We start from the raw sequence: 72089 nt of genomic DNA, 5'->3' as shown, positions 1-72089 counted from the left end.
ATGGTCTTTTGATGTTTTCAAGTACTAAGCTCATCAAGGAAGGGATCTAGGCTAGTTTCCAAGGCTTAGGAGGGACTAGGGCACACTTTGGCACCCTTTTTAGGGTTTACGGTCCAAGAACATCTTGGACCGTAAACACCTTTGATCCTTGGTTTCTTGGGTGTTTTCTTGATGTTTAGAAGTGTAACAAGCTTAATAATACTCTAGGATAGAAGTACTTACTAGATAGAAGCTTGAAAAGGTGCTAAAAGTCCAAGAACACTAGTGTGTGTTCTTGGTGTTCTTGGTGAAACTTGAAGATCTACACATTTTGGAATGATTTCACGGATGGAAGTGTGTAAGATCACTAGATTAAGCTAGATATCAACTTTTTAGGGTAAGAAACACTTACATGTTGAAGATCTTGAAGAAAGGTTGGACGATACTTGAGAGAGAATTGAGATTTGGATCTTGAATTTATGAAAAATGGTAAAATATGACTAAGTGTCATATTTATACCCCCTTTTAGGGTTTACGGCCGTAAACACCTTTGTTTAGGCCGTAAACTCCAAACTCTTGGAGTTTTGGAATAATATTGTTGCACAATAAACCCTAGGGCATCCTCTCTCCTGATATCTCCCGAAGTACTAATCTTAAAACTCTCAAACTTATTCCAAAAAGCTTGAGAGTTAACAGAAACTGTTCTGTCTCTATTGAATTGAATGGTTGTACAGAATAGAAATTTCGGGTTGTCACATCATCCCCCCGTTAGAAGGAATTTCGTCCCGAAATTAGAGTATAGGTAAGGAAGTAGGCATGAATAATCGAGCCAAGAAGTGGGGATACTTCCTAATCGATTGATTCTCGCGCTCCCAAGTGAATTCAGGTCCTGGGTTTGCATTCCAGCGAACCTTCACTAATAGGAAGCGGCTCTGATTCATTCGCCTGACCTCTCGGTCCATGGTCACTACGGTTCTTCCACGAAGGTGAGGCTCTTGTGGAACTCGATCTCGTCGAGTGGGATTACAAGAGTCTCGTCGGATAGATACTTTTGCAAGTTCAAGGCGTGGAGGGTAAAATGTACGTTACGGAGTTCACAAGTAGGTTGAATTTGTAAGTTACAGGGCCGATTCTGGCAAGAATCTCGGAGGTCCTAACTATCTTGGATTTTAGCTTTCCATGCTTTCCGAAGCGTATCAAGCCTTCCCAGAGTGAGACCTCCAAAAAAAATTTGGTCTCTCACCTGGAGTTCCAAAGGTTTCTTCCTCTTGCTTCTCTTTCCAGTCAAGGGCCGCTCCCTTCTGGGTCAAAGTCGTAAGAGGTTCTGTAATTTGCGTGGAGTTCTAAATGAACTACGACAGTAGGTCAGCGAGACCTAGAATTTGACGAATTCCCGTCGGCGTCTTCGGTGCTGACAAAATCCCAACGGTTTTGATTAATTGAAAGGGTCCTCAAGAATTCCCACATCACCAATAATGTGTCTTAGGAATTTGACTCTTCAATTCTAAAACTCGTATTTAGAGGACTTCGCGTAAGGCTTTTCTGATCGTATTGTTTCCATGGTTTGTTGTAGATGTTCTTTATGATTTCCTTCTTACTTCGAGAGTAGATAAGTAAGTCATTTACAAGGACAATGACGAACTGATCCAAGTAAGAATGGCGTACCCTATTCATTAAGTTCTTGAATACTACGGGCGTATTGGTCCTATCCGAGGGGTATCACTACGGACTCGTAACGTCCGCATCGAGTTCGGAAGGTCGTCATCGGGACATCCTTCCCTAACACTCGAAACTGGTGATATTCGGATCTCAGGTCCATTTCTGAAAGGTACATCATTCCTTGCGGTTGGTCAACCAACCCACCTATGTGAGGCAGAGGGTAATTATTTCTAATGGAAATCTCATCGGGGTCTCCGTTAGCCGATGCTCCTACGAAACAATCTGTCTTTCTTCTTGAAGAACAAGACTGGGGCTTTCCAGGGCGAGGAGCTTGGTCTTTCAATTCCATTGATGAGTAGTTCGCTAAGCGGTCCGAATGGTTCTTGCATCTCCGTAGGCGTTAGACTGTAGGGCGATCTGGTTACAGGAGCCGTACTGGGTTCTAAGTTTTTTCGCATGACGATTCGATTACTCGTAGTCTTGGGCAGTCTCCGTCCTGAAGTTCATATTAGAATTCATACATGGTTCATCAATCACAGTCTCGTGTATACGAGTCTTATACAATTAGGATTGAAAAGGTAGTCGAATAAATGATTCTTCCTTAAGCTCACATCCCAACGAGGAAAATAAGTTAAAGTGCAATCATCAATTCTAAACCTGTAGAACCTTGATTATATACCACCCTTGTGTATACATTCTTCAGCGATCGATCAACCGTACGGGTCCTTGGATGGAACTTGACGTACTGTACGAGTGGTACTTCAGGGAGGTTTGCTGAGGTTTCTTCGGAAAGGTTACGAAACGTGAGGTACTCTATGCATGAGTACTTCGAAGTTCTGAAATGACGGTTTCGCTAGAAAGACGATTTCGGAGAAAGAGATTTACGCACAAAACTGGTATTGTGAGGATCGAATTGACTCAAGTTGTATGATAATATCAGACTCACATGGAAATAAAGACATTAGACTTGATCATAAAGGCGTTACAGACAAAACACGAAAGTGAAACTTTTAACAGAGTTATAGTACTTTAGATTAACTACAAGACTACTGATGCGAACAAGGTATACTACAAAAGATAAGTATACGCAACACGAGGGTCCCTTTGAATGACGGGATCTCGCAAGAGATAAGACTCGAGTTGAACTAGTTTTAAACAGTTTGAAAGCATACAAAATACTGCCGATTGGAAGTGTTCCTATACTATAGTAGGGTCCTTAGTTGTCTTTTGTTGTTCTGGGGTCAAACTCCTCCTGTTCCCCCGTCACCCTTCTCTATTGGGCAGTCCCTTTTGAAATGTCCCGTTACACCACATAGATGGCATATCCGAGAAATTTCGACATTGGTGGTTGAAGTAATGTGTTGGATCCTTGTCCTGCAGGAGCGGGTAGCGTGTCCGTCTTTGTTGCAGTTATTGTAGTGCAACAGATGACAACTACGAAGATGATGGAAGTTGCACTTATTGCACTTCGGTAGGTTTCCAGCATACCGTCTGGTTGGGTTAGGAATAATCGGGATACTAGTAGGGATGTGTGACAACCGTCAAAATTGAGTCAAGTCAAAGTCAAACAAAGTCAACAAGTCAAAACCAATCGACTCAATTAACCCTTGTATATTAGGGTTTACACTATATAATTACTGTACAATGCAATATCTTAATGAGAGAAACATCATTTGGAAAGTTCGTGTGTTGAATTTCCTATGTAAACATTGAACCAAAACGATAAAACATTATTGCACACTCATCGGGAGTGTGTACGACATTAAAACACGGTTTAACGGGGTTTACGAACCTTGCGTTGTGAAGCCGGACACTCAAATTAATCACAAACGAAACCTCTCTAAATCGTTTTCACTCTATCTCTTTCTATTTGAAATCTCTCCCAAATCTCTCTCAAAAGTTACTTTAACTTTTTGTAATCATTTGGGTCATATCGACCCTTAACCGGGTCAAAAATCGCTTGAAACAGGGTAAAAACGGGAAAAATAGCCTTAAGGACCTGGAACTGAAGCTTTAGGACCGAAGCCTCTCATCCGAGGCCTCGGATCCGAAGCCTCTCATCAGGACCGAAGTTGAAGCCTCTCAGGAGACCGAATCCGAAGCCATCAGACAGCAGCCTCGCATGCGAGGGTCCGAATCCGGCCCCCATCCGAGAGGTCTCGCAGACAGCCTATTTTTACCGGTTTTTCGACTACGACTTCGTTTTAACTCCGTTTTTCATTATTTTAACGTGGGATTTTCACCCAAAACTTTATTTTATAAACTAAGGCCCCAAAATATATAAATCTCCAGGGTTTTTATAAAAATGTATTAAAAGAATTGGTGGTTGGACTAATTATTGAGGGAATATTTGCTTTTCCTTATTTTATGACAAAAGCAAGCCACCACCACCTCACTCTATGATCAGCCACTCTTTCCCACTACTCCTTGTCACATTAGTGGACCTTTACACCCTATCTCCAGCTCTTCCCACGTTCTAAGAGCTGGAGGATTGGTCCTCTCTCCTCATTCTCCTTAAAAGCCCTTTCATTCTACACTTAGCAACCAAGAACACTCTCCAAAATTCTCTCATCTTTTCTCTCAACTTCAAGAACTTCAAGACTTTCTCCAGGGATTTCTTTCTTCAATTAGTAAGTATCTTCATCATTCACATAATTATTAAACTCCATTCTACTCAAATCATTGATATCTTACACAAATTCCATCTTATTCGGTGTTAGATTCTCAAATCATCAAGACATCTTCTTAGTGTTCTTGGGTTGAACACTTCCTCTCTCTCACTTTCATCTACTGAAACCACATAAGGTGAGTTCATACCCCTACATTTACATGTTTTTCTTAAGTTTTAAGGGGGGAATACAAGTAAAATCATCAAGAACACAATTAAACTTTTTCTATCAGATTACATCAGAAAAGATGAACTTCGATCACGGACTGTTTTGGTCAACTTAAATATTTTAGTTTTCAAAACTGTTCCAGGTGCAAGTAGTTCAAACGCTTAGCTTTAAAATGGCTACTTGCACATCTCCATATGATTTTTCTACAATTTATGGTGATTTTTACAAAACTGCCTATCATTTCAGAGGCAAACCCGGACCAGTATGTGATTATGAACATTTTCACCTCTGTTAGAGATCACTAAAAATCATGATAAAATTTACGAACAAACTAGACTCATATTCCAAACTCTCAGAATTTGCGGATTTGGATTTAGAGCTTTGATGATTTTTCTATACATTTTCTAAGAACAGTAACAGAAACTGTATACAACAAAAAGTTGCTGTCAATTTCATTTCACCTTGTAACATGTTGAGCAAGGTGTATATCTTTATGTGATTATATGTTATTGCAATATATGACATTTTATCTTAATATTTAGACACACATCAGTTTACAAATGGATTTGGACATATAAAATATAAAGAATAACAAGTGATTATAATCAAAGTACAACCGATACATTCAAACATTTAATAAACTATTTTGAATATAGTTTGCATACATTACTACGTACTACCATTGGTTGATAAACTATAATAGATATAGTTTATGATACATTACATAATACATACATTTAAAAAGGGTACATTTATACAAAGGATATTTTCATTAAGCAAGGTACGGCCATACGGTACCAAGTTTTCATAACACGAAATTCCGTTAATGACTTTATGAAACATTACATAACACATACATTTAAAAAGGGTACATTTATGCAAAGGATATTTTCATTAAGCGAGGTACGGCCATACGGTACCAAGTTTTCATTACACTACACGTAAATTCGTTAATGACTTCTGTGAGACATTCGATTCAATTTATAATAACTCACATGTGGTATTAACAAACATAGAATTTACGGGGATTTCACTAAAATCAAACGAGTTTATGTCGATTTAAACTTGCATTGTTTTACTATAAGGAACGAACACTACTTGTACATTTCGGTCTTTGGGTTTTAAGACTACATTTACACATTAAGGAAAATATTGGATTTTCTGGAACGAACACTACTTTTACAAGAAAAGGCTTTAATAAACTCACATAAAGTATTAATCAATATTGGAATTTACGGGAACTTCATTAAAATTAAACGAGTTTATGTCGATTTAAACTTACATTATTTATTATAAGTAAGAAAAGTTACTTATACATTTCGGTCTTTGGATTTAAGACTACATATACATTTTAAGGAAAATATTGGATTTTTCTAAAACAAATACTACTTTTACAAACGAAAGGCTTTTAATAATACCAAACAAAAGCTTATGAACTCACCAACCTTTGTGTTGACACTTTTTCAAACAACTTGTATTCTCAGGAAATCATTAAACAGGTAACCAAGTGCTTTTGAGGATGGGACGCTAAGGCGTCTACTATTTCATATTTTGTCAACATATTGTAATTGATTCGTAAACATGTAATTCATACAATGATGTAACTTTTTCAATTATATATATGTTGGTTGTGTTTGCTTGAATTACTATTACAATTGTTGTTATGATACTATACATGAAGTCCTCCACCCCCGGACATTTCCGCCATCCTTGGTTTGGGGGTGTGACAGATTGGTATCAGAGCACAGTTTATAGTGAATTAAGTATATCAAACCACATAAGATATACAAACTATAAACACAACTGGGACTAATAGTCTCTGATTTGTGCATTTTTCAAATAAATATACTTTTAGAAAATAAATGATTTTCTTGATTAAAGTATACATACATACATTACATGCTCGCATGGTATCATAACTAGCGAAAACATAAAGCAAAAGAAGAAGAGTTGAACATTTTGAGTATGCCTTAGTATATGTGGATTAAGTCTGGGAAGGATATAGCCTGATCAACTATATCTGTCCGGGAATTGACTTGCATATACCGGGGGATGGTCAGGATGGGCAACAAATCTAACAAACCTAATAACACACTACAAAGGATACTTTAAGAACGCAAAACTAACCATTTACAAATACTATAGGAGTATTTTGTGTTACTATAATAAATTATCTGAGAATTAAATAGGTCTTTATTTATAGATCAATAGCTGCTAAGTGGATGCGCTAAGGTCATATGTAACTAAGATGCTATAGACTTAGAATTTATGTATCTTTGTTTCACTTCCTGTCCTTGTTTGGTTGTGGTCTTGGAGTTAGGGTCATCTATTCGAAGGACTATTATATCTTAATCACATATGACTAGTATGCACTTTGCAACTAATGAAGTAACCGATAAAGATCTTTTTAATACATAAATATATTAATTATGTCCCGACTAAATTAGTATGTGTGAAACTTTTAAAACAAGAAGCTGCTTTCTAAATGTTAAAACAAGCCATATGCAGAGCACCGATCTTGTCTCTCCCAGAGGGAACCGAAGACTTCGTAGTGTACTGTGATGCTTCGAATCAAGGCCTCGGATGTGTGCTCATGCAGAGAGGGAAGGTTATCGCGTATGCATCAAGACAGCTTAAGACGCACGAGGTTAATTATACTACGCACGACCTGGAATTAGGAGCAGTAGTATTCGCTTTGAAGATCTGGAGACACTACCTCTACGGCACGAAATGCACTATCTTCACTGATCACAAAAGTCTTCAGCATATCCTCAATCAGAAAGAGCTCAACATGCGACAGAGGAGATGGGTAGAGTTGCTGAATGACTACGAGTGCGAAATTCGTTATCATCCGGGCAAGGCCAATGTAGTGGCTGATGCTCTAAGCAGGAAGGAGTACTCGGGTCGCCGAGTAAAATCCTTAACAATGACAATCCATTCCCACCTGACCATACAAATAAAGGAAGCTCAACTGGAAGCTTTGAAACCAGAAAAGGTGGCAGGAGAGACATTAAGGGGAATGGATAAAAACTTAGAAGTCAAGGATGATGGAGCACGTTATATCATGAACCGGATTTGGACACCGAAGTTCGGTGGACTCCGAGACGTCGTCATGAATGAAGCACACAAGACTCGATATTCCATCCATCCCGGGTCAGATAAGATGTATCTGGACCTCAAGAAATTATACTGGTGGCCGAACATGAAAGCTGAGATTGCTACCTATGTGAGCAAGTGTATGACTTGCGCCAAGGTCAAAATCGAATACCAGAAACCATCCGGGCTATTACAACAGCCGGATATACCTGAGTGGAAGTGGGAACGAATAACCATGGACTTCATAACCAAGCTGCCTAAGACATCGGGAGGGCTTGACACCATATGGGTAATCGTAGACAGATTGACCAAATCAGCACACTTCCTACCGATAAAATAAACTGACAAGATGGAGAAGCTGACTAGAACGTACATCAAAGAGATTGTACGACTCCATGGTGTGCCGATATCCATTATCTCCGATAGAGATAGTAGATTTACCTCACAGTTTTGGCAGTCTCTACAAAAATCATTGGGAACTAGGCTTGACATGAGTACGGCCTACCACCCACAAACCGACGGACAGAGCGAACGAACCATTCAAACGTTGGAAGACATGTTAAGAGCTTGTGTGATAGACTTCGGTAAAGCATGGGATACCCATCTACCGCTTATCGAATTCTCCTACAATAAGAGCTATCATACTAGCATCAAAGTCGCTCCATTCGAAGCTCTTTACGGTCGCAAATGCAGATCACCCCTGTGTTGGGCTGAGGTGGGGGATACACAGCTAGCTAGAGGGCAAGTCTCTAATATCACCCTCACTGGCCCTGAAATCATAAGGGAAAAGAGTCTCGAGATCGGCAAAAGAGTTACGCAGACAAACAACGCAAACCCTTGGAATTTCAGGTGGGTGATCGTGTACTACAAAATGTTTCCCCTTGGAAAGGAATGATACGATTCGGCAAACGCGGGAAACTAAATCCAAGGTACATCGGGCCATTCGAAATCCTTGCTAGGATTGGGCCAGTAGCATACAAACTTCGATTACCTCAGGAACTCGACAAAGTACATCCCACATTTCACGTGTCGAACCTAAAGAAGTGTTTGTCTGGTGAGACACTCATAATACCACTCGACGAAATCGAAGTTAACAAAAATCTCCACTTCGTGGAGGAACCAGTCGAAATCATGGATCGGAAAGTCAAACGAACGAAACAAAGTCGTATTCCCATCGTGAAGGTCCGTTGGAACGCTAAACGAGGGCCTGAGTTCACCTGGGAACGCGAAGATCAAATGAAACACAAATACCCACATCTTTTCCCAAACTCTTGATGTCCCAGTCAAATGCAAATTTCGGGACGAAATTCCTTCTAACGGGGGGATGATGTGACAACCGTCAAAATTGAGTCAAGTCAAAGTCAAACAAAGTCAACAAGTCAAAACCAATCGACTCAATTAACCCTTGTATATTAGGGTTTACACTATGTAATTACTGTACAATGCAATATCTTAATGAGAGAAACATCATTTGGAAAGTTCGTGTGTTGAATTTCCTATGTAAACATTGAACCAAAACGATAAAACATTATTGCACACTCATCGGGAGTGTGTACGACACTAAAACACGGTTTAACGGGGTTTACGAACCTTGCGTTGTGAAGCCGGACACTCAAATTAATCACAAACGGAACCTCTCTAAATCGTTTTCACTCTATCTCTTTCTATTTGAAATCTCTCCCAAATCTCTCCCAAATCTCTCTCAAAAGTTACTTTAACTTTTTGTAATCATTTGGGTCATATCGACCCTTAACCAGGTCAAAAATCGCTTGAAACGGGGTAAAAACGGGAAAAATAGCCTTAAGGACCTGGAACTGAAGCTTCAGGACCGAAGCCTCTCATCCGAGGCCTCGGATCCGAAGCCTCTCATCAGGACCGAAGTTGAAGCCTCTCAGGAGACCGAATCCGAAGTCTATCCGAAGTTGAAGCCTCTCAGGGAATATTTGCTTTTCCTTATTTTATGACAAAAGCAAGCCACCACCACCTCACTCTATGATCAGCCACTCTTTTGCACTACTCCTTGTCACCTTAGTGGACCTTTACACCCTATCTCCAGCTCTTCCCACGTTCTAAGAGCTGGAGGATTGGTCCTCTCTCCTCATTCTCCTTAAAAGCCCTTTCATTCTACACTTAGCAACCAAGAACACTCTTCAAAATTCTCTCATCTTTTCTCTCAACTTCAAGAACTTCAAGACTTTCTCTAGGGATTTCTTTCTTCAATTAGTAAGTATCTTCATCATTCACATAATTATTAAACTCCATTCTACTCAAATCATTGATATCTTACACATATTCCATCTTATTCGGTGTTAGATTCTCGAATCATCAAGACATCTTCTTAGTGTTCTTGGGTTGAACACTTCCTCTCTCTCACTTTCATCTGCTGAAACCACATAAGGTGAGTTCATACCCCTACATTTAAATGTTTTTCTTAAGTTTTAAGGGGGGAATACAAGTAAAATCATCAAGAACACAATTAAACTTTTTCTATCAGATTACATCAGAAAAGATGGACTTCGATCACGGACTGTTTTGGTCAACTTAAATATTTTAGTTTTCAAAACTGTTCCAGGTGCAAGTAGTTCAAACTCTTAGCTTTAAAATGGGTACTTGCACATCTCTATATGATTTTTCTACAATTTATGGTGATTTTTACAAAACTGCCTATCATTTCAGAGGCAAACCCGGACCAGTCTGTGATTATGAACATTTTCACCTCTGTTAGAGATCACTAAAAATCATGATAAAATTTACGAACAAACTAGACTCATATTCCAAACTCTCAGAATTTGCGGATTTGGATTTAGAGCTTTGATGATTTTTCTATAAATTTTCTAAAAACAGTAACAGAAACTGTATACAACAAAAAGTTGCTGTCAATTTCATTTCACCTTGTAACATGTTGAGCAAGGTGTATATCTTTATGTGATTATATGTTATTGCAATATATGACATTTTATCTTAATATTTAGATACACATCAGTTTACAAATGGATTTGGACATATAAAATATAAAGAATAACAAGTGATTATAATCAAAGTACAACCGATACATTCAAACATTTAATAAACTATTTTGAATATAGTTTGCATACATTACTACGTACTACCCTTGGTTGATAAACTATAATAGATATAGTTTATGATACATTACATAATACATACATTTAAAAAGGGTACATTTATACAAAGGATATTTTCATTAAGCAAGGTACGGCCATACGGTACCAAGTTTTCATAACACGAAATTTCGTTAATGACTTTATGAAACATTACATAACACATACATTTAAAAAGGGTACATTTATACAAAGGATATTTTCATTAAGCGAGGTACGGCCATACGGTACCAAGTTTTTATTACACTACACGTAAATTCGTTAATGACTTCTGTGAGACATTCGATTCAATTTATAATAACTCACATGTGGTATTAACAAACATAGAATTTACGGGGATTTCACTAAAATCAAACGAGTTTATGTCGATTTAAACTTGCATTGTTTTACTATAAGGAACGAACACTACTTGTACATTTCGGTCTTTGGGTTTTAAGACTACATTTACACATTAAGGAAAATATTGGATTTTCTGGAACGAACACTACTTTTACAAGAAAAGGCTTTAATAAACTCACATAAAGTATTAATCAATATTGGAATTTACGGGAACTTCATTAAAATTAAACGAGTTTATGTCGATTTAAACTTACATTATTTATTATAAGTAAGAAAAGTTACTTATACATTTCGGTCTTTGGATTTAAGACTACATATACATTTTAAGGAAAATATTGGATTTTTCTAAAACAAATACTACTTTTACAAACGAAAGGCTTTTAATAATACCAAACAAAAGCTTATGAACTCACCAACCTTTGTGTTGACACTTTTTCAAACAACTTAACAGGTAACCAAGTGCTTTTGAGGATGGGACGCTAAGGCGTCTACTATTTCATATTTTGTCAACATATTGTAATTGATTCGTAAACATGTAATTCATACAATGATGTAACTTTTTCAATTATATATATGTTGGTTGTGTTTGCTTGAATTACTATTACAATTGTTGTTATGATACTATACATGAAGTCCTCCACCCCCGGACATTTCCGCCATCCTTGGTTTGGGGGTGTGACAGGATGGTAGTAGGAGTTACAGACATCGTGGCCGCGAAGGCTGCCACAGGTTGTTGTCTCTTGTTCGTCCCTTGGGGTGATTTGCCTTTAAATCTATCCCAGACTTTTCGTTTATTACTCTTGGGTTTGAGATTTGGAGTGTCGTGGTAGTTTGATACTCGCTGGTGTACTTGGTTGTTACTTTGATTGGAATTATTGATAACCACTCCGCTAACATTTGCGTTGTTAGCGTTAAGGTGAGTCAGAACAGCTGTCACGGTAGCTGAGACTGCAGCTTGAAAGGTGGCTGCATCAATCTGAAGAGTCGGTGTTCGGTTGATGGGTTGATTACTTTTCTTCGGCGACATGATTCTGTTACACGGGAAGAAAAGAATTAGTGAACGATTATGGTTGAACCTAGATGTATTTCGATCGTTCATGAAAAGAATAGAAGTACGTTCTCAAAGGTTTGACTTACAACCCTATGATGCATCCCTAGTACAGAGTAGAAGTAAGTTCGTAGAATGGTCTCATGATGTTTGTCGTTCAAACCCGGGGTACCATTGGTTGGTGAACAACATGATTCAACCTTTGAAAGAGAATTGGGAATGATCCCTAAGTTAAATTACCCTAGTCCAATAACTTGACTAGAGTAGGTTTCAGATAGACTACAAAGATAGTATGATGAAAGTATTTGAACAAAGCATGACACGGAAATTAGCCGACTGTCAAAATCATTGATATTTAAGATGTAATACGCTTGGGAAAAAATGACCTTGGAGTAGGTCTTACATCTTATCCGAAGTAACAAAAGTTTTGACGGCATACTAGCCTATCTAGAAGGTACTTACTGTACAAAGTTAGTTACTTAGAAAGGTAGCACTTAGAGCATAGCTAAGAAGACTATTCGTTCAACTAGGGAAAGAAAGGTAGAATGTCTCCTACTGGGGACGGTTATCCCTTGGGTGAACCCTTAGCTCAGCCAGTTGGCGCTCCATATCAATTAGGTGCCTTTCGTACACCCTTTGGCGTACTCGGAGCTCTCTGACTTCAGCTCGAGTTTCAGCTAGTTGTTGTTGCAGGGTCTCATAGTCTACTCTGGATCTATCACGAGCATCTTCCAGACGAATGGTGCGGAGGGTATGCATTCTTGCATTGGTGACAACTCCCGTGATTTGATGGAGGGTTGTCTTACCTTGAATCTCATTTCGGGCCACTCTGCGGACCAGGATTGGCAAGACTCTGTCTGCTGAGCCCCCCTCGCTTAGGTCATAAAAGCTTCGGTCTCCATTAAATGGCATGGGCTGATCCTGCCCTTGGCTCCATGTTTCCAAGTTTTCCACCTACGGAGGCGTCGGGCCTTGAAAAGCTGGACGAGGGTTGGGATATGGAACAAGAGCCATCGGGGGTAGGTTCTCCACTTCAGGTTCGGAGTCAGAACCATCAGCAAATCCTTCAGCTTGGTGACCATCCATAGGGATTTGGTGATCATTCTTTGGCTCCTCTCCAAGCCATCCAGCATTGCCGTGGTTAGGGTAGTACGGGTCGCCGTGGGGATGGAATCCAACCATGATGTCTACGCGAGAAAAGGGTTATAAGAAATAACTAAATATACGTACTAATTAGATAATTATAAGATGATCTTTATCAGTTACTTCAATACTTGTTTAGTGCATACCAATTATATGTATTCGGGACAGGATAGACCTTCGAATAAGTGATCCTAACTCTAAGCCCACAACCAAACGAGGACAGGAAATAAAGCAAAGATTCACAGATTCTAAGTCTATGACATCCTAGATACATATAATCTTAGTCTATCCACTTTGCAACTATTGACCTATTGATAAAGACCTTTAGTTCTCAGATAAGTAATTATAGTAATACAAAATACTCCTATAGTATTTTTAAGTTTAATGTTCTGTTCTACTGTTCTCATTGTCGTAGTGTTGGTAAGTTTTTAGACTTGTTGCAACCTCACAACCATACTTAGGCACAGGCTAATCACTCCTCGGATAATGTAGTTGATCAGGCTACATCTTCCCAGGGTTGACCATATGTCTCTAAGTCTACTTGTGCTGCCCAACAATCGTAATACTTTTGTTCTGTCCTAGTGACACTGATTTTAGTATGAATGCAGGTATGTATACTTGGTTAAATATTTTATTATTTAAAAGTATAAACTCTTTATCAGATTATTTTAATCCCGTTGTGTTTATAGTTCGTATATCTTTTATGGGTTGATACACTCGATTCACTATAAACAATGCTCTGATACCAATCTGTCACACCCCAAAACCGAGAACGGCGGAAACGTTCGGGGGTGGAGGACGTCATGTATAGTATCACAACAATGCAAAGTAGTAAACAAGCAACAACATCATCCATTGCATTAATAATATAATTTCATACAAGTGTGTTCTGTCAAGTTATATAGACACCAAAAAGATACATCAAAATAAAAGATGAGTCTTGAACGAGCTCCATCTTCTCAAAACCTGGCACCGGTACCTGTCTACTGGCGACCTGAGAATACAAGTTATTTTGAAAGAGTTTATCAGCTTTAAAGCTGGTGAGATCATAAGTATATTAGTGTCTGTATTTGTTATGAAAATGTTTGTAAGTCTGTAATTGTATATGTTTGTAAAAAGTTGTAATTGTTTTGAACTCTCCTAGAAAACCCTATGTTTCCTACTAAAAGTACCCTTCTACCAAGGCATCTAGTATCTGTGTGTGTGTCTCTTGTAAGAGTGTGTATTTTCCCAAATCTGACTATCATTAACCAAAAATATAGTTTTTACATTATTGTCTATTGTGTGAATATCACAAATTAAATGTAATGGGAAAATGACTTAGTACTGTAGTGTTGTATTAAGTAACTACTGCTGTACTAACTACCTTAAACCAATTATTATTTAAAGTACCATGTGATCGGCCTGTATCCTGCTACCGACTATAGTACGCGACAATGTAAGATGTCGGAGAAAAATGACATTTGGCACCCATTGACTTTGTAAGTCCCACTGTAGCTAGCAGCAAGGTGTAGGATAGTCAATCCAGTATAGCTATACGCAAACTCATACGCTCCCCAATTAAGGAGATTCTGGATACAAAAACGGTCATGCCAGGTAGTGCCATGCCCCGTTAGGTGGCTCACATAACTGTAATAATGTATATGTAATGAATGTGCTAGCTGTATTGTATGTTCTCCCTCTGTCTAGCCTGTATGTTCTCTTTGTATGGTATTGTTTGTTATCTCTTTCTCTGTATGGTATTGTTTGTTATCTCTTTCTCTATATGGTATTGTTTGTTATCTACTATGTATGGTATTGTTTGTTATCTACTCTGTATGGTATTGTTTGTGTATGAACTGACTCTTTGTATGTTTCATTGTTCTAGTAATAGTATTAGTATCTCCCTAAACTATACCTATTATAGTTTACTAGTAATGTTGTTTGTGTATATGAACAGGTAGGTATACCTTTGCTACCCAAAGGTATTGAAATGAATGAAAGAACTTTTATGACTATATATGTATACATGATATACAACTAATATTTAAACGACCTTCGGACGGATAACCGATGCCCTAAAGCCACATCCAAACAAGGAAAAGGAATTAAAGCGAGCTAGCCTTCATAAGTCCTTTAAAAATTACTTATATAACTATACATATATAGGCATGCATTTGACAATATATGTATAAAAGAGTTTAAGTAAAAGTATTTGACATGAAAAGGAGTTTGTAAAACAGTTTGAAGTAAAACAGTTTGGTAACACAGTTTGAAAGGTAAGAAATCCACTTGTTTGGTAGTTATTAATCACATGTGATTGATATAATAACTATAGTTGTTCAACTTGTATCCCCCCGCATAAAAGCATTTAAAAACATTTAAAAGGTTAAATAAGGGGTATGAACTCACCTGTAGTGAGTGGTTTGGATGAACGGACTGTATAGGATGCTAAGTGTCAAGTGAAGACTTGAACACACAAAATGATCCTAGTTAACATATAATAACACATATATGTATCCAATTAGTCTTTAAACAACTAATTAACAAAGTTAAGACATCCTAGGACATGTAAAACACCTTATATAAGTGCTATAAGTCCTAAGGATTGCATCTAAGTGTTGTAGGACATTGCTATTGAGTTTAGGGTTCAAGGGTAAACTCCCCTTGAGTTTACAGTTTTGTGACCATCAACCTTGGAGTTTACGGTCGTAAACCCATGAGTTTACAGCCGTAAACTCATGGTCCTTTTACCATTTTGTGTTTTGAGGCCTTATAAGTCCTTAGAAGCATTTCCACTTGAAGTATAAGCCTATTTAAGTGATTAGGGCACCATTTCACTCCTAAATGGAGTTTACGGCCCATGGACCACTTCTCCATGTGTTTACGGCCGTAAACCCCTATGGTTTATGGTCTTTTGATGTTTTCAAGTACTAAGCTCATCAAGGAAGGGATCTAGGCTAGTTTCCAAGGCTTAGGAGGGACTAGGGCACACTTTGGCACCCTTTTTAGGGTTTACGGTCCAAGAACATCTTGGACCGTAAACACCTTTGATCCTTGGTTTCTTGGGTGTTTTCTTGATGTTTAGAAGTGTAACAAGCTTAATAATACTCTAGGATAGAAGTACTTACTAGATAGAAGCTTGAAAAGGTGCTAAAAGTCCAAGAACACTAGTGTGTGTTCTTGGTGAAACTTTAAGATCTACACATTTTGGAATGATTTCACGGATGGAAGTGTGTAAGATCACTAGATTAAGCTAGATATCAACTTTTTAGGGTAAGAAACACTTACATGTTGAAGATCTTGAAGAAAGGTTGGACGATACTTGAGAGAGAATTGAGATTTGGATCTTGAATTTGTGAAAAATGGTAAAATATGACTAAGTGTCATATTTATACCCCCTTTTAGGGTTTACGGCCGTAAACACCTTTGTTTAGGCCGTAAACTCCAAACTCTTGGAGTTTTGGAAAAATATTGTTGCACAATAAACCCTAGGGCATCCTCTCTCCTGATATCTCCCGAAGTACTAATCTTAAAACACTCAAACTTATTCCAAAAAGCTTGAGAGTTAACAGAAACTGTTCTGTCTCTATTGAATTGAATGGTTGTACAGAATAGATATTTCGGGTTGTCACACACACCCTGTCCGTGCACCTGGCCGCACACGCATAAAAGTCGAGTTTGGTGGCCTTACACTCAAATCTAAGGTCCTACACTCATTTAGGGACTTCCATAGGTGTTTGTAACACTTAACTCTAAGTGTTTTCATGTCCCTAAGGTGGTCCATGTGTCTATTAGTGGTTATGTACCCTAAGTGTATTCATATATGTGTTATTACATGTTAAACTAGGATCCGTTTGTGCTCACGACTTCATTCGACACCCGGCGATCCTATACCAATATTTCTTTCGAGTTACTCACTTCAGGTGAGTTCATACCCCTACGCTTTTTCTGAGTTTTTCATGTTTTCAAGGGGGGGAATACAAGCAAAAGTACAAGAAAACTTGTGCTCAAGTTATCTCATTTGCATAAACCCATTATATGTTCAACATGCTTTTAACACAGAAAACAGTTTTACCAAATGATTAAGAAATCAATTCGTAGAAACAGTTTTCAATACGAAAGCAAGGAACTTGTAAATCTTGTCATAAATTGCGAGATCGGACCTAGAATAATAGAAAATAATAGTAATATTTATCCGCAAACTAGGTTAAACTGGAGCGGGCAGTGCAATACTACTTGCGGTGTTTGAAGCTCTGAGGGACACGAAGTGTTGACATGAAGTTCCTCATTTCAGCTCGGGATTCCGCCGCTTGGCGCTCTGCTTCAGCCAGGCGTCCTTCAAAAGTTTCTCGGTGTTCTCGAAGTTCTTGCACTTCAGCTCGGGTCGCAGTCATCTCCCGTCGACGAAACTCGGTGCGGTCTCGAGTCCGATCGTGTTCATCATCCAGTCGGCGAATGCGAACGGAATTGACTTGGCTGGTGGAACCAACCTCCATGAGATGTCGGGTGTTAACTCTTGTTTGCTCTTCGTGGCGTGTGACACGGTGAACTATGACAGGGAGGGCTTGGTCGGCTGACCCTCCTCTGCTGAGATCGTAGAAACCTCATTGCATGCCATAGGGAGGTCGTTGACCTTGCTCTCGGCTCCATCGATGTATAGTTTCGGCCCATTGGGGGGTCGGGCCCTGGTAGTGTTGTGGAGGAATGGGGGCAGGGTGTGGATTGTAAACTTCGGGTTCCGAATTGGTTCCATCTGAGTCTTCTTCTTCCTCTTCTTCTTCTTCTTCTTCTTCTTCTTCTTCTTCTTCTTCTTCTTCCTCACCGTTTACTGGTTCTTCTTCTTCCATGGGCTCCTCATCTTCCATGGGTTCTTCTTCGGGGTCTTCCTCTGGGTCTTCCACGATCCAACCGGCATTCCCTTGGTTGGGAAAGTAGGGGTCACCTGGTAAGTGGAATCTTGGCATCGTACCTGTACGAGAATGGGGATAAGGAGGAATGTCGCGAGAAAAACTTTGGGAACAAGAAGTTAATTGTCGAAGTTGTGACTACGGATTTTTGTGTTCAAATACTCCTATAGTATTTTTAAGTTTGATGCGTTTAACGCCCTTTTTATGGTTTTTACATTGTTAACACTTAGATTCTTCAAGACACTTGAATTTTTGACATAAAATTGCACAATTTTTACAGAGAATAACTCCTAACATACAAGTATTAGTTAAGTTTGACCGGTTTGACTTGTTGACTTTGACTTTGACTTTGACTTGAATTTGACGGTTGTCACAGTATCCCCCTGTTAGAATGAATTTCGTCCCGAAATTTTGCATTTTGAGTGGGATTTCAAGGGTCGGGGAATAGATGTGGGTATTTTTGCTTCATTTGGTCCTCACGTTCACAAGTAAACTCGGGTCCTCGCTTGGCGTTCCACCGGACCTTTACGATCGGAATGCGGCTTTGTTTCGTTGATTTGACCTCTCGGTCCATGATTTCAACAGGTTCCTCTACGAAGTGGAGGTTCTCGTTGATCTCAATTTCTTCCAACGGAATGACGAGGGTCTCATCAGACAAACATTTCTTCAGGTTTGACACATGAAAGGTAGGATGGACGTGGTTGAGTTCCTGTGGTAATCGTAGCTTGTATGCCACCGGGCCAATCCTGGTGAGGATTTCGAATGGCCCGATATACCTTGGATTTAATTTACCACGTTTCCCAAAACGTATTAATCCCTTCCAAGGTGATACCTTCAGAAGTACTCGATCTCCCACTTAGAACTCCAAAGGTTTTCGTCTCTTATCCGCGTAGCTCTTTTGTCGGTCTTGGGAAGCCTTCATTCGCTCTCGAATTTGGACGATCTTCTCGGTTGTTTCCCTTATGATCTCCGGGCCAGTGAGTGCGCTGTTAGGGACTTGCCCCTTTGCTAGTTGCGTATCGCCCACCTCGGCCCAACACAGGGGTGATCTGCACTTACGGCCGTAGAGGGTTTCGAACGGAGCAACTTTGATGCTAGTGTGATAACTATTATTGTAGGAAAACTCAATAAGAGGTAAATGAGTATCCTAAGCTTTACCAAAGTCTATCACACAAGCCCTTAGCATGTCCTCTAACGTCTGAATGGTCCTTTCACTCTGACCGTCAGTCTGTGGGTGGTAGGCTGTACTCATGTCCAACCTAGTTCCCATAGCTTTCTGTAGTGACTGCCAGAATCGTGACGTGAACCTACTATCTCTGTCGGAGATAATGGATATCGGTACTCCGTGAAGACGCACTATTTCTCTAATGTAAATCCTTGTCAGCTTCTCCATTTTGTCTGTCTCTTTTATTGGTAGGAAGTGTGCGGATTTGGTTAACCTGTCGACGATTACCTAGATGGTGTCAAGCCTACCCGTGGTCTTAGGTAACTTGGTAATGAAATCTATCGTAATCCGCTCCCACTTCCACTCGGGTATCTCTAGTTGTTAGAGTAGTCCCGAGGGCTTTTGATATTCTACCTTAACCTTGGCGCAAGTCAGGCACTTGCCCACGAAGGTAGCTATTTCAGCTTTCATGTTCGGCCACCTATACATTTTCTTGAGGTCTAAGTACATCTTGTCTGAGCCGGGATGCACGGAGTAGCGAGTTTTATGAGCTTCGTTCATGACAACGTCCCTGAATCCACCAAATTTTGGTGTCGAGATCCGGTTCATGAGACAACGAACTCCGTCATCCATGACTTCAAGATTTTTGTCCATTCCTCTTAATGCTTCACCTGTCATGTTCTCTGGCTTCAAAGCTTCCTCCTGGGCTTCCTTGATTTGTGTGGACAGGTGTGAGTGGATGGTCATGGTCAATGCCTTCACTCGGCGGCTCGAGTACTCCTTTCTGCTTAAGGAGTCTGCAACCACATTGGCCTTTCCGGGGTGATAACGAATCTCGCATTCGTAATCGTTTAGTAATTCCACCCATCGCCTTTGTCTCATGTTGAGTTCCTTCTGATTGAGGATATGCTAGAGGTTTTTGTGATCGGTGAAGATGGTGCACTTGGTGCCGTAAAGGTAATGCCTCCAGATTTTTAGGGCGAAAACTACGGCTCCTAATTCAAGGTTGTGCGTCGTGTAGTTTACTTCATGCATCTTCAGTTGTCTTGAGGCGTAGCCAATGACTTTTCCTCGTTGCATTAACACACAATCTAGACCCTGGTTTGATGCATCGCAGTAAACCACGAAGTCTTCGGTTCCATCTGGTAGGGATAAGACCGGAGCACTACATAGAGTTCGTTTTAGTGTTTGGAATGCAGCCTCTTGCTTGTATCCCCAGACGAATGTCACCCCTTTTTGAGTCAGGGTGGTGAGCGGTTTTGCAATTTTGGAGAAGTTTTGAATGAATCTCCGGTAGTAACCGACGAGTCCTAAAAATTATCGGATCTCCGTGGGTGTTCTTGGTGCTGCCCAACTTTCAATTGCCTTGATCTTTGAAGGGTCCACATGGATTCTTTCCTTGCTGACTACATGCCCGAGGAAATTCACCTCTCGGATCCAGAACTCACACTTTGAAAACTTTGCATATAATTTATCCGCTCTTAACGTCTCCAGGACTCGACGTAAATGTTGGCCGTGTTCTTCCTTACTTCGGGAGTACACTAGTAAATCGTCGATGAAAACAATTACGAACTTTTCTAAGTAAGGTCGACACACCCGATTCATCAGGTCCATAAACGCTGCGGGTGCATTTGTTAAGCCGAAAGGCTGTAGTGAGCATAGCACGTTCTGAACGCCGTCTTGGGAATATCCTCCTCTTGAACTCGTAGTTGATGATATCCAGATCTAAGGTCAATCTTCGAGAAGAAACACTCTCCTTGTAGTTGGTCGAAGAGGTCATTGATTCGAGGCAAAGGGTATCGGTTTTTGATGGTGAGTTTGTTTAATTCGCGGTAGTCAATACACATACGGAACGATCCGTCCTTTTTCTTAACGAACAAAACTGGTGCTCCCCAAGGCGAGAAGCTTGGTCTAATGAAGCCTTTGCTTAGTAGTTCGTTCAGTTGACTGGACAGTTCCTGCATCTCGGCTGGAGCTAGACGGTATGGCGATTTGGCTACGGGGGTAGCTCCGGGAATTAAGTCGATTCGGAATTCGACTTGTCGAGGAGGGGGCACTCTGGGAAGGTCTTCTGGGAATACATCGGGGAAATTGCAGACCTCCGGAATGTCCTTGATGTCTTTCATTCCGTGACCCTTATCTACGACGTGGGCTAGAAAGGCGTGGTACTCCTTGCGGATATACTTTTGAGCCTTGATACAAGAGATGATCTGAAAGTTTGAGCTAGGCTTGTCGCCATAAACGACGAGAGCTTTGCCACTTGGCAGATTAAGGCAAACGGCCTTTTCGTGACATAGGATTTCCGCATGGTGAGGGCATAACCAATCCATGCCAATGATAACGTCAAAACTTTTTATGGTGACCGGCATAAGGTCGATTTGGAAAGAGTGATTATTTAAGGTGAGGGTACACCCGGTGTAAATATCGTTAGTGTTCTCTGTTTTTCCGTTAGCCATTTCTACGGTGAATGTGTCTTTTAGTGTTTGTGGTGTTTGATTAAGCAAGCGTTTAAATTGGTGGCTCACGAAGCTTTTCTCCGCGCCACTATCGAAAAGAATGCATGCGTATGTATTGTTGAGGAGAAACGTACCGGTGACCACAGTTGGGTCTGCAACTGCCTCCTCATGACCTATCGCCAGAACCCTGCCCACTCCACCAGGGTTGGGGTTTCTTGCCCTTGGGCAGTTCCGCTTGAAGTGCCCTACCTCTCCACAACCATAGCAGGTTTGACTTGCTCCGGCGTTGGCAGCTTGTGCGTTTTGTTGGACTGGAGCTTTACAAAATCGAGCCGTGTGCCCCTTTCTGTTACAGTTGGTGCAATGCATTTCACGGAAAGCGCCATTGTGGTGAAAGTTACATTTGTTGCACTTTGGCAGGTTCCCGGCGTATTGCTTTATCGGAGTTGGGTTGGCAGTAGTCGTGGCGGCGTTCACAGCAACCACTTGTTTCATTTTGGCAGGGTCTTGAGCAGATTGACCCTTCTTCTTGTTCCAGAACTTCCTTTTGTTGTTTCCCCGTTTTGCTTGCTCGGAGGTGGTCGTTACATCGCCATGGCTGGCGTTATGGTCGATGAGTTGCTGTGCCAGTTCCTTGGCACTGTCGAAGGTAGTTGGCTTTGAGGCCAATACGTGCCCTTGAAGTTGTTGAGATAATCCCCACACATATCTTTCCACCTTCTTGCTTTCAGTAGGAACCATCCCGGGACACAGCATGGCTAGATCGCTAAACCTCGAGGTGTACGACAGGATGTCAGAGCCTTTCATTTTAAGACCCCAAAATTCTTCTTCCAGCTTCTGTATCTCACCCCTGGGGTAGTACTCCTGCATTAACATGGTTTTCAGATCTTCCCATGTTATCGCATTAGCCACCGGGAGCGTTAGTGCCTTGACGTGACCCTTCCACCAAGTGAGGGCTCTTTCGGAGAATGTGCATGAAGCAAATTTGACCTTGCTTGCTTCAGGACATGCGCATATTTCGAAGATGGTCTCGGTTTTCTCGAACCATTGTAGCAACGCTATGACACCTCCGCTTCCGTTGAAGGTTTTGGGCTTGGCGTTAGTAAAGTCTTTGTAGGTACACTCTCTCGAGCGTCCCTGGCCGTCCCCGTTATTGGAATTCGAGGCACCACAGCCTGCACCTCCTGAGTTACTGGGGTTGATTTGGGCTATCACGACTGCCACTGCGGCCACTACCGCAGCCTGGAACATGGCTGGGTCGAACTGAGGAGGGGGTGGTGGGGGTGGTGCAGTCTCAGCTGCTTCGCCGCGTCTAGGATTTCTACGAGGTGGCATTTTCTGCCATTTTACAAGAATAAAAAGACAACAAGCCTTTGACACAAGTCGAGTGTTAAACTAAAAATTATTAGTTCTTTATATGTATCATGATTCTGACTTGTAAAAATGTTGTAAGAATTCATTCATACTAGAAGTCTATAAACAATGAGGTATAGACTTTATGAATTTCGATAGTATTGGTTCTCATTAAATGTCTGCGATAGTATCCATACCGGGTCCAACCAATAATCACTTGATGTATAATATTTACATGTAATTAAGATTAAATAAACTTTCGAATCTAATGGTTCTGCCCTGGGCCCACAACCAAACAAGGAACAGGATCCAAGGCGGAACCACCATTTCTAGGTCGACATGGTCTCACTTACATATAACTTTGGTTTATACCTCAGGCGATCATAGGTTGAGCACCAGTAAATTTTTATCTGAAAAATAGTTCATGTTGTGAATCTGATGTAGTGTTCCCAATAAAACAAATAGCGCGTCAATATCATTGATATAACTTAGTATACAGTACTTGGGAAAATTTTGACCCTACTAGGGGTCCATGCTACATCAATGTACGGAAAATTTTGACCGCCTAACATATCCCGGAAGTGTAAACACTTAAATTGCAAGATCGGACCTAGAATAATAGAAAATAATAGTATTATTTATCCGTAAACTAGGTTAAACTGGAGCGGGCAGTGCAATACTACTTGCGGTGTTTGAAGCTCTGAGGGACACGAAGTGTTGACATGAAGTTCCTCATTTCAGCTCGGGATTCCGCCGCTTGGCGCTCTGCTTCAGCCAGGCGTCCTTCAAAAGTGTCTCGGTGTTCTCGGAGTTCTTGCACTTCAGCTCGGGTCGCAGTCATCTCCCGTCGAAGAAACTCGGTGCGGTCTCGAGTCCGATCGTGTTCATCATCCAGTCGGCGAATGCGAACGGAATTGACTTGGCTGGTGGCACCAACCTCCATGAGATGTCGGGTGTTAACTCTTGTTTGCTCTTCGTGGCGTGTGACACGGTGAACTATGACAGGGAGGGCTCGGTCGGCTGACCCTCCTCTGCTGAGATCGTAGAAACCTCATTGCATGCCATAGGGAGGTCAATGACCTTGCTCTCGGCTCCATCGATGTATAGTTTCGGCCCATTCGGGCGTCGGGCCCTGGTAGTGTTGTGGAGGAATGGGGGTAGGGTGTGGATTGTAAACTTCGGGTTCTAAATTGGTTCCATCTGAGTCTTCTTCTTCCTCTTCTTCTTCTTCTTCTTCTTCTTCTTCCTCACCGTTTACTGGTTCTTCTTCTTCCATGGGCTCCTCATCTTCCATGGGTTCTTCTTTGGGGTCTTCCTCTGGGTCTTCCACGATCCAACCGGCATTCCCTTGGTTGGGAAAGTAGGGGTCACCTGGTAAGTGGAATCTTGGCATCGTACCAGTACGAGAATGGGGATAAGGAGGAATGTCGCGAGAAAAACTTTGAGAACAAGAAGTTAATTGTCGAAGTTGTGACTACGGAATTTTTGTGTTCAAATACTCCTATAGTATTTTTAAGTTTGATTCTTGAAATTTTTGGTAAGCTGCAGACTTGTTGCTCACCATGATCCTTCTTCGACATACATTGGTCCTACCTTGGCTGAATATAGTTGATCAGGCTATATTCATCCAAGATCTGACTACATACCCCAAAGCTGAATCATGGTGTTCAACTGGTCTTGATACTTTTATGTTGTTGCCATTATGATACTGAATTAGTATGTGCGATTGTGCGAATACTTTTGTAAAAATATAAATTTTTATTTTAAAGTATTTTTGAAAAGCTACGTTAGAGAATTTTGTCCAGTTGTATCTATAGTTTGTATATCTTACGTGGTTCGATATACTTAGTTCACTATAAACAAAGCTCTGATACCAATCTGTCACACCCCCAAACCAGAACGGCGGAAACGTTCGGGGGCGGATGACGTCATGCTCAGTATCATAACCATAGTGAAGAAAGTAACACACAACCATCATAGATATAATTTTAAAGATTACATTGTTTCCAAAATACATGTTCCAAAAATACATGTTTTCAATTAAATTACATCTGATGATAAAATGTAGCAAAATAATCTATGCCTTAGCGTCTTGACTTCAGAAATCTTGCGGTTACCTGAATTACTAATTACCTGAGAATACAAGTTGTTTTTGAAAGAGTATCAGTATTAAAGCTGGTGAGTTCATAAGCAATTTATGAAAAATGCATGTTGTTCCTTAAAGTTTATTACCAGTTTGTTTCCAGAAAATCCAATATTTTCTAAAAGGTTTATTGTAGTCTTAACTGTACCAAGACTTAGTATATGTAAGTAAATCATCATACTTATATGTGGTTTTATATTTAAATAAAACTCCTTTTTGTGAAATCCTTAAATTTCCGTGAACGGTGTGTTTGTTAATTTCCCATGTGAGTTTTTATAACCATACTATGACTCGAAGACCTCGTACTCGACGTTCTTCAAGCGTCGGAATGTTATGACACTTGTCACCACAGACCTGCTGGTCTAGCTGTTGCAAGCAGCTCAGGTGCGGGTTGTCAAACCCAATATATATCTATACACAATTATCACGTTCTCCCTACAAGAGATTCTGGCTATAACTACAGGACTTTTCTGTTGTACTAAAGAGTACTCCGAAGATGAATGTCTCACAAATTTATTCATTAACATGTTCACGTAGTTTGTAATAAAATACTCGCTTTGTAAATCGATAGTATTACCATTTCTTTGTTAAATGAGGTGTCCAAACTACACCTATTATAGTTTTATAAAAATGCTTTAGATGAATGTAACCTTGTTATGCATGACCTTGTATTTCAATAAAATAACATTTAAAATACTAGGTATAAAATCTTACACACCTTGCTCAGCATGTTACAAGGTGTGAATAACCCTTAAACATGTATTTCATAGTTTTACCCTAACTGTCACTGTTTTTGAGTAATTATAGAAAAATAATCGTAAGTCAAAAACTAAATCCGCAAACTCTGAGTATTTGGAAAAAGTGTCTACAGTGTTCAGAAATTTTCCCATAATTTTTGGTGATCTCAAACTAGTGTGAAAATGTTCATTTTCACGACCTGGTCTGATTTCGTTGCTGCAGTGATAGGCAGTTTTGTAAAAATCACCAAAAATTTTAGAAAAATCGTATGGAGATGTGCAAGTAGTCATTTTAAATTTATAAACCTGAACCATTAGCATATTGAATAGTTTTGAAAAATATTAAGTTTAAGTTGGGTAAAACAGTTCATGAACAGGTCACAACTTTTCTGTTGTAAGCTCTCAAGTTAAGTTTCAAATATGTTTTGGTGTTTTAACTTGTATCCCCCCCCCTGAAAACTAAAGAAAACTAGAAAATGTAGGGGTATGAACTCACCTTGAGTGATGACTTGAAGAGCGGAAGATTGAAGTTAAGGAATATCAAGTCAAGAGCGCTTGATGAACACGGGAAGACTTGGATGATCCTAAGAACGATTTTTGGCTTTAAGATGTGAGTCAATGATCCAAGAGTGTTATGAATTTATGGAATAACACTTGAGTTTAGATGGAATAATTACCAAAAAGTGCAGTAGCAACTCAAGAACACTTGCACAAGGTGGCGGAAAGTAGAGAGAAAGAAGCTTTCTTAGGGTGATATGAGAAGTGTGTAAGTTTGAAATAGGCAAGTAACTCAAGAAATCCTCCAGGGATTTCCTTATATGGAAGGTTGCTGGAGCAACTTGTGAGTTTGAAGTGATGTGTAGATTGGTTTGTGTGATGTGGATAAGGTAGGACCAATGAGAAAGTGATACATAGGAGGCAAGTGGGCACACTTGACCCACTTGTGGTGTAGGATACTCTTCCTAAGGTAAAATAATGATTTTTAATTAATAAATCCTTGAAAAATAATTAAAATAATAGTTCTAGGGGTTAAAAACGATAAAAATATGAATTTGGTGAAAAAATCCCGTCAAAAACATCAAAAACAGGTTTAGGAGGCGAAAGTAGTCGAAAACCGGACAATAGGAACCGAACCTGCAAGGTTCGGCTCTTAGGAGCTAGGAACCGAGAGGGAAAGGAAGGAACCGAGAGCTGGCCGAGGGTCCGAAGTTTCGAAGGGGATGCGAGGGTCTCGCAGGGGGAGCCGAGGCTCGGTCCTCGCTGCTGATCTTCGGTCCGCTGAGGTTTCGGTCCGAGAGGCTTCTGACACTTTCGGTTCTGACAGGAGGGTTTCGGCTCCTAAGGGGAGTTTCGGCTCCTAAGAGGAGTTTCTGTTCCTAAGAGGACTTTCTGTTCCTAAGAGGACTTTCGGTTCCTAAGAGGACTTTCTGTTCCTAAGAGGACTTTCGGTTCCTAAGAGGACTTTGGGAGAGATTTTGGGAGAGATTTCACATACTTGGAGAGATTTTGGGAGAGATTTCACATACTTGGAGAGATTTGGGAGAGATTTCACATACTTGGAGAGATTTGGGAGAGATTTCACATACTTGGAGAGATTTGGGAGAGATTTCACATACTTGGAGAGATTTGGGAGAGATTTCACATACTTGGAGAGATTTGGGAGAGATTTAACCCCGTTACGCTTCGTTAATGATCGTTTTAAGTCCCCGAAAGGGTCCTTAGCCGTGTTTTGATGCGTTTAACCCCCTTTTTATGGTTTTTACATTGTTAACACTTAGATTCTTCAAGACACTTGAATTTTTGACATACAATTGCACAATTTTTACAGAGAATAACTCCTAACATACAAGCATTAGCAAAGTTTGACCGGTTTCACTTGTTGACTTTGACTTGAATTTGACGGTTGTCACAGACACCTTCCTACCTACCGTGGATTAGAGAATGAAGACCCATACAAACACTTGAAGATGTTCCATATCATTTGCACTAGTATAAAGCCACAAAGGTCAACCGATGACCAAATCAAATTAAGGGTATCCCCCTTTTCCTTGGCCGATAGAGCAAAATATTGGCTATTTTATCTTCCACTGGGGGTCGATCAACTCATGGACCGACATGGAAAGAGCTTTCCTTGATATGTTATATCCCGCCTCAACAGTCTCAAGTCTTAGAAATGAGATTTGTGGAATCCGTCAAGGTCAAAATGAGACTTTCCTTGATTATTGGGAGAGGTTCAATAGGTTGTGTTTTAGTTGTCCACAACATCAAATATCAGAACAACTCCTCATTCAACACTTTTATGAGGGATTGTTGCCGATGAAGAGAATACTTGTTGATGTTTCTATTGGTAGAGATGTCTTTAGTAAAACTCCTCAACAAAAAAGACAACTCTTCAACATCATATCCGCCAATTCTCAATACTTTGGACCCCACCAAGGCATGAAAAGAGACATGAATCAAAAGTCAATAAAGTGGTGACATCAAGCCTCAAGTCACAACTTAAGAATTTGACATCCGTTGTTCAAAAGTTTGCCATTAGAGGTACTCCACAAGTGATGTTATGTGGAATTTGTGCAACAATGGGAAATCCCATGGATATGTGTCCTATTCTCCAAGAAGAAGTGGAACACGTAAATGCCACGGGTGAATTTTAAAACTACCACAACAAGCCATCTGTTGGGTCAAAAATATGGTTTATACTTTGCTTTTCTAGTTGATTGTAATTTTCTGTAATATTATATGTGTTTACGGTCAGGTTTACGGCCAAGTAGTGTTTATGGCCGTAAACAGGTTTACGACCGTAAACTCTGTTTACGGCCCAATGGGTGTTTACGACCGTAAACTCCGTTTACGGCCGTAAACCCAAGGCCGGCCCAGTCGAGTATATATAGGGGTGAGGGGTGTGAGGAATAGATTGATGAACACATAGAATAGAGGAGCTTAAGTGTGTGCATTTGAAGGTGTTCTAGAGAGAGAAAGAGAGAGAAAAAGAGAGTGTGTGTTAGTGTGTGTGAATCTTGTATCCGGATCTTCATTCATATCAATACATACAAGATTCATCATATTCTTCTTCCTCTTCTCTTCTTTTTGATCTGACATCATCCATTTGATTGGGATTCTGCACCATCAAACGGATCTGATTGATACACAAGCAGATTAGGGACTTACAATTGGTATCAGAGCTTGGTTGTATCAATCAATTTTTGTCAGATCTGGAGCTTATTTGATCTTATTTTTGAAAAATTCCTGCGTTTTTGGATAGATCTTGGCAAAATAAGGGGGGTTTCTTCTTCGCGTTTTTCCTAAAAACGAGTTTTTGATCGAGTTTTGGAGCAAAAAGGGGCAAAAACGCTGTTTTTCGTCAAGAACAGCGATTTCCGAAGTGTTTACGGTCGGCGGCGGCTGCGGCTAGGGTTTTCCGGAGTTTACGGTCCGGAGTTTACGGCCGTAAACGTGTTTACGGTCGCCGGAGTTTACGGTCGGCGGCTTGCGGCTCGGAGTTTACGGTCGGCAGTTGCGGCTCGGCGGTTTACGTCTCGGATCGTCTGCGCCTCGGCTAGGTTTGCGGCTTAGAGAACGGCTCGGTTTGGCTCGGATCGCGGCTAGGGAAGCCGGCTCAGTAGCAGCAAGCCGAACAGCGCCTTTATTAAAAAAAAGGGGGACGGGAAAGTGAGGATGCCGGGAATCGAACCCGGAACCTCTAGTTCATCAAGTCACGCATCTTACCAACTCTTCCAAGCTGCACCTTTGTTCATTCCTCCCATTTTTAATTCTTAAACACTCCTTTTCGCATCCAAGTTTCGCAATTTGACAAAATCAGCCCAAAAATTTGATTTCTTTTCATTTTAAATTCCAATTTCAACCAAAAATTTTAGTTTTTAAATTTTGACTTTTATTTTTGACTTTTTACTTAAAGTTTTGACTTTGACTTTAAAGTTTGACCTTTGACTTTAAACTTTGACCTTCTTGTTTGACTTTTAAATTTTCAAATTTAGCTTTTCGGTTTGACTTTTAAGTTTGACTTTTTAAGTTTGACTTTTGAGTTTGACTTTTTAAATTTGACTTTTAAGGTTGACTTTTGAGGTTTATAGTCAAAGGGCATTTTTAAATTTAAGTTTGACTTTTAAGTTCTAGTTGTGCTTTTAATAGTTTTTGAAGTTTACGAGGGAATTGAAGACATGAAAGAGAGTCGTCAGGAGATGTTAAGGCAAAATTTCAACATGTTCGATTATATCCCTGGAGAAACCCTGGAAGCTCAGTTGCAGCGTTTTTCCACACTCACTACTGAGATGAATATAGCTGGGATCTTCTTGACCAAATCTGAGATAAACAAAAAGCTATTGAATGCACTTCCAAAATCATGGGATATGAACGTGGCTGACATCAAGAAGACAAAAGATCTCAATCGTCTTAGTCTTGCTGCTGTAATTGAAGAACTTGACGCTTTGAATTGTCGAAAAACAATGAGTTCCACAAACCTTCCGGTCAATGAAGTTTCTTGTTCTCAATCATGTGAAGTTTCATGTTCTCAATCATGTGAAGCCACGATTAAACTTCTTCGTGAACATAATGATTTATTAAAAAGAGAAGTTGAGGACCTGAGATATGAAGGTTATCAACTCAGGAAAGGACAGAAACCCCTAAAGGCCCAGTTAGAAACAAAAATAAAGGACTTTAGGAAGCTTCAGGAAGAATTCAGCAACAAGTGTGAAAATTATGACTATATTAAGAGACAACTTGATGTTGTAACCGAAGAACTTGACGCCTTGAAAATTAAGTGTGGAAAAACTGATGTTAGTTTCAAAAATTATACTGCGTCAAGTAAGACAGTCGACTCCTTATTTGAAACCCAATTAAAATTCAAAGATAATCAAAACAAGGGTCTAGGGTATGATAGTGTTCCTCCACCTTTCAATCATAACTACACATCCATCCCTTCGACACAGGAAGAAATTGACAGGGAGGCACATCTTCAATATGGCAAACCAGCTGGTTTTGTATCAGGAGGCATTATTAATGTTGATAATCCTGATGCTCCTGATGTTTCTGTTACATGTGCAGGTAAAGTAGTAGAGGATGAGAACAAGGAGAACATCATTGAACAAACCAACATCTCCTTGAGCCCTGAATCTGTTGCTTCGAACTCAGTTGCTTCTGATCAACCTGTTGTTCATAAATACAGGCCACCAATTCCAGTGAAACAGAGTGCCTGCTGTAGTTGTGCGTGTGGGAAAAGCAAGAGACAAGGCATGGATACGCCACCAGGGGCAGGAAGAAACAACTTCACAGTGAAGAAAAAGATATGTTTTCACTGTGGAACACCTGGACACATTGCCAGAAACTGTCCAAATCGCGCATACGTTCCTTACTACGCACAAGGCTGGCAGAACGCGCCAAGAGGGAGATACTCCAAAAGAAACCCCTCAAGGTCACGTTCAGACCATGATGACTGGAACGCGCAGAAGGCCAAGAATCCAACTCCCAAGGGCAAGAAGGAAATGTCGGCCAAGAAGCCAAATCCAAGAGATGCTCCCGTGAAGTCAAAATCAAAGTCATCTCAACGGCCGACATCAAGATCAAAAGCAAGTACTGAGCCACCCATCAGATCGAAAAAGAAATGGGTTAAACCCAACTACAAATGGGTTCCAAAGGCTCACTCTCCCAAATCAACTAACGACTCTAATATTTCTTCATCTTCTGTTTGTGATAAACAGGATATGTCATGGGAGAGAGTACCGTGCAAGGATGACAAAGGTCGACCCAGTTTCAAAATTGACTGGGTTCCAAAGACCAACTGATCCCGCTATGTGTCGGAGTAGCTATGGAGGCATATCATCAGACTTCGGTTTGTTGGTAGTGGCTGTTCCTGGCACATGATAGGAGACATCTCTCAACTGTACAACACTCAGAACATTGTCTGGGAGTATGTGTCCTTTGCGGGAAAGGAAGAAAAGAAGGGATCTTACATGGGGTTAGTGCTTAATGACATGAAGAATTTTTGGATCTGTTCTGAGATTACACGTGCTGTTCTCAGACCTTCTGGATGCAAATTCAATCGGTGACTTACGGTTTGAGTTTTCTTCTCTATACTCCTGAGTTTTTCCTAAGCTGATTCGCTTTAAAGAATAATTTTTGTTTTAGGATAGTTTAAATTTGCGCATTTACTTTCGTTTCTCTCCTATGCACAAATTTAGGGGAGAAATAAAAACAAAACAAAAAAAAAATTAGAAAGTTTTAAACAAAATCCAAAAACATTAGAAAATCCAAAAATCCAAAAATATGTTGGTTAATGAAATGAGTTTGAGTGAGATGTTTTGGGAAGTGATATTATCAAGTGATAACAAGCAATCTGAGTCTGCGTAACGTACCCAAAATTGAAGGGTCTTTACTCTGGGCTGATGCGTCGGTAGGCACGAAAGATTATAAATGGACTTGACTAGGCATTAATGAACTTAAGGAATTCATAGACTTGACAAATTTTGACCTAGTTAAATCCGTTTAGCCTGACAATACGACGCTTGGATAGGTTGAGCAGGGAGATATATATGGGAATCTACTCGTCACATTAAATGAACCCGTACTTGGAACCGTGGATTAACTTTTCCTCGATGTGCGGATTTTGTCCTTAATTCCGGTATTGATGGGGCGACTGGTAAATTCCGATGAGTTAGATCTGTAGAAAATTGTTTTCTTTCTCTTCTTATCTGTCAGTCATATGTTGCCTCCTTTACGTGATTGGAAGAGATCCGACCTGGAATGCAACATATGCAAATCTATTTCTCTGCAAATTATATCTATGAAATTCCTCCTATCTGTTAGCCATATGTTGTCTCCTTTGCGTGACTCATAATCCGACCTGGTACACAGCATATGCAACCTTCTACTTCTCAATCCCTCTAAAATTATAATTAACAATAATCTGAATCTATCTTATCTCTTAATGATTGTCTGCTCACCCGATGTAAGGAGTACTCTGGAAGTCCTTGATTATTGGGGCATATCAGGAAGCGGGAAACACGTTCCAGTACAATTAACAATTGAACACTCACAGATTGTCTATAGATCTCGCTGCTCAATTTTGGTGGACAACAATATCCCTGGTCGTCGTCAGCTGAATGGTCCTTAAGATATAGTATCTAGGAACTTAGGATCACCTTGTCTTGTAACTAATAGTATGTCCTAAATCTGTCATAATTTTTCGTGTTTAAGTGGACCACAATACCGGCGATCGACCAGACAAAGACTTGAAGATAGAAGGTACCGAAAAGTGGATTAGGGCTGTCTAATAACTTTGATCCCAAATCACTCTTAAAGTTAGATATCATTTTATTTTTGTTAAATTTGTTCATAGTTTTCTTCTAATTTAAATATTAGGGGAGAATTAAAAATTTAAAAAAAAAAAAACCAAACAAAAATCAGAAAAAAAAAATATCCAAAAAAAAAAAAATAGTGTTATTTCTGTTTTATTTCTTTTTCAGAAAATATGAAAAATCCAAAACTATTGTGTGCTAAATTTTTCTTTGAGTTTTGTTTTGTCTTGAAAAGTGAATTCAGGTGAAGATGAAACTCATGGAGTTTGTGTTGAAGATTTTTGAATCAAAGTTTCATCCGTTAGCATCGAAGAATTCTCATTCGAAGGAGCAAGAAATGAAGATTATTCTTTCAACATCCAATCTTTCAACTCCAGAAGCAAGGTGAAGCTGCACTTGAAGATTATATGACGGATTGCATTGAAGCCTCCTCAATCAGTCTGTTGCTATCTTAAACCTGCTGAAGTGATCCAAAAGATTTGTTCTCTCTGATGTTCTCTCTGAAGATTCTCAAGCTGAAAGCGCTATTTTTCAAGAATCAGTACGTCAAGCCTCCTCACCCAATGTGCGTTCAATGCCAAATTCTGAAGAAAAGCCCAACTGCTCAAGATGAAGTCATTCATTGAAGATTCATCAAGTTCATCTTGAAGTCGTGAAGAATTTGAAGATTAAAGCTGAAGCCAAGCTCCCAATGAAGATTATGAAGAAAAGCCAGCTAATTTTTAGGGGGAGCTTGTTGGGTCAATTAAGAAAAGAAAAGAAAGCTATAAACCAAGGGGGAGATTGTTGGGTCAAAAATATGGTTTATACTTTGCTTTTCTAGTTGATTGTAATTTTCTGTAATATTATATGTGTTTACGGTCAGGTTTACGGCCAAGTAGTGTTTACGGCCGTAAACAGGTTTACGACCGTAAACTCTGTTTACGGCCCAATGGGTGTTTACGACCGTAAACTCCGTTTACGGCCGTAAACCCAAGGCCGGCCCAGTCGAGTATATATAGGGGTGAGGGGTGTGAGGAATAGATTGATGAACACATAGAATAGAGGGGCTTAAGTGTGTGCATTTGAAGGTGTTCTAGAGAGAGAAAGAGAGAGAAAAAGAGAGTGGGTGTTAGTGTGTGTGAATCTTGTATCCGGATCTTCATTCATATCAATACATACAAGATTCATCATATTCTTCTTCCTCTTCTCTTCTTTTTGATTTGACATCATCCGTTTGATTAGGATTCCGCACCATCAAACGGATCTGATTGATACACAAGCAGATTAGGGACTTACACCATCCGGTTATCAAAATGCTTAGAACTCAAGTTGGAGTCCTAATCCCAATATGAGCTATAACACAATACCATTGCCTCAAAATGCATTGGTTAGACCTTCCTACCCACCACAACAAGTAGGGGATATAGTAACATCCTTACGCAAGGTGGAGTCCTGTGGAAAATTAACTTCTCAAACTTCAAAGAACCCAAATGTCAATGTGTGACCTTAAGAACTGGTAAACAAAACGGAGAGAGTAGCTCAAAGAAGAAGTCAAGGGAAGATGAGGAAGAAATAAAGATCAATCCCATTGAAGAACTTGTTGTCAAGAATGATGCATAACTCGGTGCTCTAAAGAAGTTTACCCCTCTAGTCACTCCAATAACCACTCTACCACCATTCCCCTCCCGACTTGCAACTTCAAAGAATAATACAGAGGAGAAAAAGATCTTGGAAACCTTCCAAAAGGTGAAGGTAAACATTCACTTACTTAATGCAATCAAGAAAATTCCTAGATATGCAAAATTATTGAAAGTACTTTGCACAAACAAAAGAAAATTGAAAGGCAATAAAAATATTTCAATGAGTGAAAATGTAACCGCGGTTTTACAAAGAAAACTCCCACCTAAATGAAAAGACCCCAAAATGTTTATGATTCCTTTGCAAGATAGGGGATGTTACTTTTAGTAGTGACATGCTCGATCTTGTTGTTCCTGTTAATGTCATGCCCTATTCGGTATATGAATTGTTAAATGTTTGTCCTTTATTTGAAACGGGTGTCATAATTTCACTTGCAGATAAATCAATTGTTTTTCCTAGGGGTGTATTAGATGATGTTTTGGTGCAAGTGAATCAATTGGTCTTCCCGAAAGATTTCTATGTGATTCATTTAGTGGAACAAGTTTCCTCCAAATCGGCTCTAATCTTGCTTGGAAGACCGTTTTTAAAAACAGCTAGGACAAAAATTGATGTGCATGCGGGTAATTTAACAATGGAATTTGATGGTGAAACAATAAGATTTAATATTTATGATGCTATGAGATATCTTAGTGATGTCTCATCTTTGTATTTTATTGATGTTGTTGAACCAATAACCCAAGACTTGTTTGAATTGAAAAACGATGGCATGCTAGAGATGATCTTAAGTAAGGGGTTTAATTGACAAAAACTCTCCAAGAAGTTGGAATTGTATTCTTTGGATCTGAATTTCGAAAGATTAGTCAATAATTTGGTGGTGAAGAAATCCACAAGGGTTGATGTCAAGCAAGCTGAGTTACCTTTAACTCACACAAAGTTACCACTTTCTATTGTTCAACCACCAGAATTGGAATTGAAAGTCTTACCCCAACACTTGAAGTATGCATATTTGGGAAAGAATGAGACTCTTCCGGTTATCATATCTACTCACTTAACCGAGTTTGAAGAAGAGGAACTCCTCAAGGTTTTGAAGGAACAAAAAGAAGCCATGGGTTGGACGATTGCGGATATCAAAGGATCGAGCCCCTCCACTTGTATGCATAAGATTTTGGTGAAGTATGTGTGCAAGCCAAGCTGTGATGCACAAAGAAGATTGAATCCACCCATGATAGAAGTTATGAAGAAAGAGATACTTAAGCTTCTTGATGTGGGGATGATCTATCCAATCTCGGATAACAAATGGGTGATCCCGACGCAAGTGGTACCAGAGAAGATGGGTATCGCGGTGGTCAAGAACAACAAAGGTATTATGGTCCCTACATGTATGCAAAACGGGTGGAGAGTATGTATTGACTACTGAAAGCTTAATGCAAGTAGGAGAAAATACCATTTCCCATTACCTTTCATTGATCAAAGGTTACAAAGGTTAGCCGGGAAATCTCATTTTTGTTGCCTAGACGGGTATTCCGGTTTTCACCAAATCCCGGTGGCACCGGACGACCAAGAAAAACAACCTTTCATGTCTATTTGGCACTTTTGCATACCGAAGAATTCCATTTGGATTGTGTAATGCCCCGACTATTTTCCAACGTTTTATGGTTAGCATTTTCTCGGAATATGATAAAAATATAATTGAAGTTTTTATGGATGATTTTACGGTATACGAAAACTCATTTCAAGAGTTTTTGGCCAACCTCACAAAGATTTTGTAAAGATGCATTGAAACAAATTTGATTTTAAATTTTGAAAAATGTCATTTTTGGATGAGTCAAGGTCTCATTATAGATCACATTGTGTCAAAGAAAGGAAACTGGGTAGATAAGGCTAAAATTCATTTAATTCAAAGCTTACCTTACTCGACTTATGTCTGGGAAGTTCGTTCTTTTTTAGGTCATGCGGGTTTCTACCGTAAGTCCATTAAGGATTTTACAAAGATAACAAGACCAATGTGCCAACTCTTGCAAAAGGAAGTTAATTTCAAGTTCAATGAGGTGTACAAAGAGGCTTTTGATAAGCTCAAAAAGTTGCTTACATCCGCCCCCATCATACAAGCACCAAATTGGGATCTCCCCTTTGAGATCATGTGTGATTCAAGCAACTATATGCTTCGTTTTGGGTCAAAAGAATGGAAGAGCCTACCATGTGATCTATTATGCAAAAAGGACACTAGCCAATGCTCAAAGCAACTACTTTACCACAGAGAATGAGTTATTGGCGATAGTGTTTGCTTTGGAGAATTTTACACAATATCTACTTGGACCAAAGTTATTGTTTATTCGGGTCATATGGCTCTCAGGTACTTGATGAAAAAGAAATATGCAAAGCCAAGACTCATCCGGTGGATCTTACTGTTGTGAGACTTTGATTTAGAGGTTCGGGACAAGAACGGATGCGAAAACTGTCACAACTGGAAAAATTCTAGATCAATCAAGGTCTAAACTTCACCTATATACTAGTAAATTCACAATGTAATAGTCTTGGTAAACCATTGAAACTTATTTTCAAATAATAAAAATATAAAATAATTAAGAAGAAAATAAGCGTCAAAAATAAAATGTTAAATAAACTTGATTGGGATGAATAAAGTGTTATAGATCGTAACACGGATTCTGAAAATATAAAGAACACTGAAATCCAAATTATAACGAAGGAGTTATGACCTATCGCAGATCCACGATGTGACAACCCGGAACTTCAATGTTGTACAATTAATCAATTCAATCAATATTCAACTTGTTTTGTCGATTTCTAGTGCCATTCAAGGGGTCATTTAAGTGTTCTAAGCTTGTATATAACCAAGGTTGAGTTTAGGAATGAGTCGGAGTGTTGAATAGTGAGAAAATTGGGCCATACACACCTCTTGGAGGAGTGTACGGCCGTACACACGGGTGTGCGGCTGCATACCCACTCCCTTGGCAGCACACTCACTTTTGGCCAGCACCCTTACCCCTATATAAAGGGTAGACCCCTTCCTTTCATTACTTTAGCAACTTGGCAGCACACAACATCTTTTCCTCTCAAGTTTCTCCAATTTTGAACCTTCCAAAGCTTCAAAAACGTGAGTAATCCATCCCTTAACTTGTTGTGCATGAAGAACCTCTTGATCTAGGCCTTGAATCATGAAAATCCTGTCATGTTCTTCATCTCTTTCAAGGAGTGCGGCAGCACACTCATGTGTGCGGCAGCACACTCCTGTGTACGGCAGCACACTCATGTGTGCGGCAGCACACTCCCGTGTGCGGCAGCACACACATTTGTGCGACCATACACACACAACATAGGACCCCAAACCCATTTCTAAGACCCTAAACTTGTACTACAACCAAGTATGGGCCTAGGACACTTCATGGATGCAAGTATGGACCTTGAAAACATCTCAGAGGCACCTTCTATCATGGGTGTATGGCCGCACACCCATTGCGACGCACACCCATGGCCGTACACACCTTTAAGGTGGCCATACACCTCCCTCATGCAATCCTTGAGGTCCTAATACTTAGTGCAAGTAGTCCCAAGTTCTTAGAGTGGTTCTTCATCACATCTAGTGGTGAAATACCATCATTTGACTCCTTTATGTGTCATTATTTGTTGATTAGGATCAAATCGTGTTCAAGGCTTCACTTGAACATCCCGTATTCCGTATCGATCCTTCATTCAAATCACCGAGGTGAGTTCATACCCCTACATTTTCTGTATTTTTAATGTTTTTAGGGGGGGAATACAAGCTAAACATAAATGTTTTCATAAAACTTATGCAAATCTTTAAATCCTTTTTGTACTATGCTGAGCATAAGGGACGTTTCACTAAAATTGCATAGTTTTCCGGACACGCTACTCGCTACGTTATACATGCAAACTATAATCGGTATAGTTTGGGATTTCTCTAAAACACATCAAATATAGCAACTTTCACTACTAAACATATGCACTAAGACAGCAACCGTTTACAGTTTACATCACTACTTTATCATGGTATTCATAACTGTAATTATCACTATATACGGTATACATATGGATTTTCACTACGGTAAAACGCTACTACACTACATGTAAACTAGATTGTACGATATTGTGAGGCGCTACTTCACTACTGTACCCTTAGGTGTACAGGGATAAGTCCTACCACTGTATAACCAAAGTCTCCTGGAGGGAGAGCGTGAGATTTGTGAATAGATCTATTCGGGACTGACAATCCCACACCCGAACTGCTAGCTACAATTAGGCAGGCATGCCTAGGGTGACAAATGTCATTTAACTCGACGTCTGAAGAACGTTGGAAAGGTCTCTAGTCATATCAAGCATGGTTATACGACTCACATTATGTATAAATCATCTTTAGTTTACAACCCGACACTCTTCAATAGTTTTATTCATTCTAAATAGAACTACTACACACTACAAATGGAGAACTTTTAGAGTTTTCAAATAGAACTGAACATACAACGGTTTCATGTATGAAATACTTATACATCATGATTAGCATTAGCTAGTCACATGAGGTATTATTTTCACATACGACTACGGTTTTCAGTAACAAACATTCACGATTTCATACAGAATTGAGAACACTACATTTTCACTAAAGAAAATATCGGATTTTCTTGAAACTATACAAAACACTTTTACGAGTTCATCAACAAGTTTTCATTACAAACTACCGCTTATGAACTCACCAGCTTTACGCTGATATTTTCAAACTGCTTGTATTCTCAGGAAATCAGTAGACAGGTACCTGCTGGATTTTTGAGAAGCTGGAGCAATAAGAGTTTCATGTTTATATTTTATATATATTCTCTGATGTAATTCAAACAAGTTTTCGAACGGATGTAAACCTTTTCATATATGTATACACTGTGATGGTTGTGTTGCTATGGTTGCTATTATACATTGGTTGTGATGCTATACATGGCGTCCTCCGCCCCAGAACATTTCTGCCATTCTGGTTTTGGGGTGTGACAGATTGGTATCAGAGCCCTTGTTTATAGCGAACTAGTATACCGAACCTTACATGGTATACAACTATAAACACTAAAGGGGCCTAAGTGCTCTACACTAAAAGTATACTTTCAAAAATATAAGTATTTTTATAAAAGTATACGAGCATGCATACCTAACCGAATTCGTGTCATTAGTGGAACAACACAAAAAGTATTTGGATGTTGGGACACTGCGGTCAAACCTGGGCAGTTATGTAATCATGTTTCGGGTGAATATAGCCTGATCAACTATATTCAGTCAAAACATGACCAACATGTGCTTGGGAGTGACGGTGGTGTTACAGCAGGCCTAAAACTTACCAAAAACATCTCACATAAAATACTATAGGAGTATTTTAGCTAGAGCCAAACTCAGTATACAGAATCACTCTAAGTATTGCTACCTCTTCTTTCTTAAGCGATAACTTACTTGCATAAGTAACCTTTCTTGCGTATCGCTTGGTAGAACACTTGTTTATCAGGATGAGATATATTTTTTTTCATATCTCTTGAGGACTTACCATCCTCTTCTTCCTGATTATTTCTAGAAAAAGATGCCTCCTCGACCAAGACCCAACAGAAGGAACAACACTCCGCCACCACCACCACCTCCCCAGTTCGACCCCGTCATGTTCCAGGCAGCAGTTACCGCTGCTGTAACCGCAGCAATGGCACAAGTAAACTCTGGTGGGGCTGGAGGTGGAACCGACCCACAAAGACAAGATGGAAGTCAGGGACATCAAAAGGAGTGTTTGTTGGATTTTAGTATACTACAACATCCTATGGTGCACATACAACCCTAAATACCTTGGATCTATGTTTTCTCTATTATACATGCAAATGGTTTCCAAGGCATTAAACCTATAACTAGCATGCATTTGACATAAACCATATAATATACTAGTTAGGGAAACATACCTTTTATGTGGCTTGAAGTCTTGATGTATTTGGCCTTAAGAGCTTAGCACCAATAGTATGAAATGCCTCAAATGGAATCACAACACACCTAGGACAAAGGTGGCTCTTGAGAGAGAATTCCATGCACCAAAACACCTCCATATTTCTCTAAGAAAAGAAGTGGTGATTTTGGCTATGGAGTAACCTATTGATATGTAGGATTCCAAGGGTCATGGGTATAACCCATAATCCATACCCATGGGTTTTATGATCCATGGTTCATGTGGCCAAACTCTTTATGTATCCATACATAAACTTGGTCCAACATGGATCATAAGCCCAACACATATAAATATAACTAATTATCATAATTAGTCCCCATAGATTTAATTAGTCTCTTTTGATCACTAAATTAATTCCAAATTAATTCTTGATCGATACTAATTAAAACATATGATTTCATATTAATATATTATAACTTATAATATATTAATAAACCATAAATAACCTTCTCTCAAAAGTCCATCCTAACAAATTGTCCTGATGATATGCAACCCAAATGGACCATGCTACTCTCGGGTCAAGTATACACCAATAATAGTTATGGGCTTAGACATCTAATCCAACAGTCTCCCACTTGGATAAGTCTAAAACTATTATTGCAAGTACGACTTCATAACCCGACTAGCAATCGTAGCTCTTAAAGCCGCTGTCGAACTCTGAACAAATCAATGACGCATCCATTAGATAATGGATCATATATTCCTCCATTCTAGATATCATATGGACTGAGACATGGATTATCAATCATTCTCTCTGTCCATTTGTTGTTTCCCGATTTCCGATTTATGATGACTGACTGATTGAACAAATCAAATTAGTCCTGGCTTGGCCAAGCACTCACATGTGTCATCGCTAAATCATCGAGGGGCCCACAGATACCGCTTTTATCCCGAAGGTAAAAGGAATGGATAAACTTCGACTCATATGGCTTGTTCTACTACTTGTTGAATCATACACAAAGGCACGTTTTATAACATCGAGTTACCAATGCGTTTTCGTGCAATCAATGTATAACCAACTCATAGTAACAACTCATATCTCTAGGTTTGAAGAATATAAGATATTATCGTCTCATGATCACTCGTGATAAAATCCATGAAGTGATTCAAATGAGCGCGGGTTGAATCCAATACTCAGAACTTATGAGCACTCATGAGTGTTGTAGCACCACTTTGTCCACCAACTTGGACCTCTACAAACCAACCCATGACAGTCTTGATTCATATCTACTTCCAACATATGACCGACTGTGGATGGTTTGAATAACTTAATCATTTAGGAAGAGCGACTTAGTTATTCTGGAAGTCAAAACATGCAAAGTGAAACACAAGAATAAATGAATCAAATATGGTATCGAACCCTATGAATATAAATAAACACTTTTATTTATCACCATACTGATTACTCATTATTCATTGTTTTGGTTTTATCAACTTTATACTTAAATTAAAAACACTAGTTGTCCCATGCTCCAAGCATGTACACTATGTTTTTCTTAAACAATAGCTTTGCCATACACCAAGTATGCACTCTATGTTTGTCTATGATCCTTACTTTGTGAAATAAACCAATTGAACATAATTTCAATGATTCTAATTTCACACTCCCAAATCCTTATCGAAAAATGTGAGAATTTCAAATTCCTATCATTTATCGAAATTTGTTTAGATTTTAAACTTATATGCACTGACCCTCCTGTAATGAATATGTACAAAGTCACAAAGACTTGTCAACAGTCATTATAAGGTATTCCAATGGAGATCAACTCCATGGAAACTAAGTCTCATATTCAAAGTACATTGCTTTGGACATGCTTCTTGCATTAAGTTTTCTAATCTTACACAGATAACTTCCACCTATGGAGACAACTCCATATTCTCATTTTGACTATCACTTCTGAATAAGAGATGCCTCTTTTCAGAATATGTCAATATGGTCCTTCCAAAATTAGCACTATACTTCCAACTGTCCCTGAGCAACCAATCTTTGGTAAACCTCAGATTGTCCTCGACAATTGCTTAATCATTTTAGTCATATCCAATTCTAGACTTTTCCTCTCTTAATGCCCTGAGCATTTGGAAAATTTAGAAAGGATGAATATTATAACACATGCAATCGATCCTATATCCGAAGCATATGGGACACGATTCATGATGTCTCACATAAAGACATGATACTAGACCAGTCTTTTGCTATAATATTTTTATTTCTATTTGCCATGTTCTCAAAATTCAGATTATGAAAAGGGATGCCGTAACCATAATCGAATTTTAGAACGCAAATATTTTTCCGATATATAGAATTTCCTTATGTTGATCCATTCCAACATAAAATTCATATATATATACTTGACTAGATTTGATTAAAAACTCACGATCTAAGCTTTTAGATTTGAAATGAAGTACAATTTCCTCTCCCTTAATTATAGCAAAACAACATTTCCCAATTGAACTTTTTTGTTTTTCTATAATTAACACTTATCATAATTATCATGCTCCCACTAACATGATGATTATTAGCATAACACTTATGCTCCCACTAGCTTTGACATGTACTCAGAAATCAGCTGAACTTCTAGAAATCAATACTTTATTGACTTTCTTTCCAAAGTTCAGACTTCTGATACGAGATGCTTTGATAAAACTTTATCAAAATCATACACCTTTCCTTAGATAGCACACATGTGTGTCTAACCAATTTTAGAACTATGAAAAGGGATGTCGTAATCATAGTCTCAATTGTTTTAGACCTTTGCCATTTCTCACAAGTCCATGTTAGTGTGTCGGTTAACCACACACGCTCCACTAACGACTTTGAGAATGCAAATATCACAATTGCTATCTACTTAAAAACTACTTAGTGAAAGCGTTTCCTCACCATCATTTTCATGAATCGGAGAGAAACCTTATGACACTTAGATTTTATGGTGTATGAGTTCCTATCCATATGAATTTGTCAAAACCATAATCACAAGACAAGGTTAGTGAGAAATCCAAACTCATATGGATTGAACTTGTGCAATCTTAAATTCTTGCCACTTGGCAGTACAAGGGCCTGCCATTGCTTCCAAGTTGTTATGCAACCAATTGAGAACTTTCAGAACTCATATGCAAAGCCAACTTTAACTGGAATAGGCACAGAAATGTCAACACGATAGGTTATAAACTACAGGTTTTATTCTTGATTAGATCTTGAAACTCTTTCAGGATCTTTTAGACTCCCACTGTCCTCTTGACATATAAGACTCTCTTGCCAAATAGTCAAGAGTTAGTGCGGATTCTTTATCAAGACAAACACTTCACACAATTGGCCTAGTTGGTCTCTGTTTTATCCAAAACATCACAACTTACCAATTTCAAATGTACAAGAGTAGAAAACATTTTACTCTTACATTTGATAAGTGTTATAAACCTTCTTAAGAAGTGTCACTCAAGTTACAATCTTGGAGTATGACTCTAAGAATTGTTTTGGAACGAAGTATGACTCATCTTCCTGATCTAACCATTTCAACAATTCATGACTCCTCTTCTTAGTCATATGAATGCACTAAGATGACCTTTAGAGGACTAATTGTGATATGATTTCTAAATCATTAAGATGATCACAAACATGATACTAAAGTACTCTCCCATCTTTTCATATTTGAGAAACTTTTATCTTTCTGCCTAATTTGATTCTTCCCATTCGTTCTGCCATACATTGAGACTTTTCCAATGTTTCAGTATTATACTTAAACTTGTAAGTATAACCATATTTACTAAACTTTAGTAAATCAAATAGTCTTAACGAGCTTTGTGGTGGACATGACCAGTGCACAAGAATGTGTACTCGATCCCTTTAGTCCTTCACTTGAGTCACATATACATGCGAACAAGGAATTAGTCTTAATTTTCCAAAGATGGAAATTCTCATTCATCATACTATACAACTTGAATGATTCCAAGTTTCGGTCCAATTGAAGCTTGGGTGATGAGAATCTTTCCTTATTTGGTAAATTTAGACACTACCACAAACGAAAGAATCAAATTCATATTTCCAATATTGCTAGAAACATACAAACATCAAGTTTTCATAAATGTCATTGTAAGGAGATATAAAATAAAGTAAAACAAACTTTTATTTATTTATCAAAATGCGGAAAAACTTTTCCTTACAATGTAACTTGAAATGAAAACTATGCTATTACATGTTTCCTAGCAATCTATCATAACTCCTAAGAAGTAGCTCAAGAATTCGATCTTCAACCAAGCGAAAGAAATCCATCTTTGTGATCAAATTCAGCATACTCTTTCTTTAAGTTTCCTTCCCTTTGCTTGATCCTGCTAAATATCAAAATGCAACCGAGTCACATTTTGTATTAAGAATCATCAACTGGGAACTTAACAGAGTTAGATAGTGGACTTACCTGAAGCAGAGTCAAACTTTTTTATTCTTCTTTCTTTCAGGTAGCTTGGGCAGCTTCGCTTCCAATGCCCCTTTTTCTTCACAATGAAAACATATGGAATCTTTGGGAATGGTACAAAAGGCTATTCCAGACTTAAACTTTCTCTTTACCTTCCGGTCAACCGGGTTGACCAAGGCCGATCCCTTTCCATTGGGAAGAGAAAGTTTTTTTCTGGACTTCCAATGTTACCATTGTCCATGTCCATGGAAGTTTGAGAAATAGACCTTCCATCCATATTTGCTTGACTATTGCACCAAATCATTTCTGATTCAGCAGCAATAAGCAAATAAGAAAGATCCATTAGGGTCATGTCGTGATCTGTCACAAAGTAGTCTTTCTATATGACTCAGGAAGTGACTGAAAGACCCAGTCAATAGCCAACTTCCTTGGGACAATGACACCCAACATTCTCAACCTGTCACTGTGTGACTTCAGTCCTAAGACATGAGTGCACACAGGACTTCCAATTTTATGTTTTATTGTGAATAGGGATTGAGTGATCTTGAACTTTTCAAGTCTTTAAACTTGTGGGTCAGGAGAATAATTGGAGGAGGTGGAGGAAGAGAAGTATGACTTCCATGAGCCAAACTCGGGAAGTCATATTCATTAGGAAAGCTTGATTTGGGAAGATCATTGTTGTCTAAACCAGACATCAACAATGGGAGAAATTCAAGTAAAGTTGATTTAAGTCCTTAATATAACACTCAATATGAAATATTAAGGCTAGGATCCAACAACCTACTTATAACCGGAAGAGGGATGCCGTAATCCAAGCTATAAAATAGTTGAAGGTAGGTAAATGACGATTTACCAATTTCCACCATGAAAACGAAATATAATTAAGTTTTAATTGGATTTGAAACTCCTAGATCTTTTGAGATTCATTGAACTTTTCAATGGCATGTTTCAATCTCGAGTGTGCCCTTCAGGTTTTGTGACTGGGATGCCGAGGATCACAAAACAAGGTGTGAAGTACCATGCAAATATACTTGGTACCCTTAATATTTACCCCTCAATCGATGTGCCGATTAACCACACGAGCTCCACCGATACTATGATAAATATTAAGTTACCCTTTGCCTACTTTGTTAAATCCAGGTTAGTGTGCCGGTTAACCACACACGCTCCACTAACGGTTTAAACAAAGTGCAAAGTGTAATTTCATGGATTAGCATCTTATTCACATTTTCCTAAGTAACTAAGATTGGGAATTAATAAAAGGTTTAGTTACGTAGTATTTATCATTAATACTTTTAATGAAGGGAGAATTATAGTCCTTGTCCTACCTGTTCGGCTAACGACCCTCCACCAGTCAAGGAAGCGGTGGGTGAGAGTGGACACCCATTAAGCTGCCATTTTATAGGCAACAACCTTATACCCCCCCCCCTTATAGACCGGCTTCGTGAATGAGGCCTACTAATGGTAAGACTGACTTGCTCTTATACACATATATATATTATTAACTTATAATATTATAAAGTATAAGGGTTGAATTTTAACTTTTAAAATTCGAAGGTCTAGTTTGGAATTAAAGTATACATGGGGGGTAACTTTACAAATTCCAAAACTTGAGGAAAAGTTTTGAAACCTTTCAAAACTCTTGAATTTTTCATAACTTATGAGTTTAATTAAGGTTTAATAAAAAAAATTCAAGTTCCATAACTTGAGGACAAGTTATGGAAGACATTAAATCATTTAATGATGACATTAAAAATAGTGACTCTTCTATTTTCATAACCTATGAGACTTAATGACACTTTAAAAAGAAAAATTCTTCACTTTCCATAACTTGAGGACAAGTTATGGAGTTCATAAAAACCATGAAGATCAAATATTCCAATTAACACAATAATCAAATAATTTTTCTATGATCTAGATTAAACTCATAAGTAAAGATAATTCACATCAACAATTTTCAAGAAATTAGATAATCGTATAAACTAATACAAATCTTGAAACTTTGACAATTATCCTTTGAAGTCTCTTGGAATTCATAACCTAAAGAGTTAATAAATGAGACATTTCACATCCATAACTTATGGAAGTTTCAAAACTCTTAAGATCATAACTTTAAAAAAAACTTTTGAGTTCCAAAATTTTATGACAAAATTTGTAACTCCTTAAAACCATTTAGATCAAACTTTTAAAACAAATAAAATAATCATATCATTCTATCTTTTAATAAATTGACCTAATTCAACTCTTGTAGTAAAGTAACTCAATTTTTATAAATAATTACTTTTTCATAAAATCAAGTAATTATCATAAAATTTGACAAACTTCATGTTTTTTTCCTTTTTTTTCCTTCAACTTGAAAAAAAAAATACATTTGCATCAAATATAATAGAAAACAACCCATTGCTCTGATACCACTGTTGGATTTTAGTATACTACAACATCCTATGGTGCACATACAACCCTAAATACCTTGGATCTATGTTTTCTCTATTATACATGCAAATGGTTTCCTAGGCATTTGTAACATCCCAAAAATACCAGCTAAAAATTTCATTTTTAAATTAGGTTAATACATAAAAACATCGTTACAAAACATTCATAATATTAATTCATATCTGAAAACCGGTAACATCATAGTAAAATATTCAGAGTACATCCCAGAAAATCCATAGTACGGAAAAAAGAGTGTGTGTGATATGCCGCTACCGTGCCGGCTCCCTTCCCCTAGCTGAAGAGGTACCTGAAAACAAAACTATAAAACGTAAGCACGAAGCTTAGTGAGTTCCCCCAACGAACCTCATACCATACAATCATATATCATACATGTCTGCCGGGCATTTCTGGGTGCTCGACCTTCCCCTTCGGTCCTGTCGACCGGATACTGCCTAGCATATCTGGGTGCTGGCCTACCCCTTCGGTCCTGTCGACCGGATCGGGGACTGTTTCACCCCTCCCCCTACTACTGCTACCACATAATAACATATCACATAACCCATACATCATAATTTGCTAGCACATAAAGCATATCAGGTAGCAACAAACCTAGATGATTATCACACAGACAGTCATCTATCATACGACTCCTACTAGTGGGTCGGCATTGTGGCCTTAGACCCACTTCTACTGGAAGGTAACTCACCTCGAGGGTAGCTGCTGAAAACCCGCTCAACCTATGCCTGGCTGCCGCACCGTTAACCCTCCGGCTATAAATCTGTAATCATGGATTAGGTACTCATAAATACCCCTTAGGTCAAATGACTGGTCAAAGTCAACTTCTTGGTCAAAGTCAACTCTCTGATTGACTGGACTCGCCGAGTCCATATGGCGACTCGCCGAGTCCTTCTACGTCTAGCCCGACTCTGACTCATCGGGTCCCTGTTCCTACTCACTGAGTCAGCCTGACTCGCTAAACGGGGACAACTAACGAACCCGCGACTGGACTCGCCGAGTCCAAGGGGGTAACTCGCCGAGTCCGACGAACAGATCTCACAATTCGCTCCAATCTTCCATCAGAACATCAACCTTGGAGATTTGGAGATTCTGGGACTATAGCTACACGTTAAATTGCTAATTCCACGTGCGACTACGAAGGGTTGGGCCTCCTACACTTAAACCCTTCTTATCCTAGTGACAGTTCATATGACTCGCCGAGTTTGAAGAACAACTCGCCGAGTTCAAGGCTATATTCAAGGGACTCGCCGAGTTTGAAGAACGACTCGCCGAGTACCAGGCAATCTTCATAGTACTCGCCGAGTTGTTCATCCAACTCGTCGAGTCTAAGGCCATCTTCATGGAACTCATCGAGTGCACTTTGGCACTCGCCGAGTTCCCTTCGACTCTTCACCCAATCTGGCTAAATCTGAGACATGAAACTGATCCAACTCATGGGTCTCAGTTCCTAGGGTCTGGTTATCACATATACACACGAAATCTGGGGGTTTTAAGGCTTGAAGATCAACCATTGGGGACAAAAAGGAACCTAAGAGCTAATGAGCAAAGTGAGGGTTTTATTACCTGATTTGATGCCTTCCCCAGAGTAGATTTCGGATCTACCTTCATTTCTGGAACACTCCAACTTCCTCCTTCTTCTTCTAAGCTCCAAAACCTTCTTTGGAAGATCAAAATCACTCAAGAACACTAAAGGAGCTAGGGTTGTTCTCTACTGCTCTCTGGGAGGAAAATGGGACGAAATGGGTGTTTTTGAATGGGTAAAATAGGGTGCAATGTCTGAAAATAGAGTTTCATCCAGACAGGTGGACTCGCCGATCCATATGTCGACTCGCCGAGTTCCCAGCTTAAATCCCGTGTCCACCTCGCTGCTACTCGGCGAGTCGGGACGCAGACTCGCCGAGTTCATGGCAAAAAAAAAATTAAGAAAATACTTAAATAAAATCGTACCAGGAATCCGGGGTGTTACAAATCTCCCTCACTTATTTTAGACTTCGTCCTCGAAGTCTGCCGCTCCCTCCCGGAACAGCTCCGGATAATGCTCCACCATCTCATCTGCGGGCTCCAAGTCCATTCCGAGCCCTTCCGGTGCTGCCATTACACCTTCACCAGCTCCACCCTCTTGTTCCTCAGTTCCTTCGACTTCCGGTCTAGGATAGCCACAGGCCGCTCGATATAATTCAGGCTGTTATCAACCTGGATGTCCTCCAAAGGTACCACCGCTGAGTCGTCCACCAGGCACTTCCGCAGCTGCGAGACGTGGAAAGTGCTGTGGATCTGACTGAGTTCGGCTGGCAGATCCAGCCGGTATGCCACCTTGCCCACTCGGGCTGCAACCCTAAACGGTCCAATATACATGGGACCCAACTTGCCCCGCTTCCTGAATCGGATGACGCCCTTCCAAGGCGACACTTTCAGGAGAACCATATCCCCAACCTGGAACTCCAAGTCTGATCGGCGCCTATCGGCATAACTCTTCAGCCGACTCTGAGCAGTCTGAAGCCTGCTCCGGACCTGCTGAATCTTCTCTGTCGTCTTGAGCACTACTTCGGTGCTCCCCATGACTCTCTGTCCAACCTCGCCCCAACATATCGGGGTCCTGCACTTCCTCCCGTACAACATCTCGAAGGGAGGACAGTCAATACTCGTGTGATAGTTGTTATTCTATGAAAACTCGGCTAAAGGAAGATAGGTATCCCAGCTAGCACCGAAGTCTAAAACACACGCCCGCAGCATGTCCTCCAGAGTCTGGATGGTCCGCTCGCTCTGGCCATCCGTCTGCGGGTGGAAGGCTGCACTAAAATGCAGACGAGTACCCAGCTCGTCATGAAACTTCTTCCAGAACCTGGAAGTGAACCGCACATCCCTATCCAAAATCATCAAAACTGGCACCCCATGCCGTGCCACTACCTCTCTGATGTAGATATCGGCCAATTTCTCGGCCGAGATGCTCTCCTGAATCGGGATAAAGTGGGCGCTCTTGGTCAATCGGTCGACAATGACCCAGATTGAATCCATTCCCCGCGCGGTCCTGGGAAGCTTGGTGATAAAATCCATCGTGATGTCTTCCCATTTCCACAGCGGGATATTCAACGGCTGCATCTTGCCGTGCGGTCTCTAGTGTTCGGCCTTGACCTTCCTGCAGGTCAGGCACCGCTCAACGTACCATGCTACATCCCGCTTCATGCAGGGCCACCAATAGTCCAAACGAAGATCCCTATACATCTTCGTTGCCCCTGGATGAATGGAGAATCGGGATTTGTGCGCCTCCTCCATCAGGACCTGGCGCACGCCTCTGAGGTATGGAACCCACACCTTGCGGTGTGATGTCAATAATCCCCTGCTATCATGGTCGAAGGAGGAAACCTGTCCCACAATCCGCTCACTCTTCCGATGTTCCTCCTTCATAGCCTCCTGCTGAGCCTCCCGGATCCGCTCCAGAAGCGGAGTCACCACCGTCATCCTCAAACAGATATCCCTGATCGGTGCTGCCTTGCGGCTAAGCGCATTGGCCACGAAATTGGCCTTCCCTGGGTGGTAGAGGATCTTACATTCGTAATCCTTTACCACATCAAGCCACCGACGCTGCCTCATATTCAGATTTGGCTGGTCCATGAGGTACCTCAAACTCTTGTGGTCCGTGTAAATCGTACAGCGAACCCCATAGAGGTAATGACGCCAAATCTTGAGGGCGAACACAACGGCCCCCAACTCCAAATCATGCGTCGGGTAGTTCGCCTCGTGAGGCTTCAGCTGCCTCGACGCGTAAGCGATGACATGCCCTCTCTGCATCAATACTGCGCCCAAACCTAAGGTGGACGCATCGCAGTATACAACAAAATCCTCCATGCCCTCTGGCAAGGCTAAGATTGGCGCCTCGCACAATCTCTGTCTCAGTGTCTCGAATGTTGCCTGCTGCTCAGGCCCCCAATGAAAGACCACAGCCTTCCTCGTTAACCTGGTCAGGGGTAATGCTATCTTGGAGAAATCCTGGATGAATCTCCGATAGTAGCCAGCTAATCCCAGGAAACTCCGAATCTCAGATGGAGATTTCGGAACCTCCCATCTCATCACGGCCTCCACCTTGGCCGGATCCACCGAAATCCCGTTCCGGTTGACAAGGTGCCCAAGAAACTGCACCTCGCGCAACCAGAACTCACACTTGGAGAACTTGGCATACAAGTTCTCCCTCCTCAAGGTCTCTAGAACCTCTCGCAAATGCTCCTCATGCTGCTTTCGCGTCTTGGAGTAAACCAAGATATCATCAATAAATACTATCACCGACCGGTCTAACATCGGTCTACACACGCGGTTCATGAGGTCCATGAACGCGGCATGAGCATTGGTGAGCCCGAAAGGCATCACCACGAACTCATAGTGTCCATAACGTGTCCGAAATGTCGTCTTCTGCACATCCTCCTCTCTGACCCTCACCTGGTGATACCCTGAACGCAAATCTATCTTAGAGAACCAAGATGCTCCCTGAAGCTGGTCAAAGAGGTCGTCAATCCTCGGGAGTGGGTAGCGGTTCTTCACCGTTACCTTATTCATCTCCCTATAATCGATACACATCCGATGCGACCTGTCCTTCTTCTTCACAAACAGAATCGGGGCTCCCCAGGGTGAACTGCTCGGTCGAATGAAACCCCTGTCTAACAGCTCCTGAAGCTGTGTAGACAACTCCTGCATCTCAGGAGGAGCCAACCGATACGGTGCCTTGGCTATCGGAGCCGCACCAGGGACTAGGTCGATCCTGAACTCCACCTGTCGCTCCGGAGGTATCCCAGGCAGCTCCTCGGGGAATACATCCGCGAACTCTCGTACAACAGGCACATTGCCCACCGTCGCCTTACCCGCCTCCCGGGTGTCCCTGACATATGCGACATATCCTGCGCAACCCTGCTAAAGGTAACACCTTGCCCTCGCTGCCGAACAGAAGGCTGGCCCTCGCTGTGATCTCTCACCCTGAATTACTAACTCTCCCTCATTTGGGGCTCTGACTCGTACTAACTGTTGCGCACAATCTATCACTGCCCCATTGGGACTCAGCCAATCCATACCAATAATGACCTTGTTTCCCCGCAATGGAATGGGAACTAGGTCAACCAAATACCGCTCTTCGAACAACCTCAATACACAATCTCGGAAGACCTCTGATGCTCGCACCGACCGGTCGTCCGCAATCTCGACCTCTAAAGGGCAATCCAACATGCCCGAGGACTCAGGAAACTTCTTGCTAAGTGCAAGAGAAACAAAGGATCGGGTAGCCCCCGAATCAAACAACATCTGGACTGGAATACCGTTCACATGGAACGATCCTAAACGTATGTACACAGAGCACATATCAATATCATAAATCTCATATAAATAGGTCAGAGGGAAAGAATCATACCCGTCACCACATCGGGTGCAGCGCGTGCCTCCTCGGCTGTCAGCTGAAATGCCCGGCTCCTCACCACCGAAGCCTCTGCCTTGCCCTGCCGGCCATCCGTAATCCGCAGGGTCGCTTGAGCTGGCGCCTGTACTGGCGCTGCTGCTGTCAACTGAGGGCAATTGGCCCTCTTGTGGCCCCTCTGGTTGCATTGGAAACACAGCAACTCGGACGTCTGAAATACCGGAGTAGGAGCAGTACAATCCCTGCTAAAGTGCCCCGTCTTGCCGCACTTGTAGCAGCCTGACGATCCTAACATGCATGGTCCCTCATGCGACTTGCCGCATTTCCTGCAGCGGCTACGACTCGGTGGGCCTCTTGGGCCCGGATCTGATCCCTTGGGCTTCTTCCCCGAAGCGCCCGTCATCTGTCCCTCCTCAGCCTTTCTCTTCAGAATGTGACCCAGATCAATCTCCCTCTCCCTTGCCCTGGCAATCATGGACTCCAGGGTAGGGCAAGCTGAAAAACTGACATGCTCCCGGATGTCGGCTCGGAGCATGTCGTGGTAGCGGGTTCTCCTCATGTCCTCATCACCCGCCTACTGAGGTACCAGTAACGCCCTCTCCCGGAACTTGGCGGTGATCTCCGCCACTGTCTCTGTCGTCTGCCTCATATCCAAGAACTCCCGTACCAACTGTTGGAGCTCCACCGCAGGCGCGAACTCCGTCCTGAATCGTGTCACAAAGTCCGGCCATGTCATATCCTCAATGGCCGCGGCTCCCAAAGAGTCACAAACCGACTCCCACCAATCTCTAGCTCTGTCACGTAGACACCCTGCTGCAAATCGTACCTTCGACCCCTTGGGGCAGAAGCTGATCAGCTGTGCAGACTCAAGGTCTGCAATCCATCGTCTGGCAGCAATGGGGTCCTTCGCCCCATGGAAATCTGATGCACCACTGCCCCTGAAGTCCTTAAAGGACAGTGTGCGTGGTCCTGACTGGTTAGCCGCCATATCACTCTTGAACGCCCTGAGACGATCCTCCATCAACTCTACAATACCCTCCTTGATCGACCCGAAGATGATGGGAGTCGACTCAAGGATGACTGGCGTAGACCCTTATCAACTGGTTCGGACCCTGAACCCGAACCCGATCCTGATCCTGAGCCTCCCGCTCCCTGTCGTGTGGTCACCATACTGCAAAACATAGCATAACCACCATCATACTATATTCCACTAACGAGGCTCACATTCATATCACAAGTCCCCGGTCTCGTCTCGGCCCTTTTTGAATCGAGTACGGATCCTCCGCTTTCAGTAGTACGGGCTCATACTACCTTCCACGTCTATCCGTACTTTCCTCAAGAATTGCCTCAACTCAACCAAGTCCTTTCTACTAATATTGCGGTTCTCGTGCTACTCTCGCCCTAGGCTTGCCCTAAGTAATCGCCATCCCACTCTCTGCCATCAGCTGCACAAGAAGTCCCTGCTTTCTTTCCCTAACTAGCTCGCGAATACTATTACATATTACTCAGACTAGATAATTCTTCGAATGAGAGGTCCTACCTTACAACGGTTGGACTCAGACAAGAGTTGCGAAGCAGGGCTAGACCCAACCTTCTGAAATTATTTAGTCCTTGCAATAAGTAACGTAACATATTCGTTTACTAGTTAGTGAGAGACAACTAGAACTCCTAAAAGCACATAGCAAGCAGCATTCGTGCATTGAGTACACATAATCAAGTATATACTATTCTGGCTATCATACTGACTGATCTGTACTAGCATGAAATTCTCATAAAGCTGGAACACATAAAGCAGGCACATAAGGCATCATTCCTAGATCCTTAGTCCTATTCTAGCATGCTGTTCTACTGAAACTGGAACTAATAATCATAACAATAACTTGTATGGGTACTTTGGGGAAAACTTACTTGAGCTCGGCCGGTCGCGCACATCACACACCTTGTTCTCTCTTTCTCGAAACTCTTTTACTTAGTCTTTAGAAAAATCGTTTCTTTATAAAAATCTTTTAATCCCTCGATTTGAGTCCAGACACCCCCGAAGGTGTGTCCGAATCCCTCAAACCAGGGCTCTGATACCAACTTGTAACATCCCAAAAATACCAGCTAAAAATTTCATTTTTAAATTAGGTTAATACATAAAAACATCGTTTCAAAACATTCATAATATTAATTCATGTCTGAAAACCGGTAACATCATAGTAAAATATTCAGAGTACATCCCAGAAAATCCATAGTGCGGAAACAAGAGTGTGTGTGATATGCCGCTACCGCGCCGACTCCCTTCCCCTAGCTGAAGAGGTACCTGAAAACAAAACTATAAAACGTAAGCACGAAGCTTAGTGAGTTCCCCCAACGAACCTCATACCATACAATCACATAGCATACATGACTGCCGGGCATTTCTGGGTGCCCGACCTTCCCCTTCGGTCCGGTCGACCGGATACTGCCTAGCATATCTGGGTGCTGGCCTACCCCTTCGGTCCTGTCGACCGGATCGGGGACTGTTTCACCCCTCCCCCTACTACTGCTACCACATAATAACATATCACATAACCCATACATCATAATCTGCTAGCACATAAAGCATATCAGGTCGCAACAAACCTAGATGATTATCACACAGACAGTCATCTATCATACGACTCCTACTAGTGGGCCGACATTGTGGCCTTAGACCCACTTCTACTGGAAGGTAACTCACCTCGAGGGTAGCTGCTGAAAACCCGCTCAACCTACGCCTGGCTGCCGCACCGGTAACCCTCCGGCTATAAATCTGTAATCATGGATTAGGTACTCATAAATACCCCTTAGGTCAAATGACTGGTCAAAGTCAACTTCTTGGTCAAAGTCAACTCTCTGATTGACTGGACTCGCCGAGTCCATATAGCGACTCGCCGAGTCCTTCTACGTCTAGCCCGACTCTGACTCATCGGGTCCCTGTTCCCACTCACTGAGTCAGCCTGACTCGCTAAACGGGGACAACTAACGAACCCGCGACTGGACTCGCCGAGTCCAAGTGGGGAACTCGTCGAGTCCGACGAACAGATCTCACAATTCGCTCCAATCTTCCATCAGAATATCAACCTTGGAGATTTGGAGATTCTGGGACTATAGCTACACGTTAAATTACTAATTCCACGTGCGACTACGAAGGGTTGGACCTCCTACACTTAAACCCTTCTTATCCTAGTGACAGTTCATATGACTCGCCGAGTTTGAAGAACAACTCGCCGAGTTCAAGGCTATATTCAAGGGACTCGCCGAGTTTGAAGAACGACTCGCCGAGTACCAGGCAATCTTCATAGGACTCGCCGAGTTGTTCATCCAACTCGTCGAGTCTAAGGCCATCTTCATGGAACTCGCCTAGTGCACTTTGGCACTCGCCGAGTTCCCTTCGACTCTTCACCCAATCTGGCCAAATCTAAGACATGCAACTGATCCAACTCATGGGTCTCAGTTCCTAGGGTCTGGTTATCACATATACACACGAAATCTGGGGGTTTTAAGGCTTGAAGATCAACCATTGGGGACAAAAAGAACCTAAGAGCTAATGAGCAAAGTGAGGGTTTTATTACCTGATTTGATGCCTTCCCCAGAGTAGATTTCGGATCTACCTTCACTTCTGGAACACTCCAACTTCCTCCTTCTTCTTCTAAGCTCCAAAACCTTCTTTGGAAGATCAAAATCACTCAAGAACACTAAAGGAGCTAGGGTTGTTCTCTACTGCTCTTTGGGAGGAAAATGGGACGAAATGGGTGTTTTTGAATGGGTAAAATAGGGTGCAATGTCTGAAAATAGAGTTTCATCCAGACAGGTGGACTCGCCAAGTCCATATGTCGACTCGCCGAGTTCCTAGCTTAAATCCCGTGTCCACCTCGCTGCTACTCGGCGAGTCGGGACGCAGACTCGCCGAGTTCATGGCAAAAAAAATTTAAGAAAATACTTAAATAAAATCATACCAGGAATCCGGGGTGTTACAGCATTAAACCTATAACTAGCATGCATTTGACATAAACCATATAATATACTAGTTAGGGAAACATACCTTTTATGTGGCTTGAAGTCTCTTTTGATCACTAAATTAATTCCAAATTAATTCTTGATCGATATTAATTAAAACATATGATTTCATATTAATATATTATAACTTATAATATATTAATAAACCATAAATAACCTTCTCTCAAAAGTCCATCCTAACAAATTATCCTGATGATATGCAACCCAAATGGACCATGCTACTCTCGGGTCAAGTACATACCAATAATAGTTATGGGCTTAGACATCTAATCCAACAGTGTTCCTACAAGGACTTCATGACTGCAAAACCCAAGTCTTTCGACGGAAATGGAGGTGTCATCGCTCTAACTCGATGGTTCGAGAAGATCGAATCCATCTTCGAAATTTGCGCCTGTTCCGAAGCCAACAAGGTGAAGTTTGCCGCCTGCACCTTCACTGACAGAGCTTTGACCTGGTGGAATGGTCGAGTCAAAACCCTAACCCTGTCAGTGGCTAATGCCATGGGTTGGGAAAGACTGAAGGAACTCATGTTGGCTGAATACTGCCCGAGGGGCGAGGTGCAACAGTTGGACCACGAACTTTGGAACTTGAAGATAAATGGTTCTGACATTGCTTCTTACACTGCTAGATTCTGTGATCTGGCACTTCTCTGTCCGGGAATGGTCACCCCGGAAAGCAAGAAAATTGAGAGGTACATCTGGGGGCTGACACAACCCACCAAGGGAAATGTCTTGGCTGCTAGACCGACTACATTTGAGAGCGCCAAGGATCTGGCACAAATTCTGATCGATAATGGGGTTGATCTAGACGAAGTGGCAGCTGTTTCTGAGCCACAGAAGGAAAGTGGTGGGAAGAAGAAGAAATCATGGAACAAACGCAAGGGCCAGTCTTCGCAGGAGCCCTCCAAGAAACAACAAACAGTGACAGTTCATGCTGTTACTGCTCCTGCTGCTACTCCAGCTACTGTTCCAACCACCCAAGCTCCTACCGGTGTTTATGCTGGGAAACTACCTTTGTGCAACAAGTGCAACTTCCATCATCACAGACCCTGCCGTGAGTTGAGTTGCAATAGCTGTGGAAAGAAGGGACACACAGCTCGATACTGCAAGGTGCCAACCCAACCCACCAACCAGACTGCAGGAGCAGGAGCTGGTCAAGCTTGTTATGGATGTGGAGAGGTTGGGCATTTCAGGAGAAATTGCCCCAAGGCAACGACTGGTGGCAATACAGGGAGAGTTTTGGCGATGGGCCAGAATGAAGCGGTCGTTGATCCTACCGTTGTTACGGGACGTTCCTCCTTGACAACTCTCATGCATGCATTCTTTTCGATTCTGGTGTGGAAAGGAGTTTTGTTAGTCATGCATTCAAACATCTAATCAAATGTAAATCCCAACCTTTAACCGAAACGTTCACCGTCGAGATGGCTAACGGCGAGAAAGAGAGCGCGAACGACATATTCATAGGATGTACTCTTACCTTAGGAAATCATTCCTTTCCTATCAATCTTATGCCTGTATCTATCAAGAGTTTCGATGTCATTATCGGTATGGATTGGTTGAGCCCCAATCGTGCTGATATCCTTTGTTTCGAAAAAGCTATTCGCCTCAACCTTCCCTCTGGCGAAGCCCTCATGATTTTTGGTGACAAACTCAGTTCGAACCTTCGTATCATCTCGTGCATCAAAGCTCAGAAGTACCTACGGAAGGAATGCTATGCGTTTCTAGCTCATGTTGTTGATGAGACGCAAAAAGTTAAAGACCTCGAGAGCATCCCCGAAGTCTGCAACTTTCCTGATGTCTTTCCTGAAGATCTCCCAGGATTTCCTCCTGAACATCAAGTCGAGTTTCGTATCGACTTAATCCCCGGAGCTACTCCTATAGCTAAATCTCCCTACCATTTAGCGCCAGCGGAGATGCAAGAATTATCCAGTCAGCTCAATGAGCTGATCAGCAAGGGGTTTATAAGGCCGAGTTCCTCAACCTGGGGAGCTCCGATCTTATTCGTGAAAAAGAAAGATGGATCCTTTCGGATGTGCATTGACTACCGAGAACTGAACAAGTTGACCATCAAGAACCGATATCCTTTACCTAGAATCGACGATCTCTTTGACCAACTTCAGGGAGCCAGTTATTTCTCAAAGATAGATCTAAGATCAAGGTACCATCAGTTGCGAGTTCACGAGAATGATGTGCCTAAGACAGCATTCCGAACTCGCTATGGACACTACGAGTTTGTAGTAATGCCCTTTGGTCTGACTAACGCGCCGGCAGTATTCATGGACCTGATGAATCGGGTGTGCCGCCCTTTCCTAGACAAGTTCGTGATCGTGTTCATCGATGACATACTTGTCTATTCGCGAAGTGAGAGTGACCATAAACACCACTTAAGACAGGTGTTGGAAACATTAAGGGCGGAAAAACTATACGCGAAATTTTCGAAGTGCGAGTTCTGGATCAGGAAGGTGAATTTCCTTGGTCACGTGATTAGCAAAGAAGGCATACACGTGGTCCCTTCCAAGATCAAAGCGATAGAGAATTGGTCTGCACAAAAGACACCCACAGAAATCCGACAATTCTTGGGTCTCGCTGGCTATTATCGCAGATTTATCCAGAATTTCTCCAGAATTGCCAAACCCTTAACTACTCTGACTCAGAAAGGCGTACCCTTTTGTTGGAGTGAGAAGCAAGACACTGAGTTCCAAACGTTGAAATGGGCCCTATGCAGCGCACCTATCTTGTCCCTTCCTGAAGGGACGGAGGACTTCGTTGTCTACTGTGATTCATCTAATCAGTGCCTAGGCTGTATGCTCATGCAGCAAGGAAAGGTCATCGCCTACGCCTCGAGACAGTTGAAAACGCATGAGGTCAATTACACAGCTCATGATTTAGAGTTGGGAGCAGTGGTCTTTGCGTTAAAGATCTGGAGACATTATCTCTATGGAACCAAGTGCACTATCTTCACCGACTATAAGAGCTTGCAGCACATCCTTGATCAGAAAGAGGTAAACATGAGACAACGACGATGGGTAGAGCTACTCAGTGACTATGAGTGCGAAACTCACTACCATCCCGACAAGGCCAATGTGGTGGCAGATGCCCTCAGCCGAAAAGAGTACTCAGGTCGTACAGTGAAGGCACTGACCATGACTATCCATTCCCATTTATCCGTGCAAATCAAAGAGGCTCAGTTGGAAGCCTTAAAACATGAGAACATGCAGGATGAAGCCTTGAGAGGAATGGAAAAGAACTTAGAGGTTAAGGGAGACGGAGTGTACTATTTCATGAACCGAATCTGGACCCCAAAGTTCGGCGGGTATAGAGAGGTTGTCATGAATGAGGCTCACAAGACGAAATACTCCGTTCACCTCGGTTCAGATAAGATGTATCTGGATCTCAAACAGCTCTATTGGTGGCCAAACATGAAAGCGGAGATTGCAACCTTCGTGGGCAAGTGCTTGACTTGCGCCAAGGTGAAGGTGGAATATCAGAAGCCCTCAGGTTTACTTCAGCAGCCAGAAATACCTGAGTGGAAGTGGGAAAGGATAACCATGGATTTTATCACCAAGTTACCCAGATCTCCGAGTGGGCACGATGCCATCTGGGTAATCGTCGATCGGTTGACGAAGTCCGCCCACTTCCTGCCAATAAAAGAAAACTTCAAGATGGAGAGACTCACACGAATCTACATTCAAGAGATAGTTCGCCTTCATGGGGTACCTGTATCTATTATCTCCGACCGAGATAGCAGGTTTACCTCAAGATTCTGGCAATCACTACAGAAGGCTCTTGGAACTAAATTGGATATGAGCACGGCTTATCATCCGCATAATGATGGGCAGAGTGAGAGAACAATTCAGACATTGGAAGATATGTTGAGAGCCTGTGTCATCGACTTCGGCGCGTCATGGGACACTCATCTTCCTTTGGTCGAATTTTCCTACAACAACAGCTACCATACCAGCATCAAGGCTGCGCCGTTTGAAGCTCTCTATGGCCGCAAGTGCAGATCCCCTCTGTGCTGGGCTGAAGTGGGTGAAACACAACTAGTCAAGGGTCAAGTCCCCGACAGCACTCTCACTGGTCCCGAGATTATCCGAGGGACGACTGAAAAGATCGTGCAAATCCGAGAACGACTGAAAGCCTCACGAGATAGACAAAAGAGCTACGCCGATAAGCGACTAAAACCCTTGGAATTCCAGGTCGGTGACCACGTCCTTCTAAAGGTCTCGCCCTGGAAAGGCATGATACGTTTCGGAAAACGTGGAAAGCTAAACCCAAGGTACGTTGTACCATTCGAGATCATTGCTAGGATCGGTCCCGTAGCATACAAACTCCAGTTACCTCGAGAGCTCAACAACATCCATCCTGTCTTCCACGTGTCGAACCTAAAGAAGTATCTGTCCGATGAGACACTTGTGATTCCTCTCGACGAGATCGAATTAGACGAGGGTCTACACTTCGTGGAAGAACCTGTCGAAATCATGGATCGGGAAGTCAAGCGTACAAAACAGAGTCGCATCCCGATAGTGAAGGTCCGCTGGAATGCCAAGCGGCGTCCTGAATTCACTTGGGAGCGTGAGGATTCAATGAAGCAGAAGTACCCCCATCTCTTTCCAAGTTCATGATTGTACTTTATCCTTGAATTTCGGGACGAAATTCCCTCTAACGTGGGGATGATGTGACAACCCGGAACTTCAATCTTGTACAATTAATCAATTCAATCAATATTCAACTTGTTTTGTCGATTTCTAGTGCTATTCAAGGGGTCATTTAAGTGTTCTAAGCTTGTATATAACCAAGGTTGAGTTTAGGAAAGAGTCGGAGTGTTGAATAGAGAGAAAATTGGGCCATACACACCTCTTGGAGGAGTGTACGGCCGTACACACGGGTGTGTGGCCGCACACCCACTCCCTTGGCAGCACACTCACTTTTGGGCAGCACCCTTACCCCTATATAAAGGGTAGCCCCCTTCCTTTCATTACTTTAGTACCTTGGTAGCACACAACATCTTTTCCTCTCACATTTCTCCAATTTTGAACCTTCCAAAGCTTCAAAAACGTGAGTAATCCATCCCTTAACTTGTTGTGCATGAAGAACCTCTTGATCTAGGCCTTGAATCATGAAAGTCCCGTCATGTTCTTCATCTCTTTGAAGGAGTGCGGCAACACACTCATGTGTGTGGCAGCACACTCCTGTGTACGGCAGCACACTCATGTGTGCGGCAGCACACTCCCGTGTGCGGCAGCACACACATTTGTGCGACCATACACACACACACCATAGGACCACAAACCCATTTCTAAGACCCTAAACTTGTACTACAACCAAGTATGGGCCTAGGACACTTCATGGATGCAAGTATGGACCTTGAAAACATCTCAGAGGCACCTTCTATCATGGGTGTACGGCCGCACACCCATGGCCGTACACACCTTTAAGGTGGCCATACACCTCCCTCATGCAATCCTTGAGGTCCTAACACTTAGTGCAAGTAGTCCCAAGTTCTTAGAGTGGTTCTTCATCACATCTAGTGGTGAAATACCATCATTTGACTCCTTTATGTGTCATTATTTGTTGATTAGGATCAAATCGTGTTCAAGGCTTCACTTGAACATCCAACATTCCGTATCGATCCTTCATTCAAATCATCGAGGTGAGTTCATACCCCTACATTTTCTGTATTTTTAATGTTTTCAGGGGGGGAATACAAGCTAAACATAAATGTTTTCATAAATATTATGCAAATCTCATACTTTAAATCCCTTTTGTACTATGCTGAGCATAAGGGACGTTTCACTAAAATTGCATAGTTTTCCGGACACGCTACTCGCTACGTTATACATGCAAACTATAATCGGTATAGTTTGGGATTTCTCTAAAACACATCAAATATAGCAACTTTCACTACTAAACATATGCACTAGGACAGCAACTGTTTACAGTTTACATCACTACTTTATCATGGTATTCATAACTGTAATTATCACTATATACGGTATACATACGGATTTTCACTACGGTAGAACGCTACTACACTACATGTAAACTAGATTGTACGATACTGTGAGGTGCTACTTCACTACTGTACCCTTAGGTGTACAGGGATAAATCCTACCACTGTATAACCAGAGTCTCCTGGAGGAAGAGCGTGAGATTTGTGAATAGATCTATTCGGGACTGACAATCCCACACCCGAACTGCTAGCTACAGTTAGGCAGGCATGCCTAGGGTGACAAATGTCATTTAACTCGACGTCTGAAGAACGTTGGAAAGGTCTCTAGTCATATCAAGCATGGTTATACGAGTTACATTATGTATAAATCATCTTTAGTTTACAACCCGGCACTCTTCAATAGTTTTATTCATTCAAAATAGAACTACTACACACTACAAATGGAGAACTTTCAGAGTTTTCAAATAGAACTGAACATACAACGGTTTCACGTACGAAATACTTATACATCATGATTAGCATTAGCTAGTCACATGAAGTATTATTTTCGCATACCACTACGGTTTTCAGTAACAAACATTCACGATTTCATACAGAATTGAGAACACCACATTTTCACTAAAGAAAATATCGGATTGTCTTGAAACTATACAAAACACTTTTACGAGTTCATCAACAAGTTTTCATTACAAACTACCGCTTATGACTCACCAGCTTTACGCTGATATTTTCAAACTACTTGTATTCTCAGGAAATCAGTAGACAGGTACCTGCTGGATTTTTGAGAAACTGGAGCAATAAGAGTTTCATGTTTATATTTTATATATACTCTCTGATGTAATTCAAACAAGTTTTCGAACGGATGTAAGCCTTTTCATATATGTATACACTGTGATGGTTGTGTTGCTATGGTTGCTATTATACATTGGTTGTGATGCTATACATGACGTCCTCCGCCCCAGAACATTTCCGCCATTCTGGTTTTGGGGTGTGACACACGACAAAACCGGCAAAACGATGTGTAGCGTAAAACGTAAGTTTACAATAAAAATACTTTTTAGCCTTAGGTATCTAAATGAAAGTTTTAGTACACGTTAAACCGAGAATGTGCATAAAAAGATCGTCTAAATCTAACTTCGCGTGAAGAAGTTATGATAAATTCTATCACTATAGCCTTTATATCAAGTGTAATTTAAAATAGACTTAGAATTACCTATTCGAGTCTAAACGAAAATTTTAGTACTCATAAATACCTACGCGTGGATATAAAGAACGTCAAAAATGGAGATCGTATGCAAAAGTTATGGCATACCGAAATTTTTGTCGTCTGAAAGCTTAATACATATCCGAAACCCTAATCTGATCGAGCTCAAGACGTGAGCCATACAAGCTCACGATGTGAGATTCAAAATTTCGGACTATAAATAGAATGCAAAGCATTCCAGATTTGGTTGCTAATTCTCAACCTCTCTCATCTCTTATACTCCCTCTAGCCACTCTAAACTACCCCGATAACCTGGGAACCTACTCAACACCCGAAGAACTTCCTGAAGCGCCTCGAATCTTCAAGAGAAGAATATTTACAGTCGAAACTCTACCCGTGTAAAGCCCGGTTTTCAGCAATAAAGTTTTTCCTAGAAACGAAACGCTGCCCGAATAACCACTCATCAAGTGAATTCATACCCCTGCATTTTTACCATTTTTCACTGTTTAAGGGGGGGGGGGGGGGGGAATACAAGTCTAAACACAAGAATATTGTGATTTTTAAATATTTCTAAAATGACTTTAAATTACTGAAATTCTTTCAGATATTGTTAAACTCTTTAAAAATGTTTTATAAACTCTTTTAACTTATATTTTTCCAAAATCATATATATATATATATATATATATATATATATATATATATATATATATATATATATATATATATATATATATATATAAGATTTAAAGGGCTTAGGACTAATAATTCGCTTTATTTCCCTTTTCCTTGTTTGGATGTGGGTTCAGAGTAGAATTATTTGTCCGAATGTCGTTTAACTTTTAATTAAATATTATATATATATATATATATATATATATATATATATATAAAAGTAAATTCCATCAGATTCATATACCCTTTGTAACACGTCGAGCAAAGGGGATACTTTAATGAATATTACATACCAAAAAGAAAACATATATAAATTATAATAGGTATAATTTATAGAACTCTTAAACTATTTTCACGAACTAGTTATACAAAGTTTAATAGATTACTCTTGTACAAATACTTTACAATCAAGAAAACTAGAGAAAGAGCATACTATCAGTTAATCATTTGTTTTAAAAACGACTTTTAATCATTTGTCATATATGTAAATCGTCAATATGCTTTTTCTGAGACAATGTTTAGTTGCTTATTCATTTAGGCAATATAGTTAAAGTCCTGATATTATAACCAGAATCTCCGGATAGAGAGCGAGACAAATATGTATAGATCTATACGGGATTGACAATCGCACACTCAGACTGTTAGCTACAGCCGGGAAGGCATGCCTATGAGTGACAAATGCCGTTAACAATTCTGACACCTACAAAGCGTCATAGGAGGCAGCTAGTCATAGTATGGTTATAATAACTCACCAAAAAGATATGAACAAATACGATTAGTGTATAATTAATTAAACCAAAGATTGCGAATACAAAGTACTGGTTTTACAATAATACAATTTACAATATTACATTACAAATTACAAATTACAGCTGGTGGAGTCCGGCATACTCACTTTTACATGGTTTTCAAAAAGTATAATTACAAAACTTGGAAAAACATAAAAAATACAGAAAACATTCTTTTTATAGTTTTATTGAATTAAAGCTATGTTAAATTACTTTATAGTTTTATTGAATTAAAACTATGTTATACTACTTTATTGTTTTACTGAAACTATGTTACACCATTTTATAGTACAATAATACTCATACAGAACGGTTTTATGGGATTAAAACTACTTTTCAGTTAAATCAGAAAATATAGGATTTTTTGGAACAATGAACATACTCCCTCTTCCAAGGATCAGTTAACAAACTTTTAAACATAAATACTTATGCACTCACTCAACTTAAATGTTGATACTCTCTTTTTGAAAATACTTGTATTCTCAGGGAACCAATAAACAGGTAGCTTCCAAAGCTTTTGAAGACAGAGCAGTAGAGTTGCGTCTTTTGTTTTATTATAACTATTTTGGTGTCAATATACAATGATTGAACACACATGTAAAATTATTATTTCTTTAATACAATGGTTGTTGTACTTTGATTACTATGATGCATGTGTTGTGATACTTAAACATGAAGTCATCCACCCGTGACGTTTCCGCCGCTCCGGTTTGGGGGTGTGACAGATTGGTATCAAAGCCTTGTTTATAGTGAACTCAGTATATCAATTCATAAAAGATATACAACTATAAATACATTGGGGCTAAAGAGCTCTGACTACAAGTATACTTTTAAAATATAAGTATTTTGTAAGAAGTATACTAATACTCATATATACAAGAACAACATCACAGTCATAACAACATAAAAGTCTTTGGGTGTTAGACACTACAGTTAAACCTATACAGTTATGTAATCATATCTGGGATAAATATAGCCTTATTAACTATATTTATTTGAGATACGACCAACATGTGTTTGGGAGTGATAATGGTGTTGCAACAAGTCTAAAACTTACCAACTCCATATAAAAAGGAATACTAGAGGCAAATATAAAGTTTAAAATACTATAGCAGTATTTTATGATATTATACAATAACAACAAGTCTAGGAACTTATCAACTTCATATACAAAGAAACTCTAGAAGCAAACATATAATTAAAATACTATAGGAGTATTTTAAGTACTATAACTAACTTATGTGAAAACTAAAAGACCCTTACTGGTAGGTCTATAGTTGCTGAGTGTATACGTTAAGGTTATATATAATTGAGATTTTATAGACTTAGAATTTGTAATCTTTGCTCTACTTCCTGTTCCTTTTTTGGTTGTGGACTTAGAGTAGGATCACATATTAAAAGGTCTATTTGATCTTGGTTATATATAATCTGTATACACTACGTGATTATGGAAATACCTGACAAGGATCATCCTCGTAAAAATTTAATTTTTAATAAAAATGTTTTATTAATCTCATAGATTCGTTAGACACTCCCATTATCGCACAACATACACACCTGGACATCGCAAACAGCCAATAGAGGAGTCTAGGAAAAACCAAAAGAGGGTTCACGAGGAGAATTCTGAGAAAGGACCGGACAAAGAGAAAGGACCGGACAAAGAGAAAGGCACTAGAGAGATCATAAACAAACCTTACCTTATCAGGAACAAACCAGAAAGCACTCTATACGTCACATTAGTAATTTATAATATGTTATAACTTAGTGAGTTAGTGATTATACTACTCACACTATGTATTAGATTTAACGCTTCTTTCGTAACAACAAATACTAGTACAATGAGTCACACAATTTTATATAAAGAGTGATAATTATAAAAAATTCATAAGTCTATTTTATATAGACCCCTATTGTGAATTGGTTACAGAACCCTATAAAAGTCACGACATGATAGATACAGAACTAAGATAACATAGTTCAAGAGACACGTGAGCTAGAACCATTACTATTGACTTATTACCGTTTCATTATGTTAAAACTTTATGGTAAAAAGATGCCTTCCCATAAAATTTTAGAGTGAGATCATACCAATACTAAGGCACTGGATCCCATCAGAACTTCACAGTTAGGTGTACTTGGACGAGGGTAATACTAAGACGAGTGAACTTAACCTTTGTATAATATCTAGTTCTACGCACTACCATGAATATTTTATAGGGATGTAGGTTGAAACATTGAGAATTGTATAAATAAGAAATATATATGTATATATAAATAAATAGAGTACAACTAGCAATAATCATAGTTATTAACGAACTCGTTTCACAATATGTAACAGGATCATGTCTTCACATGGAAATAACCGACCAACCGACGAAACCCCGATTCTACATATAGACATCGCTACATTCCAAGCCGCTGTAACAGCTGTCATGGTGCAATGCAATGCTAACAATCCAAGCGAAAATAAAAATAGTGTCGAAATATCAAACCGTAGTGACAACCAAGGAAAACAACGAGTGACCATCTACAATTATACTCCAAAACACAAACCTGAGAACAAGAAACGAGAGTTATGGATCAAGAAAGGGAGCAGTTCGACTCAAGGACCTACCAAGAAACAACAAATAAAGACAATCTGTACTACTACTGTTCCTATTGTTGTTCCTACTGTTGTTCCTACTACCCCTACACCAGCAAATCGATATGCTGGAAACCTACCGAATTGCAAGAAATGTAATTTCCATCACGTAGGAAATTGCCACAAAATACACTGTAAGAACTGCAACAGAAAAGGGCACACCACTCGTTTCTGTAGGTCACCGGCACAACCAACCACCCAAGTTCCCGGTGTTGGAATAAGCCAAGCTTGTTATGGGTGTGGCAAATCTGGACATTTCAAAAGAGATTGTCCAAAGACGAAGAATGACGACGAAGCTCATTTTTGTATGGATCCGACTCAACACATCACTTCAACCACCGATGCTAGTACAATTCAAGTATGCCATGCATGTGGTGAAACAGGACATTTCAAGAGAGATTGTCCAACAGAGAGGAATGATGGAGGAGAGGGAGGAGTTTAACGACAGAACATAAGGAGCAATGAGGATCCTACTAGTATCTTTGGTACGTTTCCAATTTACAACAACTAAGCATTGAATTTTCACAAAAGTTTTTGACAATTAAAAATTAAAATTATAAATGACCTTTTCGTTCAAATTAACACATCATTCATATAAAAACTAAGGATCCTTATAGGTGAGCTATGATGGCTTAGTGTATACACTAGTGTCGTTTATAATTAAGATTTGTAGGCTTAGAGTGAGTGACTCATCCTTATTTCATGTTCCTTGTCTGGTTGTGGATTTAGGGCAGAGTCACTCAGTCGACTGTCTTTCCAATCTTAATTATACATGACTTGTATACACCAAGCGATTTTAGAAAGATCTGGTAGGGATTATTTTTATGAAAGTTCATCATTTTTAATCATCAAAACACTCGTACTACTAATACTCGCTAAATGTGATACAAAATGTTCGCAGTAGTAATAACAAGGATAAAACTGAAAGCACTGAAAAGATATACATAGAATAGTCCATCGTTCTAACAAACATTCCTTCCAAATCGACTTGAAATCCGTTACTATAAGAAGTTCTGACGTCTTCATTCGACGTGAGTTGTTTTGTTCATCACCATACCAATTTCCTGTGCTACGTAAAGACCCTTCGCCTTAAACGACCGTCTAACGAAATCCTTTCAACTTATAATGACAAACTCAACACAAACCTCCATATCGTATCTCGTTTCAAAACCCAGAAGTACCCCATGCGAGGGGTACCACGCCTTTCTAGCTTACTCCGTAGACAAAACACTTAAAGTGAAACACACCGAGGATGTTTTGGAAGTCCGTAACCTCCCGAAGTATCTCCAATAGATCTCCCAAGAATACCACTCGTACAGCAAGTCAAGTTCGAAAATAAAGACTAAGGACCCATGCGGTTAACCTATCACTGCTAAGTGTATTCTCGAGGGTGGTATATAATTAAGATTTTACAGATTTAGGATGTGTGATTCCGCCCTATTTCCTGTTCCTTGTCTGGTTGTGGACTTGGGACAGAGTCACCCATCCGAACGTCTTTTCAATCTTAATTATATACGAATTGTATACACGAGGTATTGATAGATGATCCAAGTGTGAGTTCTACTATGAACTTCAGGACAAAAGCTGCCCAGAACTATGAGTGGACCTTCTACCAGTTGGATAAACGTAGTCAAGTAAGCCAAACCAACATATTCTCCTATCTTAAGTACAGCTACCATCCACAAACGACGGACAGAGTGAGAGGACGATTCAAATGTTAGAAGATATGTTGAGAGCATGTGTAATCGACTTTGGTAAAGCTTGGGATACCCATTTACCACTAATCGAGTTCTCGTACAATAACAATCACCATACTAGCATTAAGGTTACTTCATTCGAAGCCCTCTATGGTCGCAAGTGCAGATCACCTATATGTTAGGATGAAGTGGGTAACATGCAACTGGCTAGAGGTAAAGTTCCAGACAGTACTCTCACTGGTCCGGAGATCATTCGAGAAACTACTAAGAAGATAGTACAAATCCGAGAACGACTTAAAGCCTCCAGAGACAGACAGAAAAACTACGCCAACAAGAGAAGAAAACCCTTGAAATTCAAGGTTGGTGACCACGTCATGTTGAAGGTCTCACCCTAGAAGGGCATGATACGCTTCGGAAAGCATGGAAAACTTAATCCAAGGAATCGGTCTAGTAGCTTACAAACTCAAACAACCTCAAGAACTCTGTAACATACATCCTATTTTTTTCACGTGTCTAACCTAAAGAAGTGCTTATCCGACGAGACTCTTGAAATCGAGATAAACGATAGCCTCAACTTCGTGGAAGAACCAGTAGAGGGGACCTGAATTCACTTGGGAGCGGGAGGATCAAATGAAACAAAAGTATACACATATTTTTCCCTAGTCTTACTGTATCTCTATAATCTTAATTTCGGGACGAAATTCCCTCTAACGAGGGGATGATGTCACAACTGGAAAAATTCTAGATCAATCAAGGTCTAAACTTCACCTATATACTTGTAAATTCACAATGTAATAGTCTTGGTCAACCATTGAAACTTATTTTGAAATAATAAAAATATAGAATAATTAAGAAGAAAATAAGCGTCAAAAATAAAATGTTAAATAAACTTGATTGGGATGAATAAAGTGGTAGAGATCGTAACAAGAATTCTGAAAATATAAAGAACATTGAAATCCAAATTATAACGAAGGAGTTATGATCTATCGAAGATCCGCGACAAAACCGGCAAAAAGCTGTGTAGCGTAAAAAGTAAGCTTACAATAAAATGCTTTTTAGCCTTAGGTATCTAAATCAAAGTTTCAGTATACGTTAAACCATTATACGTTAAACCGAGAATGTGCATAAAAAGATCGTCTAATCTAACTTCGCATGAAGAAGTTATGATAAACTCTATCACTATAGCCTTTATATCAAGTGGAATTTAAAATGGACTTAGAATTAGCTATTCGAGTCTAAACGAAAATTTTAGTACTAAGAAATACCTACGTGTGGATATAAAGAACGTCAAAAAAGGAGATTGTATGCAAAAGTTATGATCTACCGAAGTTTCTGTTGTCTGAAAGCTTAATACATATCTGAAACCATAGTCTGATTGAGCTCACGACGTGAGCATATATGGCTCACGACATGAGATATCTAATCGACACCTTTCAAGTCTAGTATCCATGTGACAAGTCTACGGAGTGACTCATCTAAACTCACGACGTGAACACGACATCCCTCACGGCGTGAGAGCCATTGTGACACCTTTCGAAGCTAGGGACACAGATGTCGGGACTACGAGCTGATCAGGACCGGGCTCACGACGTGAGCTTCAAAATTTCGGACTATAAATAGAATGCGAAGCATTCCAGATTTCGTTGCTCATTCTCAACCTCTCACATCTCTTATACTCCCTCTAGCCACTCTATACTACCCCGAAGTCCCGGGAACCTACCCAACACCCGAAAAACGTCCCGAAGCACCTGAAATCTTCAAGAAAAGAATCTTTACAATTGAAACTCTACCCGTGTAAAGCCCGGTTTTCAGCAATAAAGTCTTTCCTAGAAACGAAAAGCCGCCCGAATCACCACTCATCAAGTGAGTTCATACCCCTGCATTTTTACTATTTTTCACTGTTTTAGGGGGGGGGGGGGGGGAATACAAGTCTAAACACAAGAATATTTTGTTTACAATCAAATGATTTTCAAATATTTCT

This window comes from Lactuca virosa, chromosome 3, assembly GCF_052849685.1.
Source record: "Lactuca virosa cultivar CGN04683 chromosome 3, Lactuca_virosa_CGN04683_v6, whole genome shotgun sequence".
In the NCBI taxonomy this organism is placed as follows: domain Eukaryota; kingdom Viridiplantae; phylum Streptophyta; class Magnoliopsida; order Asterales; family Asteraceae; genus Lactuca; species Lactuca virosa.
Note: the sequence above shows the minus strand (reverse complement) of the source record.